We start from the raw sequence: 72,089 nt of genomic DNA on the forward strand, positions 1-72,089 counted from the left end.
GCAACCACAATAAGTTAGATCTGAAGTTTGTCAAATGCATCTTTCTTGGAAATGGTGATACACATGAGATGGGCTATCACCTTTGAGATTCATAAGCTTGAAAGGTTATCCACAACCATGATGTTATCTTCCATGAGAAAAAGAAGCATATGGAACCATAGTAGGTGATTGAGATACCCAAGGGTGATCTTTCAAGAGGAGCCTCTTGTTACAGTACATCCAAACCTAGTTAGATAGCCTGATGCAATTGCTGACAATGTAGTAGCATAGGATTTACTTGTTGTGTAGGATCATGATGATGGACAAAGAAAATGTGTTGTGCAAGCCCCATAGCCAGCTTAATATATCCTTCCAATCCTTTTGAGCTCTCTATGCATTATATCATGGTGACAAATATTTGTGAGTCTCTCACTTATGATGAGGTTATGTACAGAGGTGATAGACACTCTTGGGAGAGGGCCATGCAGTTTGAGTATGATTCACTAGAGAAAATCGCACATAGGATTTCTTTGCCCAATGGGAAACATGCATTGCCATGCAAGTGGATATACAAGTTGAATAGTATCCTTGGTCACCCTAAGGCAGCATCTTAAGCCAAATTGGTTGTTCAAAGGGTTTTAAGTAGGAGAAGGGAGTTGACTTTGATGAGATATTCTCTCCTGCAGTCAAGATGACTTATCATATGCTTGGTATTGGACTTGGTTGGACAAATGGATCTAGACTTGTACCACATAGATGTAAATATGGCTTTTCTACATGAGGACTTGCATGAGGACATTTATATGCAACATCCCAAGGGCTTTGAGGAACAGAGCAGGGAATGACTAGTGTGCAAGTTGAGGAAGAGTCTTTCTGGACTTAAACATGCACCTAGGGTATGGTATCATAAGTTTACCTTTATGTATTCACAAGGTTGCTCTCATAGTGATATGGATCCGTGTTTATATACAAAGAAGGCCCACAATGGTAGTATTATTATCTTGGTGATTTTATGTTAATGTCATGCTTATTGCTGGAAGTGCTCATGTTGAGCTAGATGCTTTAGAGACTCAACTCAAAAAGAGCTTTGAGATGAAGGACATGGAGCATGCCTCACACATGGTGTATGTATTACGTGTAATTGCTCTAAGGGACTTCTTTATTTATCTTGGAAGGAATATATTCGCATAGAACTTGAGTGATTTTGTATGTAGTATGATAAGCCTATTGGCTATCCATCACATTATCACGTGAAGGTTAGTTAGGTAGATTGTCCCCAGTCAAATGATAAGAATGACAAGATAGCCAAGATCCCATATGCATCTACAATGGGTAGCTTTTAACATATGCTATGATAGCCACTTGACCTAACATAGCATTTGCAGTGGTAGTTGTGGCATGTTATATGGCTACACCTAGTAGACAACATTGGGATGCCATGAAGGGTACCACGAGATATCTTAAAGATATTGCAAATATGTGCATTTTCTATGATCGCAGAGATACAAGAGTCATAGGTCACACTGACTTAGATTATGCAAGGTATGCAAACAGTAAGAAGTCCACCTTTGGGTATGTCTTTACCTTTGTTGAGGTGTTATCTCTTGGATGTCTAGGGTGTAGAAATGCACGGTCTTGTCTACTATTGAGATTGAGTACATTGTAGTTAATGAGGCTTACAATGAGGCCCTATGGTTAGGTGTGGTTTTGCAGATCTTGGTATGATTATGACTCCTACATTGCATTTGGATTCAATGGAGTGCCATTTAGTTTGCCTATAATATGGTCTTCCATGTGAAGACAAAGCACATTGATGTGTGCTATCACTTCATCAGAGAGGTGATAGAGGACAAGTCCATTGAGGTTTGTAATCACTTGTCAAAGAGGTGGTAGAGGACAAGTCTATTAAGCTTGTCAAGATCCCTACGAATATGAATCTTGCAGATCTCCTCACTAAAAGTCTCCTAGTGGAATGATATGCCTTTCTTATGAAGATAATGGATATAAGATGAGATGATGTCTTTCCTTATCCAATTGTACTTATGAACATGTTGTACTTGTTTTTTCCCTTTTTCTCCTCACTTGAGCCACATTCGCCTTTAAGTGAGAGGTTGTTGGGGGTTAAAAACACATGTGCCTAGTCACCCACATTCTTACTATGACAATAAAATAAGGGAAGGCAAGCCATACATTGTGATTGTTGGAGTTCCCACACACCATTATCTATCTTCTTTTGCTTGAACCTCCATAACTCTTGCTTTCTTCTTACTTCCACTTATGCTTCCACTCTTGCTCCACGTTTTAGCAAAATGCTCTCAATGTAGAAAATGGTGTTGTGCTAAATGGTTATCAACAATGATGGGGTTGCTATCTTGGGATATTTATTATGCTTGAGAGAAATTTTCAATGCTCAAATTGTTGAAAATGGGCTAATTGCAAGATGTTGAAAACAGACTTAGCACATGGGTATTGAGGATGGACTTGCAAGTTGATCAGGGATAACTCATGGGCATGTTGTTTGGCATGTTTGAGGCACTTGACATGGTGTTGGTATACATTCTATGTTCACAAGTATTTTTTGTTGTATGTAGAGTTCCCACAGGTCTTGTTGTAGGTACATATAGAGTTTCAAGTATTTTTTGTTGTATGTAGAGTTTCCACAGGTCTTGTAGTAGGTACATATAGCATGGAGGTCACTAGAAGTCTAAACATGATATTTAGTCAATGCAGATTGGGGGTTGCAACATCTTAGGGTAAAGATATTCATACATTATGCTTGTTATATTAGCTACTTATGGTTGTGTTCATGACTTGAGTTTCTAATATCCATGCAAGATAAACAATATGTGCAAGATATGTTGAACACTAGGAAAAATGAACTTGGTATGCAAGCTTGTTTGAGACAACCCATGGGTATTCTAGAAGAGGTAGTGATGCTAAAAATGGGCTTATTTATGCTAAAAATGGACTTGATATGCAACAAAATGGATGCTAGTATTGGTATGTTGAAAATTGCATTAAAGGACTTCAAGAAGCATGCTGAAAATGAGTTGAGCTGTAAAATTTCATGTCTTAGATCAGATGGAGGTGGATAATATGTCCCTAATTACTTTGACAGGCACCTTGCTAAACATGGGATCAGAAGACAATTAACTTGCAGCTATACACTGCAGCAAAATGGTGTAGCAGAAATGAAAAATAGGGTACTAATGGAATTGGCAAGAGCTATGTTGAATGCAAAGAGTTTGCCAAATGGTTATTGGGCTGAAGCAATGTCTATATGCTGAATAGAACCCCTACAGCAAGGATTCATGATGTAACTTCATATGAGAGGTTGTATGGTCATAAGCCTAACATTTCACACTTGAAGGTATTTGGCAGCATTACATATGTGCATGTTCCTTATGAAAAAAGGAAGAAATTGGATCCTAAAGCTGTCAAGAGTGTGTTTCTTGGTTATGCACAAGACCGGAAAGCATACAAGTGTTATGTACCGTCTACACATGAGATATTGATTAGCAAAGATGTTTTTTATGAGCTGGCATCGTGGTATGGTAACCCTATTGCAGTGGCTACTGATGGATTAGCTAGCACTAGTAATGCTAACAATACACCTACAGTGATTACATCTATGAGTGGTCCTACAGGTGATGGGTCACCTACAGTAAGTCCTTGCTTAGGACGCTTGCGGAGTCGTACTCCTACATCCACTGACACGAATATGTCAATGAGGGGGAGATTGGATAAGGGAAAAGAAAAGATGCTTGAGGATGTGACATGTCCACTTACAACAGGCTATGAGTCATCTAACAGCGACAGTTTGGATAGTGAGTTGGGCATTCCATCTATTATGACACCTAGAGCAAGGCAGAGTCGTTATGTATCGCCTCATGAGAGATAAGCTCAGAGTGAGCCACAGCTAGGGAGATCTGAGAGAGCCAGAAAACCAATTGACAGGTTTACATACATTGGTTATTCAGCCTGTCATTATGCCTATATGGCTAGTGTGACAGGTTACAAAGAACCTACAAAGTTTGATGATGCAGTTACAGATGATACCTTGTGTGCTGCCATGAATGAGGAGTATGCAGCCTTGGCTGAAAATGAGACATGGGAATTGGTTGAGTTTCCTGAAGGCAAAGTCCCCATTGACTGTAAATGGGTGTACAAGGTTAAGTGCAAGTCAGATGGTTCATTAGAATGCTATGAGGCCATGCTGGTTGCAAAAGGATATGCACAACAAGATGGCCTTGACTATGAGGAGACTTTCAGTCTGGTGGCTAAAATGGCAACAGTCAGAACTGTCATTGCTTTGGTAGCATGCAAAGGCTAGAAATTATGGCAAATGGACATCAAGAATGCTTTCTTGAATGGTGATTTGGTTGAGGAAGTATATATGGAGTAGCCTGAAGGCTATGTTCACCTGGACTTTCCTACACATGTATGTAAGCTGAAAAAGGCTTTATATGAACTGAAATAGGCACCTAGAGCATGGAATGCTCAGATCAACAATTATTTATAGCAACATGGATTTAGATTGGGTGATGCAGATCACAGTCTATTCACGAAGAAGACAAATCATGGATATGTGTTTCTAGTGGTTTATTTAGATGATCTTATCATCACTGGAGATGATGAAGAGGGCATTGCTGAAATTAAATCATGTTTACAGGTTGAATTCAAAGTCAAAGACCTTGGTGAACTAAAGTATTTTCTTGGGATTGAGCTAGTCTCTACGCCTCAAGGTATATGGCTGCTACAGAAGCAATATGCTCATGATATGTTACAGAAGTATGGTATGGCTGAATGCAAGCTTATGGAGACACCTCTTGATCAGAATCTCAAGCTACAAATTGATGTTGGGAATGGCATAGAGAATGTTACCATGTATTGACAGATGGTGGGCAACTTGATATACTTGACTATTACCCGTCCTCACTTATGTTATGCAGTGGGGCTGATTAGTCAATTCATGTAGAAGCCTTGCAAACCACATTTAGATGCAGTCAGGAGGATCATGAGATATGTAAAGGGTACTATAGATTACGGGCTGTTTTATGCATATGGAAAATCCCTTGACTTGACAAGGTTTACTGACGCTGATTGGGCTGTTTGTGCCTATGACAAGAGGTCAAGCAGTGGTTATGCATTTGGATTGGGCAACAGTATGATCAGTTGGCAAAGTAAGAAATAGCCTATCGTTGCATTGTCTAGTATAGAAGCTGAGTACAGAGGAGTTGCCTTAGCGGCTTGCGAAGCAATTTGGTTAATGAAACTGCCGAAAGACTTGGGAATATAGCTGGAAAGCAGAGTGAGATTGCATTGTGATAACCTCAGCAGTGTTATGTTGGCTAGTAATCCTGTCTACCATGCTAGGTCCAAACATATTGAGGTTCACTACCATTTCATCAGAGAAATGGTTCTTACAGGGTAGATTGACTTGATTCATGTGAAGATTGAAGACCAGGTAGTAGATATATTTACCAAGTCTCTTGGTAAAGAAAAGTTCATATATTTCAGACAGCTACTTGGAGTTTATCACATGGTTTGAGCTTGAGGGGGAGTGTTAGAATATCAAGCTCATGTTACTCTTTAGTCAATCTATCTTTATGTGTGTGACCGACATTAGGTGGATACAGCTGTACATGTGTGTGACATTCAATAAGTCGGTGTAGTCATTGACTTAACCACAATTAGTCTTGGTTAGTCATACCTATGTGTGTAAGTCTCTTTCAGTTAGTCATCTTCCGCTCCACTGTGTCTCTCTCCCTCTCTTCCAACATAAGTCATGTACTAGAAGATGCACTACATGCACTAGCTGATATAATCCATTGCCAACACATTGTATAGCATGGGCTCAACCTCAAAAGTGGCTACTAATTCTCCAACTACATTGAGCTTGTTGTTCGCATAGACTTGTTTGTTGGATGTTGACATTGATCAACTCCCTTATCCACCTCTACACCACCCTTATGTGGTGAGGCCTCTTCAACAACAATGCTTGCTACCACTCCTACTAGGTCTCCCTTGCCCTAACGAAGTTGACGTGCACCATTGCCTAGCCCTCAAGGCCACATAATAGGGCATTGTGTGACTCAAGAACATGAACTACACTTTCGTTTCCTATCTCAATAGGACCTTGTCCTTGCATGAGATCAAGAACATCACTGTTGTGGGCCTAAAGTTGAATGTGGAAAGTCAAATGTGGAAGGATGGACCATGGTGCTAGGTATCCTATGAGATATGATGACAACATTCAAGCTTAATGACACCATTAAATTTAAATTGCAAGGTTGTGATCTTTGTAAATGATTTACACCTTTTCATTTTTGCATTTATGTGACATGTAAGTCTATGGTTTTTTGTGTAAAGCTAAGGAAAGGCTCAAAGTTGCAAGGTTCAATCTTGAGAGTGAACCATGTAAATTTTTATTTGGATTTTCAAGACGAGGTGTTATGAACTTTGAAAATTTTTATTACAAAGTCTTTTTTTCAAGTTCAAGCCTAAAGGTTAAGTGTAAGGATGACAATTGTACCCATAATGCAAGCCTAAAGGGTAGATGACAATTTTGTTCAAAATGGGAGTCTCAATGGTGAGTCTCCTTTCATTTCTTTTGAGCTTAGTATTCCTTCCTTTTTAGTAGTGCAACACTAAACTCCACCCTTTCTTTTCTTTGAAGCTTACTAAAAGCTCATATACGCATAAGAAAAATGCAATGGTAAAAGAAAAAGTCAACCTTAAGTTTGTTTCAAACAATGTGCTCAAGGCCAACTCTTACAACATCTCATAATAGTATCATATTTTATGCTTTCAACTAGATGTAGTACTATGTATATACAAAACAAAATGTGAGCAACAACAAACCTCTCTATATCTAACTTCTTGCATTTTAGTGACCTTGATGCTTACATATTTTCTGGAAAACCAATGTTCATTCAAAACATTAGATTGCTTATGCTTGCTTATATATTGCCAAGTAACCTCCAATATTCTAATACATAATTAAGAAGTAGATTTGTGCCAAAATTTTGAATAATTGCCAAAATCTCTAAATTGGTCTTTGAATAGTCCTATTCATGTGCTCTACAACACCATTCTAGAGTAGGTTGTAGGGGACGATCAATTAACACTTAATACCCCTCTCATCACAAAGTTACTCAAAAGATCTAGAGATATCTTCACCCCCATTATTAGATCATAGGCATTTAGCCTATACCTAGAATGGTTCTTAATGTAGGTAAAACATGTGATTTCTACTTAATGGGATAGGCCTAAACCTTATGCGAATAATAATCTATGAATGTAACAAAGTACTTCACCACCCAATGAGTGATTGATAGAGCATAGGACCAAAAACATCTAAATTCACAAGAGCCAATGCTCACCCATGTGCATAAAACTAGACCTTTTATGAGAGTTACATGTCTACCTACCATAAAGACAATGATCACATGGATCAAAACATGAGTAATCAAGAGGCAGAAGATACTGTAAACGAGTAAGTACTTTCATTCCTTTTAAAAATATATGCCTAAGATGGCAATGCCAAAGAGATACATGAGGAAGATCCAATATATGATCAGCAGATCCAAATACAAGCAAAGGGTATAGGCTACCAACATTGACACCTCTAGCAAAAACAAGACTACCATGAGCGATCTTCCATGTAGATTCACTGAAAGATACATGATAGCTATCATCATCTAATTGTCCAATTGAGATGAGGCTTTTAGTCAAAGCTGAGACATGATGTACATCATGAAGTACCAAAAGGAACACTAGTACCAAACTGATGTCTAATATCACCTATGCTAATGATATCCAATGTAGTGTTGTCTCTCAATCTAATAGAACTCATAACAGTATGGTAGTTATGAAACCAATAATGATGCAGGGTAATATGGGATGAAGTCCTTGAATCAAGAAGCCAACATTGAGAGTAAGAAGATGGAGCATTGTCAACTGAGTAGAATCAAGTGATGAAGCAATAATTACATAATCATTCAACGAAAGAGTTGATATTATCCTTTGCTTTCCCTTTGCCTTTTTCATTGCACCTATCATTGCACATTTTATAGCACTATGACTTAATGTGACCTTGCTGCCCACAATAATGACATGTCAAAGAGAACTAATGACTATGAAACTTATTGCATGACTGCCCACAAGATTGAAACTTGCCCCTATTTGGTTGTGAGTCCTATCACGGTTATTATTCCCATTTTCACCATTTCAACCTCTCACTAGTTGTCCTCAAATTGAATGCATTGTGAGATAAGCTGGCTCAAAATAGAGTGGAAATCATTCAAATGAGTAGACATTGGGGTACCCTCCTTCATGCAAAGATCCACAAGTTTCTTCAGTCAATACAATCAAGATACAAGACTCTTCCTGTCATAGAGATCCCATACATTCTTCCATAAATCATCTACACCACCATCAGTCGAATATAACATTGAAGTACACCTACTTGGACAAATATAATAAAATAATTGACTTGCATAACTCATCAAGCTCATTCCAATCATCTCTATCCCATTTTTTTGGCCTTATGCCCTTGGCTTTCAATGGCCTAACTTGCTTCTTTTGCACCATTACTTGCCAGATTTGCATCTTCCAATATTAGAAGTTGTTACCATCCAACTTCTCGATATTAAAAATAACTCTCTCATTGGATGCATTTGATGCCATTATGTCTCCAAAGGACTGCAAAGTACAAGAGTATGGAATACTAAATTTACAACAAAATAACCCCAAAACTAAGCCAAAAGCGAGAGCAAGAAGGGGAGAACTAAAGAATTTATAGCTATCTACAAACAATAGGCATTTGAGTGCTCAAATAAGGTGTCTACTCTCAAAGAAACTACTCATAAACAATTTTCAACTTGGTTTTGATAGCAACCAAGAAATATAAAATGCAACCAACATTGCAATAATCAAGTACCAAGAATTGTCTAAACATATAAGGTGTAAAATACATAGATGCATACAATAACGAGTATCAAGTATGTATCCACTACTGACAACCCATTGACAACAATAGGTACTAGGTATCCAAACTCAAAAGCAAATCAATACACAATCATGAAGCTTTATAATAAACAGTATGACATAAATCAAAAGGGTATAAAGAGTCTCCAATTGACTCAAAGAACCAAGCTCTACAATATAGATACAAATGGCTCCCACTAGAAGCAAATCTAGAATGCCTAAGATCACAACAAAGCTCAATATATCAAGCACATAACATTCGCCAACCCAAGCACATCAATGATACGTTCGGGAGCATAAACACACAAGATGTCTTCAAGCTGCAAGTAAAGAATCAATGGAGCAAATGGCTAACAGTCAAATACATCCAATGGAGCTCAAATCCAAGCTTCAAAGGTCACCGTAAACATAACTGAACATAAACATCAATGCTAAGCATCAACATAAGCACATGGAAGATTCAAATAGCATGTAGGTATGTAAAAAATAAAGCTTTGTAACCTATAAGCTCTCTATCCAAATCAAAATTATTATGTTATGTGTAAAATAGAGAACTACAAATTACATATAATCAACTCTATGCTCTGATCTATAGTTCTCATCACACTCTTTGTTTTTAGCTATAGAATATCCCAATCTGATATCATATGCAATAGTTATGGCCAAAATACGAAAGTGCTATCAAGTTATCATAGTTGTCCACAACTTTTGCAACATTCTTTGTATCCACTCAAAAGGGATAAAATGATGATTATTAGCTTAATCAGCACTCAACAAGGCTTAGCTAAGCCCTAGGAAGCTCTTCAATTAGCCTGGAACAAGTATTGAAGGTAGGGAAGCCAAAACATATCTCAAATGGATTGAAATGGAGCTGCCATGAAAATTGTAGGTCAAAGCTCTCTTCCCAAGCTGAATGCAATATCAATGAAGCTTCTCGAATGCCAAATCTGCTACCAGTTGAAAGGTGGAGCAAGAGTGGAAGCATAAGTAAAAGCAAGGGCTATGGAGGTTCAAGCAAAGAAGAGAGAGACAAATATGTGGAAACTCCAACAGTCACAATGTGTGACCTACCTTCCCTTGTTCTATTGTCATAGTAGAAATAAAGAATAAAGTGACAGTGATGGGCTCCTATAGTAAATATGGGCGGTTAGGCATAGGTGCATTTAAACCCCAATAATTGCAAGCACAAAACTAGCACGACATCGTATCGCTCAAACATGCCAAATAGCATGCCTATGAGTTGTGCCTAATAAGCTTGTATATTAAATCCATCCTTAGCACCTTTGTACCAAGTTTATTTTCACCATGTCCTACAATCAACCCATTTTCAATCATTTAAGCACTACAACATTCTCTGAAGCATATCAAGTAGCTTATGAGAGTAGCCTTATGATTATTGACAACCCTTCAATGCTACAGTATTCTCCTTAAGAGCATCTTCTTCACACGAAACCAACAATACATTGTGTCCATCAAATATTCCAAATAGCATGCCTATGAGTTGTCCCAAATAATTGTGCATATCAAGTCCATCCTTAATATCTCTATACCAAGTTTACTTTTAAGGCATCATATAACCAATGTAATCGCATGCACACCAAGTCCATTTTCAACATACCAATGCTATCGTCCATTTTGTTGCGTATCAAGTCCATTTTCATCATTATAGTCTCTTTTAGTATAACCATGAGTTGTCCCAAGCAAGCTTGCATACTAAGTCCATTTTTTCTACTATTCAACATATCCTGTACATATTGTTTAGCTTACATGGATATTAGAAACTCGAGATAAATTCTATATGAACACAACCATAAGTAGCTAATATAACAAGCATAACGTGTGCACATCCTTACCTCCCTAAGATGTTGTAGTCTTGAATCTGCATTGACTAAATATCATGCTTAAACTTTTAGTGTTCTCCATGTTGTATGTACCTATAAGATGTGTAAAAGCTCTACGTACAACAAAAAATGCTTGGAAAACAATAAGCAATTAACATAGAATGTATACCAATACTAGATTAAGTGAGCCACATTAAGGCAAAACATAGATTTTCATTTTAATACTAGCCAAAATAACCCATGTGTATGAGGTGTATGTTATGAGCATGAGCATGTCTATAAGACCACATGAGTATGAGTATGGTTATACAAAAGGGATGAAAATCCATAAAAAACATTGGACTCTTCTAGCAATTGCAATCTACTATACTATTTCCATTAATAGCACACTGGCGCACCAGTCCTATAAACTTCTATTTAGATATTCTAGAACCGAATGGGGAAACCAAGATTTTGAAAGTTGCATAATCAAAAGTCCATTAACCAAATAATCACATCAATTTGTTTGAAAATTCAAGGAGCCTCTCTCTTTCTTTCTTTGTCTACTTTCTTTGAGAGTAGAACTGGTCTCATTCACATCCTCTTTTAGTGCAACCTCTACAAACCATCCTATTCATAAGTCCAAACATAAAATCACCTATTTAATTTCCTTTCTTTGCTCTCTTTTGTCTAGGCATGCTAGCCAATACACATACTTTGATTGCTATCATACATACTTTGTTTTAGGATAGAAAAGAAGTCATTAACAAATAGTGAATGACTTGGATAAAAACAATCTACTATCTTAGAAAATTTGAGAGGTGGGTGAAAAGTCGAGAGAGAGAGAGAGAGAGAGAGAGAGAGAGAGAGAGAGAGAGAGAGAGAGAGAGAGAGAGAGAGAGAGAGAGAGAGAGAGAGAGAGAGAGAGAGAGAGAAGCAATACTCTGTAAAAATTACATGGCGTAATGGATAGAATCTGAGCAAGGAATAGAAAGTACACAACAAATATGAGAAGAATATAAAATTCCTTAATTTGAAACAAACTAATACAAAGATGGCTATGTCCACTCGTGCACTTCCACTGTGAAGCTTAGATAGCAATCTAGACAAATGATAAGTGAAGAGGTTATGGCTAGCTAGAAGAACTTTGACTAGGTGAAAGATAGATTGATGATGACTTTGGAGGGGCCTTCCTTATATAGGCTAGGAGGTGGTCAAGTTAGCCTACTCAATCTTACCATATTATGAACCTTTCTATTTGGCCATAGATTATATCCTTTACCATTGATGGACTGGGGCACTACCCCCCTAGACTCTTGTTAGGGGGTCATTAGCCCCCTTGAGACCCCCAATTAGAAGTTGTGGAAATAGCCTTCGAACCCCAAAATAAAAATCCCTAATAACTCCCACACCCTACAACTCGATGTAGTATGCATCAAGTTGCTACTAGATTAACTATCCTATCTAATCCAAAGGTTAGATACACAACAATTACCTTTTTGCTATCCAACCACATATTGCATCTAAAGTGCAAGTCAGGACTCAATCAATGTCTAGGTTCACACATAGCTTCTTCTCATAATGGGGGCCATACAACTTTGAGCACCATGGATCATTAGTAGCACCTTATTAGGGTGGGGCATTGAGCATATTTAACATACTCTTTCACCCTTTATTGAATATGCATGTACTTTGTTTTGGTTAGTACTTTGTTTCTAGTATTACAAATACATTGTTTTAACAAATACTTTGAGTGAGAACACACACACACACACACACACAAAGTTGTTTGACAATATGAATGGGGAAGGAAAGTAGATGTAGTTATGGAAATAGTCAATGTACAATAGCCTATGATCCCTGTGGCAATGATATGTTTGTTGTCCTGATAGTATAGAGATAGAATTGTTTTGGCAATGGTGCAACCTTTGCGAACCCTTTAGTGATGGTGCAATCTTAATGATGGAGAATTTGTCTCTCAATCATCATGGAAAGCATATATGGTGATGGTTATAGTCAATGTACAACAGTGGCAATCCTTGTAATCCTTATGGCAATGGTGAGTTTACTCTTTTGATTGTAGTGAGAGAGAAATCCTCATGGCAATGATGCAACCTCTACAATCCCTATAGCAATGGTGCAACCTCTATGGACTAGTTGATAGAAAAATATGTGCTAACCTATTTTGAAAGTAGTTTAAACAAAAGAAACTGCATAATCTAGTTAATGTAGCAAAGGTGAGTTTGACCTCTTGATCATTGTGTGAGACGGATTCTTGTGGCAATGGTTCAAACATTGTGATCTATGTGGTGATATGAGAGAGAGAGAGAGAGAGAGAGAAGTTTTGAATGTGCTTGACAAGTAGAGAGAGAGAAATTCACTTGACGACATGCAGCGTACCCCTTTCGTAGCCTAACATTACTTTTTGGGTGACCTAGTTTACTAATGTAATAGTATTAATTAATTTGGCTTAGCTTACGTATTTGACAACGTGATTGACTTGATGCGGGTCACAATTCTTCGCATCTTCTTGTTTGTTGATCCTCCCCACTACGAATCCTGGTAGACCCATGTGAGAGATCCTCTAGCGCACACAAGAGCCCAAATTTGTGTGGTCACATGTAACGTCCAATTTTCCGATTTAGGGCTTAAGATTTTTTGAAAACAAATTATTTCATAGATGTTATATTTGTAAGGTGCCAAGGTCCCGACTCCCCACTGAGCGCGATGCAATCCAAGGCTGGGATCGAAGCTAGCGCTACACACGCAAAGCGCTGGTTTTACCAGCTCGCCCTTCAGGCCGTTGGCTTAAGGTGACTGTTTTGCTTCATCACAGCATGATCAAGGAGACTGCCAACCCGGCCGGCGCTGGATACTGAACATGTGAGAGTTCCTTTTAGGGGTTAAGGTGACTCTTCTGCTTCATCACAGTATGAACAAGGAGATCGCTACTCGGCGGAGGATATTGAACATGTGAGAGGCTCCTTCTTCACCCTGTCGCTCGTTTCCATTCTGAGAGAGAGAGAGAGAGAGAGAGAGAGAGAGAGGCTAACATTTTTCCACCTTACCAAAATTAGTTCAGACTCGAAAGGTTCCTGACCCCCCTCTCGTGCTTTTCTGTCGCTTTTTGATTTAGCAAGGCTAGCCATTGCATTTAGTTTTGCCATACAGAGGACAAAGTGCAATCACACCCTGGCACCCAACTGTAGACTATGAAGACAAGTGGGGTCTACTCCTCGATAAACGAAATGTACATCGATCAAGAGAATAAACAGATAGGTACAAGAACTTCTACACAAACAAGGGTTTGCGATGCAATGAGGCACATGGAGCCCTAAAAGAAGCCCTAACCAGAGTGAAGGCTGAAATCGAAGCGGTAGCAGGGTGCACAAGGATCGAGGACACTTGAAGTGGTAGTCCGTGCAATGCAGTGCTGAAGGTAGAGTCAGGGTGGAGTGTAGTCAGATGCCAAATAACTGCAAGGCGAAAGTTCCTGTATCAATGAGCAGCACAATGACAGTTGAAGAGGAGCGAGATGATGATGGTGATGATAATGGAGAGAATGTTGATGATGGCAATGATGGCAAAGGCAGAAGTGAGTGGTAGGAGGGCTAGCATTGATCTGGGGATAATGAGGTATGAGAGTGGAAAGGATAGGAATTCCCTTTTACATAACTTTCTAAGCTCTTTATCCTACCAACGTTTTAGAATATCGAATTTATGATCTATTGCTTCCTAGGACTGTTTTAGAGTTAAAATAAAAGGCAGAAAAATGCGAGAAAAAATTGCTGGTGAAAAATGATCGAGAAGCAGGTGATAATGGGAGAATGAGGGGGTTGATGATTTGGGTGGAGCAGACTGAAACGGTTAGCTGTAAATTGAGGACTGCTGAACTGGCTAACCTGCCCTGAAATGGGCAAAAATGCCGATCTACTCTACCTGCAGTAAATGGTGCAATAAATGCTGTTGGACTGACTGAAATGCTGTTATGCAGGCTGAAAGGCTGCTACCCAAGACTGCTATGTGACACTGCAGTAAATGCACCTAAATCTGGGGTTAAAACTGACCACGAATAGTTGGAAACAGATGTCCAGATCTGGCTGGGACTAAAACAATATGTATACGCTTGAAGCCATTGGTGCAAATGCACAATAACCACCACCTGATGTGTCTGTATGAACAGAACTGGCACACAAGGACGAATGATGGATAGAGACAGTGATAGAGCTCCCAAAGTGAAACATATCTGCTAACATCACATCTCAAATCCTAGGTGTGGCTGAAGGTGGGAGAAGCAAAAATGCGATGGAAGATCTGACCATGTGGATGTTGATGATGTCCATTAAGAAGTCCAGCTAAGAAGCATGATCTCCTCTCAAGATGAAACCCCTTTGCTAAGGGTGGCTAAATCAAGCAAATGGGAGCAGAGAGGGATGAGTCACACAAGGCATACACAAATGGATGAGCCAGGTCCTTGATCTGACCAGAAGATGATGAGGACCTATTGATAGTGCCATAGAGCACTCGTGCCAAATAAAGACAGAGATAACAGCATAGGATGGGCATGCTAGTGACAAGGAAAGATGGCTCAGAGAAGAGGGAAAGAAGCCTCTGTAGAAGTTAAAAGCTTTGGGATAATGTGTGTCCTTGAAAGAAATCCTCATGATCTCGGAAATCCCTTTCTGAAATTGGGAGAAGAGACTGGGAATCCACAACCTTATTACTGATATCAGTATCCCCCCCTGAAAGGGATAGGGAGTTCAAGGGAACCATTAGCAGAGATGGTGGGGGATGGATAGGAACTTGTGGGAGAGCTGAAGGCTTGATGATTGTGACGATGGGAAGATGCCAAGGAGGCCCTTGCAAAGCAGAAGTGGAATGAAGCCGACAAAGTCCATGCTCGTGAAGGCGTGTCCAAATTATGGTTCTTGAAGTAGCATCATGAACAAATATGGCTTGCTCTTGTGTGAAGGCAACCCTTGTCCTAAGACAAATTTTTTCAACAGGGGTAAAATAAGAAAATGTGATTTTTTTTATAAAGCGCTTTTTCGTAGTTTTAAACTAGGGAAAGAGGCTTTAAACCTATATGGAAGTCTCTCTTAAACAAAGAGAGTCCAATTGAGCATAAATAATAAAACATGACAGACTAGAATCGATTGAGAATAAGGTGTTACATATCCATGATACATTACTGATTTGTGTCAGAGTTCAGTCTTTGGACAAGCTATACTATGATTCAGGCCTCAACATCATGATTCATTTATACGACACAAAGAAAATGTGCACCACAAAAAGAAAGTTTTCTTTATTGTGGGGTATTCTGGGGCAAATAATTGTAAGATAGTTTTAGAGAAAAACCCACATTTTTAATGCAAAGAAGCATTTCATAAGATTTGAAAGCAAAGAAATGTGCTTATTTGTCGCTATGACGTCCATAAGAGGATATCGTCATTGTTATGACATCTCTTCAACGCCTATTAGTAGTGTTACCACCTTGCCTCCATTGTTTGAACGTCCATCGAGCTTCGTTTTAGAGATCCTACATGTTTTGGACTTGTGCTTGTTGGCCTAGGTATGAAGTAATTGTGCAATTAATTGATAGAGAATGAAAGATAATGAATGAATTAATCGATACACAATAACTCAATCACAAAATGAGAGGTGATGTATTAATGAGTGAGAGAGAATACAATGCTCAAGATTGACCAAAATGAAAATGCCACACTTAGTGCTAATGACACATAAAGTGTCTTTTATTATAAAAAAGAAACCCTAACGACTCAATTGTCATAGGAAACCCTAAATAAAAAACTAACCCTAGTGTCACTTAGTGCCTAGGGCATTAGGGGTAACAATTGCATTTAATGATAGGTTTAATGCCTAGGAAGCCTGCATCATGGATCAAAGGGCATCAATGTGTAGCCCATGAGATGGCCTTAAAGTTTCCTCCATGAAATGGGCGAATTGATCTAGGAACAATGACAAAATCCTAGAAAATAAAATAAAAGATAACCGGAAAAGGCTTTCTGGGCGCCCTCCGAGAGAGTTGGGCACCACCCGAGAGACTTTTGTGGGTGAGAGTTGAGACTGTATGTGTCAATATATATGGCACCACCCATTCATTCACTCCACACCCACATACTTTTGTTCATTCTTCAAATACTTTTCTTTTCTGTGTCTTTCCACCATCTTCACTCCTTGTTGCTAGGCGCTAGTCTCCATCTTCTACTGGGCTTCGTTTATGGTGGCAATCTCTTCCTTCCTTGTTGGTGTCATCCTCTAGAATTGGTGATTGCTTCCTCAAGATGTAGATACTTGTGTCTGGCAATCTATGCTTCATCTACCACTGTGCGTCAGACATCATCAGCTGGCGTCGCCATCTCCAAGCCCTGTATCCTTGCGTTTGATATCCTGGTGCTTCTTGCATAGTTAGCGACCTCCTCCTTCAGTAGGCGTAAGTCTCAGAGGCCATTGTTGCTTGCATTTGGGCTGTTTGGCACCTACTCTATCATTTGGTGTCACTCTGTAGCAGGTAGCATTACTTACTATGCTTGTGTTTGTAGATTCAGAGGCTTCTCTCCATTGCCATCTCCTTGCTCCAAGCGTCATTTTGCTAGTTGTGTTTGGTAGTCTCATACTCTTCTTGGCTTCGACATCAGTCTTTGATAGTTGGTGATCTTCTTTTGATGGCTTTTGAGGATTGCGTTCAGTTTCCTTGACAGTTGTCCACCTCTTCCAGTCATTGAGAGCCTATTGCCCAGAGGACTGTGTTTTTCTCCCTTCAAAGTGTACATTCTCTTTAGATACTGTCGCCTAGTTTAGACAGGACGTTGTAGTCCTCTTTTGAGCTTCAGCTTTGTTGTATCAACTTTGTTTACTTAGCTATGATTTAGTGCTTCATCATCATCATCTTCTTCTGTATTTTGAGTTTTTATTTTCTTGCAATTGTTGGCGTGTACATTTTGTGTTCCCCTCTCCAAACCCTACTGTCTCTTTGGTTTGCTTTCACAACAATCATTTCTTGACATCATAGAAGCATGAAACGGGGAACGGGAACGAGAATGGGAACGGGGAACGGGGATGGGGACGGAGATGGGAATGCCAAACCTAGGGAACGGGGACGTGGGAACGGAAACGGCATTTAAAAAATTAAAATTCATGAAAAAAATTTAGTATTTCACTCAAAATCCATGTGGACTTTGGAGTGTTTAAACTTAAAACCAAGGTATATAATCCACAAGGACAAATCATTTTAAGTTTTAACTTTAATATATCGTGCATCATTCTAAAACTACTCATTAGAAATTGAATTGCAACTTACAAGGCTCAAGAGGTAAGCTATTCAATTATAAATAATAAAATGCATAACACATATGCCATGAATGATAAAACAATGAACAATGAACAAAACTTTAAAGTCTAAGCTAAAAGAACATGCCTATGGTGACTGGTCCCATTGCCAAAAAACTTAAAAGATTACAAATATGAAATTGAAGTCTAATCTTTGAAAGAACATGCTCATTGTCCCAAAAAAGACTACAAATATAAAGTCTAATCTCTAGACTGAAGCAAAATGCGGCATGCCATAATAGCCCAAAGGGCAACTGCAAGACTGCAAGACTGCAAGACTCAAGTACAAATATAATATCAGCATGGCACAATTGTCAACAGCCCAAGTGTCACACTGTCATCAATGATCATAATATCATTTACAATGTACATGTGTCATGTATTATGAGACTCATATAAGTAAACTAAATCAAAGATCATGACCATGATCTGAGGCTGCTCTAGCTACTCCTAAAGTGCGAGCCTCATCATCATGTGTACCATGAATTGCTGCATCTCCCTCAGCATCAGCATGTGTCTCCTCTTCTTGTTGCATCTATGATCTCCCACTCTGTGAATGGATTGGGTTTTGTTGTCATATTGTTACATAACATCCTCAACTTAGCACTAACGAATACTAGATCGTTTGCCCTCTCCACACCAAGACGGTTCCTCTTCTTTGAAGCAATGCGTATGTACTCCACAATTGCTCCAAACAAGAGGAGCTAATTGACTGACTCAAAATACGGATGGCTAGTTGCTGCAACTTAGGACCATCCGAACCATAGTCCTCCCACCACAAATCTGCCCCAATCTTACAGTGATCCTCTTGTGCATCCCCACAACCAAAAGAATCCTGAAATGTCTTATAACATGAAAGCTGATCTCTGATCTTTCATCTAGTGCCAATAATCAGACACTAGACAAGACAATATAAGTCTCCATGCATCCATAACCTCAGTGTCATTCTCCCGACCCTTGCTCTGGAACTCAGGATCCACAACAAATGTAGCTGCATGCATAGGTGAGCTATAGAAGTTCCACCTCGTGACAACTAAATGGCATATCTCCTCATACGCCTCATCATTTGGTGCCAACTCCTGCAACTTTTCATTCAGTCTATCCATATCCTCATATACCTTGCCAATGCAGGGTTGCATAGCATCCATAACCCTCAATAAATGTACAATAGGTGATACCATAGCATCTATCTGCTTTACATCATCCCAAAAAGTGGAGTTATTTGCTTTCTCCAAGCATAAGGTACTTGTAGGAGTAATAATCTACCAATGTTGATGAGGTAAACTCATCACTAAGAAATAACTGCTTCAAGGCACCACTTCATTCTCTTAACCTGCCTAGCATCAAGAAGTTAAAGGCAAATCTGGTATCAGAGTATTTTAAAAGTGTCTTCTTCGATTGCAAAGAGAAGTGATGGCGAAGAAACTAGTGATTCAAAACAAAGCTAACCATTTGAGCTCCTTGCTCTATGACAGGTGCAATCCATGACAGGTTACCAATATCCTTTAGTAGGTTGTTTAAGCAATGAGCCATACAATATGAAATTGTGATATGCAGATAATATCCCTGGATAATAGCACTTGCTGCCCTATATGCGGGCTCTCCATCTGCAACAAATCCCACAACATGCTTTGGGCCAATAAGCTCAACACTTGTAACCAACTCTGCTGCAAGTACATCTGTTGACTTTTCTGTCCTTGATGCATCAGTTGAAGATATGAAATATATTTCCCCACGAGGATAAGCAACCATACCATGAATGGATCGCTTGCGTGTATCACTTCAACCATCAGCAATTAAGGAAACTCCATTTTTAGCCCACATGCTCTTTCTAGTCATTGCTGCTTGCTCAACAAGGCACTTTTCCTTGTCTAGCAAAGTGGTCCCGTAAGGACTTTGATGATGGAGGCATATACGAAGGGCCATACTCACCAATCTTCTTGCACATCAATTTAAAATGCTATGACCTGGCTGAACGAAATTGAATGTGTTCATGATAAAAAAAACGTGCCGTTGATGTATCCATCTCTTCCTTCTTCTTGGGATCCCAACTGGCATAAAGTGTGCTCTGTCTATGTGCAACATATGGCACTGTTGATGCCGTGGGGTTGATGCAATGCCTGCAGTAGGTATGGAGGTAGCACTTCCTGATACTGACGCTGCTCTAGATACATCTGATGGGGATGGTGTCACAAAAGTTGCAGGGTCAACTGCAATGCGTCGTGGTCTAGATGCAAGATAAGTTTGTTGACTTGCTATACGGTCACAAAGCTCCCTTTGCTTCTTCAAGGTCACATTCGGACAAAATTGTACCTCTGAATTTGGCTCATGTAGGAGATGAGCTCGGACTTGATTATGCATAAATATTAAAATGGAACAAGTGGCAATTGGTATTCCATATTCTAATATTTAAGTAACTTTGGAAAATTAAAATCAATAAAAATTTGAAATACAAATGCTCAGCTCAATGGATTACCTTGTTTGCTCCACTAGTTTGCTTGTATGGGCAAAGCTTGGAAGTCCATGGTCGAGATCCTCCACCACTCAATGGGCGGTCAGCATTTACTTCTTCCCACCATGACCAATCATTGGACCTTCTTCCTCGACCACCAATCCGACGAGCAAGGCGGGAAGATGAAGCCATTTCAGGCTGAAAATTGAAGGCTCAAGAGTCGAGAGAAGGAAAAATTGAAGGCTCAAGATGAAGCCATTTCAGGCTGAAAATGGAAGGCTCAAGAGAAGGGAGAAGGCTCAAGAGTCAAGACTCACTCAAGAGTCGAGAGAGAAGGGAAAATGAGAGAAGGGAGAAGAAGAAGAGAAGAGGAGAACTTGGAACTTGGAGAAAAACGAAGACTCAAGAGAAGAGGAGAAGAAGGAAGAGAAGGGAGAAGGTCCAAGGAAGAAGAAAGAAGAGAAGGGAGAAGTGAAGAAGAGAAAGAAGAGAAAGAAGAAGAAAGAAGAGAGCCTAGAGGTTGGAGGTGGGAGGAGACGGGGGATGGCCACTGGCGGCTAGGATTGGTGCAGGCTGTAGCGCAATAGGGAATGAGGGGCATAGGCGATCTTGAGCGGGAGCAGCAGTAGACGATCTCGAGCGGGAGCAGCACGCAGTTGCAGATGATCTAGGCGGAAGCAGCGGGCTGCTTGCCAAAGATAAGTGGTGCCACGTGGCGTTCGCTGTCCCGTTTCAGACAGGGAACATCTCGTTTTAGACAGGGAACACAACAAGGAACACGTTCCCTGTCTGAAACGCGACAGGGAACATTCCACCCATTCGGAACGTGTCCCACGACGGCTTCGTGCCAGGGACAGCGATTCCACGTGCCGAGGGGCCGTTCCGGCCGTTTCCTGTCACTATGCTTAACATGGTATTAGAGTTAGAGGTTCTTAGAGAGGTGCAAAGATCCTCTGCATTGGAGAAGGCAAAGATAGGTTAAAATATTGGGATGTATCCTTGTTGAGCCAAAATACTCTTTACAATTGATTAGCATCTTTAAACAACCCCAAAATACACTTAATTAATGAAAAATACAAAAGTGGCACGTGGTTTGAGAGAGTTTTAGTGGTCCCTGAAAACCCTAATTTTTTGGGGCACCCTTCACTATCTATAAATAGATAGGCTGCCCACCATTCAGTCTCATCCCTTCGATTTGAGTTCTCACTCCTTTGGTGCGTTTGGTCCATCAGCTAGGCGACAAGTGATAGCCCTCCCTTGTCTTCAAGCATTAGCCCTGTAGTTTGCGTTCGGTCTTTTCTCCCCCAGGCGGTAGCTGGGAACCATCATCTACTTGTTGGTGACCATCTCCTTCCTACTAGTGGCCATCCTAGAGCTGTGTTTGGAAGCTTCCTGCTGCCGCCTACTGCTCTAGACGTCATCCTTGCTGCCACCTCTATCTTTTGACTATCTGGTGATCAGTGTTTGGTGTTTTCCTCATCTTCTGCACTCCAATTGGTGGTCACAACACTTGGGATCCGTTTCCAATGGACGTCACTCTCCAACACTCCATTGCTCTATCCTTGAGCATTTTGTACACTCTTACATTCATTTACAACAATCATTCACTTCAGAATTTCTTTGCTTTGCGTTTGAGTTTTGAGTTTTGCATTTGCATTTTGCATTTAGGGTTTGAGTTTTTCTTGTCACTACCTGAGTCTTTGAGTTTCAGTATTGGTCATACATGCAGTGTTTCGTCAATGCAAACCCTAGTATATCTTCACATGGTATAGAGTCGGTGCTCTTCTAAAGAATATCTTGCGGTAATTGTGGAGGCTAGTTTTTGTATGAGACTCACACGACTTGATTCTAACTCATAATGTCTTAGGCATCTTCTTCTGGGGATCCTATGATGCCCTATCAAGCTTCTCCATCATTGGAGGCTTTGAGAAGGTGTTATGATCTTGAGAAGGTAGACACATCTTCACCTTTATCATCATTGTCTTCACGTTTTGGTCATCTTACAGAGGAAGAGTTTGAGAAGTACTTGTGCATCACGTACAGTTCGGTTTACACCTCTCCCATGAGTGCTACTACTCCATCTAGACCAATTGGTGAGACTGACCATCTCTCTAATCTTGGAAGGACCACAACATTCGGGGTGTTTGGCGATCCATTTCTTTCATCTCAGCTAGGCCTTATATTAGGTTTGTATAACCCTTTTGAGTCGTATAAGCCAAAACCCTCTCTTGTTTCTTCTTTTGTTGTATAGAATTCGGATGATTTTTACTATGTTAACTTTAATAGAGTAGGTTCTCGAAGCAAATATCCTTCATCAAGTATATCTTTATCATTTGTTTCATTTGAGCATGTAAGCCACACTTCTCAACTTTCTCCCATTCCAGCATTATCATCTCCACATTTTGATCTACTCACATCTTCATTTCAAGACTTGGGATTACACTCCACTTCTGCTCAAAGCACACTAGGGGTTGGATCTTCCATCTCTACTCCTAGCGCTTTCTCATTTCCCATCCCACCATCTATGTATCTTCCATTCACTACACCTCCTGGTGCATCGTTAGGGGGGATGCCACCCTCTAATATTGTACCTTCCACATATCCTCCCTTTACCACATCCTTCCACTCTAGGACGGCTATGTTGGGTATTCCCTTCACTACCCTTGGACACTTACAACCCCTCACATGACCTTTCAGATGCATGGATATCCATCCTTTGCTTATGGGTTGTCGCCTCACATCTGTTGGGTCACTTCTACGTAGGGATTTTCATTCTTTGCTCTACATGTCCCTACCCCTCCACCTTGGGATCCTTATGCGGTTACCATGTCCATACCTAGTTTGCCCATGCCCATCTTTGGAACCACTATGCACACTTCTCGTATGCAGGGTGGGCATCTTGGGATTCCTTCTCAAGTGTACTCCACTTTGTCAGAGCTGGACATTCCCTTGATAGGCAGCAGGTACACCGGGTATAGCAGGCGGCGATTGGTGCAGTGGGCATGCCACGTGTCAGACGAGGGCAGGCTGCAGGTCACACAGCTGGTCGGCCAGTTTTGCTGACCAATCGGCTGCATTTAATGCATCCAACCTGTTATTTTTAGCTATTTTTGTTGGCCCATTTATTGGCCTCATTTTTTGCAATCTCAGTCAGTTGTGCTCCCATTTTTCAGGCGCTGTAAACTATGGAGATTGTGCTTGGGGTTCACGGAGATCGAGATCTTCGAGGTGGAGACATATGCAGACATTCTCTCTATATCCATGTATATTTTTGCATCCTTATACAACATTCTTCATTGAAGATTTTCTGTGTATCATTCTCATTCTCTCTCTTTCTTCTCTCTCTGTTCACTCTTTGTCTTGGTCATTTGCTTCTGCACCACTTTACTTTGACATGGTATCAGAGCATTAAAGGATTGACACTCTTTGTCTTGGTCATTTACTTCTGCACCACTTTACTCTGACATGGTATCAGAGTATTGAACGACTGACACCTACCTGAAGAGGAGATTTCAGCGCAACACAAGGTTGTGCTTTCAGCGTTTTAGGGTTAGTAGGAGGGCTGCGCATTAGAACAAGGCTGAGGCGAGTGTAGGCGTATGAGATAGGAGAAGATTTGTTGAAGCTGATGCTGGTTTTTGCTGTTAGAGAAGGAAGAAGACTGCGTTTTGGGCCGTCAAGTGCAAATTTTACCTTTTCATCGCCTCCGACGGGTGAAGGAGTGGGACAAGCGGTAAAGAGCCCTAGCAGGTTGCATTCTCACACTTACTGGGGGGGCTACTTTGTGTGTTTTGTGTAGGCATTGTAGGTGAAGATGTCTTCTGAGGCCGTGACAGAATTTCATGCAATCATGGACCGGAAGGTGCTCGTGTTACCAGCTCTTCCATCCGATCAAAAGCTCGATGGCAAGAATTACCATATCTAGCGGGTCACGATGCTTGCCATTTTGGAGTCCTATGATTTGGCAGAGCTTGTTACAGAGGCTATTTATTGTCCTTCTTCGCGGGACAAGTCCAGACTCTCTTCTAGTGATAAGGTGGAGTTGGCAAAGGCTCACGTACATTGGGATAAACTCAATGCTCGCATTCGCTCTTTTTTATTTCTCTCACGTACTACAATTGTTATCTCTCATTTTGAGGATTTGATGGTGGCTTGGGAGGTATGGTTGGAGCTTGATTAGATGTACAATCATATAACTGTCATGAAGTGAGTTTCTTTGGAAGTGCAAATGAGGATCATGAGTGTCAACAAGTCATCTTCCATGTAGGAGCATATTAACAAGCTGAAGCAGCTTTAGACGCAGGTATAGAACCCAAGGAAGGTGGTCACTTTTGAAGACATGGCGATAACTCTTCTTTCATAGTTACCGCTCTGTTTTGGTTGTTTTTATTTTGCCTTGATTGCTTCAGGGCAATTTGAGACTCTTTGCTGGGAAGAGTTGGTTCCTATGGTCTTGGACCAAGAGGAGCAATTGAAAGAGACCAATTCTTCTAAATCTGAGACTTTGGTTGGTTAGTCCTCTCAAAATAAGGGGAAGGGCCAAAAGAAGGTTGAGGACAAATCCAAGAAGGACAAAGAAAAAGAGTCCACTTGTCACATGTGTGGCAAGACAAGTTACTAGAAGAAAGATTGCTCTGACAAGGAGAAGAAGGAGAAATCTTCGAAGGATTTTGGAGCGGTAGCTACTCCCTCATCAGTTGCTTTCCTCCACTTGGAGGTGGTTGAGGATTCAACCGTGACGGCTTCTGATGCTGCGTTGATGGCCCCATATGCTTGGGAGTGGATTGTTGACAGTGGTGCCTCACGGCACATGCCTCCTTCTTTAGCAGGGGTTGGTCATTTGCAGCCTTCGCATGGCCAGTTTCTCATTGATGATAGTATGTCTATTCCTATAGAAGGACGGGGAGACAAGCATCTTATTCCAGATGGGCAAGGTAGTACCCATACATTCGAGGTGCTTTATGTGCCAGCCTTGGGATACCATCTACTTTCAATGCACAAGATTTGTGCCCTCAGTCTCTTGGTTGAATTTGATGTGGATTCTTTTTGGATTCTTGATCATGGATCGAGACAGGGCCTTTCTACAGGCTATGAGGAGAATGGAGTCTATAAGTTGCGGTCTTCTTCTGCCTTGACTTTTCTTTTTCTCACCTCACAAACTCAGTCCAAGCTTTGGCATGCTCGGTTTGGCCACCTCAACTATGATTATCTTTGGAAGGTGTCAAAGGGCCAAATTGTTCGAGGTTTGCTGGATATTGTGGTGAGCTAGCAGCCTTGTGTATCGTGTATCCGTGGGAAGCAGACTCGTGATGCTGTTCCCAACAAGCTTGTGAGGCGGTCTTCAGCATCCTTGGAGCTTGTTTCTACTGATCTTTATGGACCAATGAGGATGGAGTCCCTTAGAGGGAGCTTGTATTTCATGTTAATTGTGGATGATTACAGCAAGATGACACGGGCTTATTTCTTGTAGTAAAAGTTGGAGGCTTTCTCCAACTTTAAGGATTGGTTGCTCTTTGAGGAGAACTGATTGGGCGAGAAATTGAAGACCTTACGATTGGATAAGGGCGGAGAATTTGTTTCTAATGAGCTTGCTTGTTTTTGTGCAAATCATGGTATTCACCAGGAGTTTGCCAATACAAATACCCCTCAGGAGAATGGTATATTGGAGCGGAAGAATTGCTATGTGATCGAGATGGCCTGCACCATGGTATATTGGAGCGGAAGAATTGCTATGTGATCGAAGGGCCAAGGCTGTTGCTACTGCAACTCACATCCTTAATGGATTCCCTTCCCTATTTCCATTGTTGTTTTATGACCCCTTATGAGGTGTACTTTCGGTCTAAGCTAGATGTTTCTTATTTCAGGGTTTTTGGGTGTGATGCCTATGTTCACATCTCGAAGACACAACGTGACAAATTTGAAGCAGCTTTCAAGAGATAGGTTTTGTGGAATATAGCTCACAATCTCAAGGCTACCGATTGTATGATTCCATTAAGCGAGATGTCTACATGAGCCATGATGTTAGGTTCGTGGAAGTTCCAGCCTCAGCGGGGGGTGAAGAACACCCTGTTCTTGGAGATCCCGGTGATAGTTGGGCACCAGCAATTGTTCCTTCGGAGCTTGTGCCTCTTGAGGACTCTTCTTCTAATGAGGAGCTTAATTCTCAGCCACCAGGTTTACCGATTGCCGACCTTACAAAAACTTCAATAGATGGCGAGCAACCCGGCCTCCTCCTCGTTGGGCTTATGATACTCTTTGTGATGTAGGGATTGAGGGGGCCCTTGAGGAGTGGCTGCCATAGGATGGCGTGCGGCGTTCTCAGAGGAACCAAGCACACCACACAGAGCTTGTTTACATCGTTTGATGACTCGTGTCATGCAGGATCGGGAGCCCACCTCCCTAAAGGAGGCTTTACAGCACGATCATGGGCGAAAAGTGATGAAGTAGGAGCTGGAGTCGATTGAGAGAAATGACACTTAGTATCTTATGTCGAAGCCTCCCCATAAGAAGATCATTGGAGTCAAATGGGTCTTCAAGACCAAGTATTGCAGTGATGGCACGTTGGACAAGCACAAGGCGTGCCTTGTTGCTAAAGGTTTTGCATTGTGCCCAGGCATTGATTTCCATGATACTTTTGCCCCTACAGCTTGGATGGCTACTATTCACATAGTCCTTACCTTGGCTAGCCATAGGAGATGGTCGGTCTATCAGTTGGATGTGAAGTCTGCCTTCTTAGATGGGGAGTTGAAGGAGGAGATCTATGTTGAGCAGCCTCTAGGCTTTGGTTCTTTTGATGGTAAGGTGTATAGGTTGTGAAAGGCTCTCTATGGCCTTAAGCAGGCTCCCCGTGCTTGGAATGAGAAGATTCACTCATTCCCCTAGGAGAAATTGGGGAATTGGCATTCCAAAACTAACCCCCAGCTTTATGTTCTCACCTTCGGTGGAGGTCATGTGTTGTTTGTTCTTTATGTGGATGACTTGATTGTGACAAGTGACCTTAGTTAGATGGTTGAGTAGATGAAGGCAGCACTTCATGAGAAGTTTGAGATGACAGATATTGGACTTCTTCACTTCTTTCTAGGGCATGAGATGGGACTTCTTCACTTCTTTCTAGGTCATGAAATTTATTAGACTCCGAGGGGGATCTTTATTTCCCAGTAGAGGTATGTATAGGAGCTCTTGACTATGTGTGAGATGGAGGGATGCGAGTCTCTTTCGACTCCTATGGATCCGAATTGGAAGGCTACAACTCATTCGGATTCTCCTTCGGTAGATGCTACCGGTTATAGGTAGTTGGTTGGCTCCTTGATCTAGCTTGTTAATACTTGTGTTGACTTATGTTATGGTGTAGGTGTGCTGGCCGGGTTCATGAGTGAACCCAAGATGGTGCATTGGCAGGCTGCTTAGAGGATTTCGCGGTTCCTACTGGGGACTCCTAATCTTGGGATCTATTATCTAGCGGGTACCGGTGCTACAAACTTGGTCCTTTTTACAGGATGGAGCGATTCATATTGGGCTGGCAATGTGGATCATTGGAGGTCCACGACAGCTCATTGCTTACCTTGGGTGCCGGTGTTTCATGGAGCAGCAAGAAGCAACCCACAGTTGCCCCCATCTTCGATTGAGGTAGAGTATCGGGCGGCATCTTCTACGTCTTCTACGTCATGTGAGACAACAGGCGGCAATTGGTGTATCATGCATGCCATGTGGCAGTTGCCACGTGTCAAACGAGGGTAGGCTGCAGGTCTCAGCCAATTTTGCTGACTAGTCGGCTGCATTTCATGGAGCCGACCTGTTATTTTTGGCTATTTTTTCCAGCCTATTTATTGGCCTCGTTTTTCGTAGTCTTAGTCAGTTGTGCTCCCAGTTTTCAAGCTGCAGACTGTGGAGACTACCCTTGGGATTTGCAAAGATCGAGATCTTGGAGGTGGAGACATATGCAGACATTCTCTTTACACGTGTATATTTCTGCATCCTTATACAACATTCTTCATTACAGATTTTCTGCGTTTCATTGTCTCTTTTTCTCTTTGTTCACTCTTTGTCTTGGTCATTCACTTCTGCATTGCTTCACTTTGACACACTCCCCCACCTTATCCCCCCTATCCCCCCTGCCCCCATTACACCTTCTCTATCTCGTAGCACTACCACTCCTGTTGCAATGGCCAAGAATGCCTTTACTGATAAGACTTGTTTTGATAGGTTGAATTTCACAACTTGGTCGAACTTCATGCAACAAGTGCTTGAATCTTAGGGTCCTTGGAACCTTGTCATTTGGTTTGAGCCTATGTTCGACCCTTATTAGCTTACCTTGATCACATTCGTCAATGGAGATCTCGCAATGCCATAGTCAATGTTGAGTTAATGCAGGGGCTGCTTCCTGATTTCCATTCTCAATTACAACATTTTTCCCTCGCATTTGAGTGTTGGAGTTATCTCATTGGCTGCTACATGGCATGAGATCGCATTCGATGTATCAATCTCATTCTTGAGCGTCAGGAGTTTTTCAATAAGAAAGGGATGATTTGAAAGTCAAGTTGGCTGAATATTGGTGGTTACTCGTCAAGTTTGCCACTACTAGCTCCTTGAAGTTAGACAACGATTAGGTCACATTCTTCTTGAACAAGTTGCCTAACAAATACTTCAATTTTATCTAGTACATTATCTCTCTACCTAGATTGCCAACCTTCTATGAGTTTGAGTGCTAGTTCTTGCGTTCCCGAGGTTGCACGATCAAGTGCACAAGAAGTCCACACACATCTATTCAGAGGAGCGAGTGTTGGTTGCCTCTTCTTTGGGAGGGAAAATCAACAGTGGCAAGAACTCACAAGATGCGAAGGCAAGCTAAAACAAGGGTGACACCCCTTTCTCTGATGCAACCAAAGAAACACAACCCCTTTGGCATCAACTTCCTAAGAAAAATAGGTTTTGCATAGCTTGCCAAAGGTCGGGGCCATGTGGACAAGTGTCATACCAAGGCCCAAGGTCTTCCATCTAGAAAACCACCACAGACTGCTCCAGCTATGCCACCACTCCAGCTACGCCTCGTGCTGTTGCACCATTTGCTCCATCTGCCCCTGTTGGACATGTGGCATGCGGATAGCCTTAGCAGCCTATATTCTTCACTACTCCACTCCTAAAGGCTTAGCTAATTGGTTTGGTGGCTCATCTATTGTACTTTACGTATCCATTCCTAGGGTATCCACTGCATCTTCTAGAACCACTTCTCCATCTCGAAGCAACTTGATGGAGGCTACACACTTAGCCTTTCCCTTTTTAGACTTCCGTTGCATACTTATATACTTATTGCATTGCACTTAGCTTTGCTTTTCTTTACTTTTGGTTTTGTTTTTGGAGCATCTTACTACTCACCTCTGTGCTTGGAGATTTTGATTTCTTTTGCAAGGTTTTGTATTTCAGTGTACGGCTAACATGTAGGTCTGCGCTAGTCCTTCTTGAGTTGGAGACGAGCTACGTGACATTCCTTTCATGGTTCCATCTACTTGGAGTTTTGCTCTTCTACCACAATGGAGGCTTCTCCTCTTGTGGCAGATCGTGTAGCATATCTTTTAATGCTATTGTGGCGGTGACTTCTATCCTTGCTCTTCTAGTAGGGATGCTTCGTCATCTTCAACCACATGGTTCTCGGCACCACATGAAGACCTATATCATCAGGCTTCTCTTTTTTCTTCGGGATCGATATCTAGGTTGAGAGGGGGTTTCTACCCTTCTTGGTCCTCTACACATTTCGGTACTTGTCTTTGACATCGGCCTTCCTTCTTAGTTGTACCTTCCTCTATGCATTGTATGATTTCATCATCCTTGTACTAGGGCGCTTGGGCAAGTGAACAATTTTTCCATGAGGAACATTGTCCAAGTAGCACGTGTTGAGCATTCTTAAATATGTAGCATATTATGCATCCCATTGTGCAAAGCACCATTGGATAATCCTAAGCTATTTCCACCGGCGGATTACACCACCATCCTTATTCACATGATCCTTCATCTCCTTTTCCTTGCCATCGATATCCTTGAGTGGATAGGTTAGCTTGTCTTGTTTTGTGATGTGTTGGATGTACCATCTGTCTTTTGGGCCATTTGCCTTTGTAGGGCTTGGTAGGCCATTGGGCAGCCGATGTGCACCCTTTGTCCGATGCCCTGTCCTCTCTAGGGTGACTACTTGGACTCCCTTGATAAGATAACCATGGCCTCTATAGTCTTGGTGGGCCACTGAGCAATCGACATGCACCCTTTGTTTGATGCTCAGCTGCTTTGGGATGGGGCGCCTTGGCGTAAACATTGTAGGCTTTCCTTTTTAGGCTCAGTTTTGGGCCTAAGAGGGGGTGTTGAGATAAAACGTGCTTTATAGTTGATTAGCATCTTTAAACAACCCCAAAATATGCTTAATTAATGAAAAACACAAAAGTGGTGCGCAGTTCGAGAGAGTTTCAATGGTCCCCCAAAACCCTAATTTTTTGGGTACCCTTTAGTTGACAAACCACTTCTTCAGTTCACACACTTATTTAGGGTTTCACACTGATAGCCCCAAAAAGGGTTGGTGTCCACATTTTGGCCACTTTTTCAGTGGGCACTCACACAGTGGTGTGCCACCCTAGACAGCTTATGCTTATAAATAGGCATCATTTCATTCATTCTTCACCACCCCGTCACTCTCTTTAGTCCTTCTTGGCCACCTTTTTAAGTCACCACCACCACTTCCCTTCTCTCACCAGCCCCTTCCATTGCCCTAATACCCCTTCGGGAAGACATTGCGGTTTGTGGCTCGTGGCTGCCTTCACCCTTTCCCTTCTGCTTTAGGCGCCCTGTTCTTGCACCAAGCCTTGCGCTTAGAGCATCTTCCACCTGGCGTCACCATCATCTGCTTGGCGTCGGTACTCTTCTCCATCAGGATTCACCTTCACCTACGTTTTTCAATGTGGAGATCTTCTCCTTGCCTGACGTCATCATCTCCAGCTTGGCGTTTGTATCTTAGCCTTTGGCGATAGTCTACATCACTGAGTGTTAGTGATTTTATTACTTGTTTATCACAAGGGCTATTGGGACGTGCATTTTTGCAGCTTGGTTGCTTCTCCATCACTTGGCGTCACTCATCTGTCATAGAGGCTGTTGGGACTTGCATTTTTGTAGCTCGGCTCATTTGACACTTTGGGATTTGCGCTTTGCTTCCTAGGTTACTTCTCGGCATCAGAGGACTGCGGTTTGCTCTCTCAACAGTTGGTGATCATCTTTGGTTTGCTCTCAAGCTCCTATTCCAGTGTAGCTCTAGATATCTCCTTTGACACCGCCGTTGCTTGCATTTGGACAGTCTAGCACCTACTCCATCATTTGTCTAGGTTTATGACGAGTGTTTTATAGAGAGCGAGATTGCCTCCTAGTCCAAACTCACATAAGGGGACACTTTGGCGGTTTGGCCAAAGGTAGGGAGTTGATGGTCATTTATGCATTGCAACATTGTGTTAGAGTTCATAGCCTGTTTTTTAGGCAGCAGCACAGTCGGTCCAGCAGTCGGACCAGCTGCACAGTCGGACTGTGCAGTCGGACTGCCACGTGGCAGTCCGACTGCCTGCAGCCATTTTTATCAGGCTGCGCCCCATTTTTGAGCCCCGTTCTAGGTGATTTTTCGCCTATTTATTGCTGACGTTTTCAGCAGTCTGGCCATTCTTCTCTGTCGCAGATTACAGACCGGTGCCGTGCAGATTTCTGTCTCTGCTCACAGATTTCAGACAGCAGACAGTGCAGACTGCAGCAGACTTCGAGGTGGACAGCAGGTCGCATCGTCGAGGTGGAGACACGCAGTCCAGCGCACTGCGCCCGTGTATATCTTTGTATTCAGCATTCTTTATACAGCAGATCTTCATTGTACACTGTCTCTTTCTCTCCCTTTTCTCTCTGCGTTCTCTCTCTCTCAGTCCTACGCTTGCTGACTGAGCGCAGAATCAACCTGAAAAGGAGTTTCCATCGCGACACAAATTTGCGTTTTTTGCGTTTAAGGGCAGACAGGAGGGCTGCGCCTTGGAACAAGGCTGAAACGAGTGTGGGCGCACAGGAAAGGAGTACAGGTGGTGGATTTGCTGCTGTTTACTGCTGTTTTACGCGGAGAAAGTTTGAGTTTTCAACCTAAAAGTGCAGGTTTTGCTTTTTCATCGCCTCCGGCGGGTGAAGAAGCTTCGGGACGCAGAAGAGCCTTAGCAGGCTGAGTTTACCCAGTCAGAGGGGGCTGCTTTTGCGTTTGAGAAGGCATTGCAGGTGAAGATGTCTACAGAGATGGACTTGGAGTTCCAGGCGATTATGGAACGGAAGGTGCCTGTCCTACCGGCTCTTCCTACAGATTAGAAGCTCGACGGCGACAACTACCGCATTTGGCGCGTTATGATGTTGGCCATTCTTGAGTCCTATGATTTGGCGGAGTTGGTACAGGAAGATATTGACCGGCCTTCGGTAAGAGATGAGTCCAAACTCTCTTCCGATGCTCGTGCGGAGTTGGCCAGGGCCCAGTCTCATTGGGACAAACTGAATGCCAGGATTCGATCCTTTCTCTTTCTATCATGCACTACAGCCGTGATCGCTCACATCGAGCACTTGACGGTGGCTCGTGAGATATGGCTGGAGCTTGATCAAATGTACAATCGGATGACCCTGATGAAGAGGGTTTCTTTGGAGGTACAGATGCGGACCTTGTCCGTCAATAAGTCTTCTTCGCTAAGGAAACACATTAACAAGCTAAGGCAGCTACAGATGCAGGTTCAGAATGCGGGGAAGCCAATTTTCTTCGAAGACATGGCGATTACACTCTTGTCCCAATTGCCGCCACGATTCGGTACATTTTACTCTGCCCTTATTGCTTCAGGGCGAGAGTCTACTCTTCGGTGGGAAGAGTTAGTTCCTATGGTCTTGTTCCAAGAGGAACAGTTAAAGGGACAGAATGCTTCCAAGACGGAGGCGTTGACAGGTCAAGCCTCTCAGAAGAAGGGGAAGGACCAAAAGAAGAAGAAGGGGGATAACATGTCCAAGAAGGACAAGGAGAAGGACAAGGATAAAGACTCCACATGCCATATTTGTGGAAAGACTGGCCATTGGAAGAAGGATTGCCCTGACAAAGACTCGAAGGACACCAAGAAGAAGGAAATCAAGGATTCTGGAGCGGTGGCTGCACCCTCATCAGCTGCATTTCTACATTTAGTTGTCATTGAGGACGCTTCACCGAATGCTTCTGATGCTGCGATGGCGGCTCCCCAATCTCGAGAGTGGATTATTGATAGTGGTGCCTCACGGCACATGATTCCTTCATCAGATGGTGTTGCCCAGCTGCGACCTTCGCGTGGGCAGGTTCTCATTGGAGACAGCTCTTCAGTTTCTATTGCAGGTCGGGGTAAGATGCAGCTTATTCCGGATAGACGAGGTGGCACCCATACCTTAGAGGTTTTGCATGTACCAGGATTGGGGTACCATCTCCTTTCAGTTCATAAGATTTGCTCCCTTGGTCTTTTGGTGGAATTTGACAGTTCTACTGTGCGAGTCCTTGATCGTGAATTGAGGAAGGTTCTATCATCTGGATATGAGGAGAACGGCATTTACAAACTGAAGTCTTCCACTGCCCTCTCTTCTCTTCTTCTTACCTCACAGTCACAGTCTGAGTTATGGCATGCTCGGTTTGGTCACCTGAACTATGACTATCTTCGGAAGGCGTCACGTGGACAGCTTGTTCGAGGGTTGCCGGATATAGTGGTGAGCCAGCAGCCATGTGTCTCCTGCATACGGGGGAAGCAGCATCGGGATGCCATTCCCCACATAGCTTCGCGGCGGTCTACTTCACCAATGGAGCTAGTATCTACGGATCTATGTGGCCCTATGAGGAATGAGTCCCTGCGTGGGAGCTCGTACTTCATGCTGATCGTGGATGACTACAGCAGGATGACATGGGCCTATTTTTTGGCACTAAAGTCAGAAGCTTTCTCGCACTTCAAGGATTGGCTTCTCTTTGAGGAGAACCGATTAGGCCGGAAGTTGAAGACCTTGCGATCCGACAAGGGAGGTGAATTTGTGTCTAATGAATTTGCTCGGTTTTGTGCAGATAGAGGAATTCACCAGGAGTTTGCCAATACCAATACTCCTCAAGAAAATGGTATTTTAGAACGGAAGAACCGCAGTGTGATCGAGATGGCGCGCACCATGATGGAGCACCGACAGACCCCTCCGGTTCTGTGGGCCGAGGCTGTGGCTACTGCAGTCCACATCCTTAATCGATCCCCTACTTCGGCCGTGGAAGGGATGACTCCATTTGAGGCTTATTTTGGGACGAAGCCAGATGTTTCTTACTTTCGGGTCTTTGGGTGTGATGCCTATGTTCACATTCCCAAGGCTCACCGTGACAAATTTGAAGCGGCTTCCCGAAAACAGGTATTTGTTGGCTACAGCTCCCAGTCCCAAGGCTACTGACTGTATGATCCCGTCAAGCGGGATGTATATACTAGCCGTGATGTGCGGTTTGTGGAGGTTCCGGCTTCTTCAACGGGTGAGGAGCATCCCCTTCTTGGAGATCCAAGGGAGAGTTTGGCTCCTTCTACAGTTCCACTGGAGCCTGTGCCATTTGATTATGATTCTGTTTCTGACACAAAGTCTACTGTTCCACCGGATCCTTCTGCGGAGTTACCACCGGTGGACATTCCAGAGTCTTCTACTGATGGAGAACGACGAGGGGAGGTTCGGCCTCCTCCTCGCTGGGCCCGTGACACACTCTGTGATTCAGGGATCGAGGGGGTTCCTGAGGAGTGGGGACCGCAAGATGGTTCGCGGCGGTCACGGAGGCACCAGGCGCATTCTTCGGAGCTTGTTTGCTCCAATTATTGTTTGATGTCCCGAGTTATGCAGGATCGAGAGCCCACCTCCGTGAAGGAGGCTTTACAGTCCGCCCCATGGAAGAAAGCTATGGAAGCTGAGTTGGAGGCTATTGAGAGGAATGACACTTGGTCACTTGTGCCACGCCCCCGAAGAAGAAGGTGATTGGAGTCAAGTGGGTCTTCAAGACCAAATATCTCAGTGATGGTACTTTGGATAAGCACAAGGCTCGCCTTGTTGCTAAGGGTTTTGCCCAGCGCCCAGGGATTGACTGTCATGACACCTTTGCCCCTACAGCTCGTATGGCAACCATTAGAGCTGTTCTTGCTTTGGCTGGCCATAGGAGATGGCCTGTTTATCAGCTGGATGTGAAGTCGGCCTTCCTGAATGGTGATTTGAAGGAGGAGATCTACGTTGAGCAGCCTCCTGGCTTTGGTTCTTCAGATGGGAAAGTCTACAGGTTGAAGAAGGCCCTGTATGGTCTCAAGCAGGCCCCGCGAGCTTGGAACGAGAAGATTGATTCGTTCCTCCAGACTCAGTTGGGATATCGGCGGTCCAAGGCCGATCCGCAGTTGTATGTTCACACCTCCGAGGATGGTTGTGGTGCTGTTTGTATTATATGTTGATGATTTGATTGTCACAGGTGATGATGCACAGCAGGTCCAGGAGACAAAGTCAGCTTTACATCGGACGTTCGAGATGACGGATTTGGGGCTACTCCATTTCTTTTTAGGACATGAGATTTATCAGTCTCAGAGGGGGATTTTTCTCTCCTAACAGAGATATGTACAGGAGCTCTTGGTGTCTTTTGAGATGGAAGATTGTCGGGCCCTCTCTACTCCTATGGATCCGAACTGGAAGGCCACTTCCCACTCAGCTTCTCCTTTGGCGGATGCTTCCCGCTATCGACAGTTGATAGGGTCCTTGATTTGGCTTCTCAACACGAGGGTTGATCTATGTTTTGCTGTTGGGCTCTTGGCAGGGTTCATGAGTGAACCTAAGACGGTGCATTGGCAGGCTGCTCAGAGGATACTTCGGTATCTGAGGGGGACGTCTGATTTGGGGATTCATTACCCCGCAGGGACAGATGGGTCAAATCTTGTACTTGCAGGTTGGAGCGACTTGGATTGGGCCGGTGATGTGGACCACAGGCGGTCTACAACAGGTTACTGCTTTACTTTGGGTGCAGGTGTTATTTCATGGAGTAGCAAGAAGCAGCCCACGGTAGCCTTTTCGTCTACTGAGGCGGAGTATCGGGCCGCATCTTCCACCACATGCGAGGTTGTGTGGCTTCGGAGATTGTTGGAGGAGCTTGGGTGCCCCCAGACTCGTCCTACATTGCTGCGATGTGACAATGAGAGTTGCATTGCCTTGGCAAGAAATCCTGTTTTTCATGCCCGGACGAAGCACATTGAGATTCAGTACCACTTCATTCGAGAAAAGCTTCTGGATGAGACCATCACTGTGGAGTATTGCAAGACGGAGGATAATCTTGCGGATTTGTTTACGAAGGCGCTTCCTCAGGCTCTACTTCGGCAACATTCCAGATCCCTCAGGCTTCTGCCCTGTCCAGGCTCTGAGAGGGGGTGTTAGAGTTCATAGCCTGTTTTTTAGGCAGCAGCACAGTCGGTCCAGCAGTCGGACCAGCTACACAGTCGGACTGTGCAGTCGGACTGCCACGTGGCAGTCCGACTGCCTGCAGCCATTTTTATCAGGCTGCGCCCCATTTTTGAGCCCCGTTCTAGGTGATTTTTCGCCTATTTATTGCTGACGTTTTCAGCAGTCTGGCCATTCTTCTCTGTCGCAGATTACAGACCGGTGCCGTGCAGATTTCTGTCTCTGTTCACAGATTTCAGACAGCAGACAGTGCAGACTGCAGCAGACTTCGAGGTGGACAGCAGGTCGCATCGTCGAGGTGGAGACACGCAGTCCAGCGCACTGCGCCCGTGTATATCTTTGTATCCAGCATTCTTTATACAGCAGATCTTCATTGTACACTGTCTCTTTCTCTCCCTTTTCTCTCTGCGTTCTCTCTCTCTCAGTCCTACACTTCCGCACCGCTGCACTCTGACACATTGGTGGCAGGATGGTCATGTGTGCTACTTCAAAGGCATTGTTGACAAACATAGAGAGCTGTTGTGATTCTTCTCTATTTTTAGGATCTGGTATGATCAACATCGACATTAGGTTCTCTTTGAGGGCATCTTGGTGGTGGGATTGGTCACTCATTGCTTGGGTATCCATAGTCCTATTTGACTATCATTGTTTTATATTCTATGATGAGTCATTATCATTTTATATTATATTGTACTGGATCACCCATGATTTGAGATAGGGTTTTAGTAGATTAGTCAGTTCACGTGTGAATTTGTGTTGATTCGGTGGGCTGGGCATATTATTGTTTGCACACGCTCACATGGTATTAGAGCCAAAAGAAAGGACTCCTAGCTTCTATGAAGAGAAGACCACACTCTACTTGCTGTTTGGTGCAGCTTTGTCGTTAAGAACATAGATTTTTTGCATTGTTCGAGCTTTCTACAAAGTGGGAGGGACCTCTGCAACTCCTTTTGTAGGGTGTAGCTGTTTTCTCCTCCATTTGGGCAGCCGGACACCAAAACGCCTCAATTTCTTGTGTGTTTGTAGGTTTCTTTGAAGATTTATGGACTACCGGTTTGATATGTTTGATGACTTGGATGAGGAGTGGGTCCATTCTTTTTCAGATGTGTGGTCTTGCCAGTTAGAACATCACGAAGAGTGATGTGAAGATTGAAGATTAGAGTCATGATCTTTAGGAGATCAACACTTTGATAGGTCCAAAAGATCGGAGCAGCTTTGTTTCCCTTGCTTCTCTATATGTCTCTAATAGGGGCTCTACTGTAGGTCCTTGCATGGCCGTTTTGGCACCATCGGTGCAAGTGCTTGTTTTTCTTTTTTTGCCCGAAGTGGAGCACCTTGATGGCTCAAATTACTCCCTTTGGTCTTGCAAAGTGGAGTGTATCCTTGACACCTTTGGTTTATGGGCATTTGTTACTACCCCAATCCCCCATCCAGTGGAGGATCCTTGCATTAGTTCTACAATGAACCAATATTCTCTTTGGGATCAACTCAACTTTAGAGCTTAATCCTTTCTCTTTATGAGTTTGCAGGATTTTGTCCTTGTGCATGTGTGCAAACTTCAGACCATAGATGATAGCCAAGGTATGGACAAAGTTATCATCTCTCTACTGATTGAAGACCTTTGCCTGTTGCATTACCACAAAGAAGAAACTACAGATGCTTTCTATTGATGATTCTTCTTCCATGAAGAATCATATCAACAAGATGGAGGAGTTGCAAAATGAGCTTGCATTCTTTGGTAGGTAGATTTCAGTTTTTGCTTACCTCAAGATTTTGGCACACCATCTTGACCTCACTTTTAGGGTTTTCTACTATTTGCAGCCCTAGAATCTGCTCTAGATCAGGTTGCCTTGCTATTGTGAAGCTTCATTAGTTGTCTCCCTACTCAAGATTGAGTTTTCCACCCTCAGATCTGCCCCAAACAGCCCAAAATGGAAGAAACATAGCTCAACATGGAAGATAAACTTGCATGCAACCCAAATTGACTCAAACTTGACATTCGGCAAATTTGCATTTTCATTGGGACTTCCACATGCAAAAATGACCTGCCTTACCCTTTGGCCCTACTCTCATTTTTAATAACAGTAAATGGTGGCCAGCCTCACTTTTAAATCCTAACCTCTTTGAACTTGAAAGTGTTAAACCTTTCCATAAACGTAAGTCTAAGATATTAAATCATTTAAATCTCTAAACCCCAGGACACTAGAAGTCATTTCCAATGGAGAATTCAATGTCCTTGACCAAGATTTGCAAATAAATGTTCTACCATAGAAAACACAACACAATCGTATGACAAATGCATAGATTGATAAAGAAAATAGTTAGGGTTAGTGTAATGTAGAGACAATGAACATAGTGAAGTTAATGAATAAATACTGAATAGAATATAATGCTCAATGCAACAAACACACTATGGAGTGAAAAGTACTGACCCCCGAACTCCCATGTCTTGAGGTCTGGGGCAAAGAGTATGAGCTTGAGAGTGTATCGCACTTTGATGGATCCCAATAATGCAGCAAGGCAGCCTTTGTATGTGCCTCACAACATCAAATGCAGTAGTAGGATGCCGGATCAATGAATTGATGGGCAGAAAACTGCAAATGCAGCAGAGAATGATGGTGTGGTAGTTGGCAAAGGCTCAAAACAGCTGGGCGGCAGCAGGGAGGGCAAAACACAGCCTTGGATGAGGTTGCCTACTAGACAGCCCAAAACACAAGGTATCTAGCGAAGATCAGCAGTGAACGCAAGCTCTAGGGGAAGACTGTAACTAGCTTGATGATTGGAAACAGTCCAAATTTGCGATGGATTGCTGAGAAGTAGGTGCCTAATGGTAAAAGACAAATGGCGGACAACTTTAGCTAAGATATTCTATGTGTATGGGGTGTGGACAATAAAGCTCTATCACCTACAAGTTGCAAAAACGAGATGGTGGTTGAGTGGAGGGCAGCATTTCTATTTATAGAAAGTTTGGGTCCTCCCAATTAAGGTTTGTGCTTATGGGATATAGGCACTCTCCGGGAACACATTTTTTTTAAAGTTATAGGTTTAATTCATTAATTAATCATGTTTTGGGGCTGTTTTAATGAAGTTAATGCATTTTTTCCTCAACAGATTTGTCCTAGGTACCCCATTGCAACCCGTCCACAACAATTTCTACCTATATCCCCCACTGCAATGGCTAGGATAATCTATTACTGTGACAAACATCTAACTTAATCTCACATGTGCATAGCTTAAGTGTCACAACTTAAGTTTCCAAAGAGCATCAAGTTAAAAATTCTTGTCCTTGTGACACAAGGTGCAATTATGGTAATGATATTAAGATTGCATGCAAGAAGGTGTCACGTGGGACTTGGGATGTCAGGCTGCATGTTTTTAGTTGGGCTCTTAATGTTGGTGATGGGGCAGAATTTTCAAAAGTAGTCCTTGGCAATTTTTGATTAAAATAAAAAAAGGCTGCTTTTTGCAAAGAGTGTTGGTTGCATGCAGAAAAAGCAGCTTAAAGGTGGCTATTAGATGTGCTGCAAGGCATCGTGGAGATTGTGTTCAATGTTCTCTGTCTTCTTCTTGTTGGGTTCATGCCTAGTTGCAGTGCAGCACCGAGACATCTTTTGGTGAACTTGAGTGTTTGTGGCTTGGTTGTTTGAAGGCCTTTGGAGGTGGATTGAGTTGGAGGTGAAGAGCTATCCTAGATAGGACAGCTAGATGACTTTACGGAAATGGAGTGTTGGTTCATGCTTGGGCTGTTGGAGCCATAGCTTGTGCGATTGCTCATTCACTACTGCATATAAAAGATTTGAGGATCTCTTCCACCTTTTTGGTTGTCTCATCTTTTTGTTGGGTTGTGCAATTGGGGCGTAGGGTCTTTCAGAGCTAGAGCTTGTCTATTGTCCATTCAAGACAATGTGATGGATCTCTGCTCTAAGGCTCTTCTAGTGCCTTAGATCGATATGTATCATCATGAGTCAAATGACCAAGCTAGGGGAGGACATTAGGAGCTTACTGTGTCAGCCTTTCAGCATATTCATAATAACAAATTGCCAATTACTTGAAACTTAAACCTGGTTTTTCTGAAGATTGACGATGCGTGCCTGTTAAGTTCTAAAGATAGTCCCGATTGCTACAATAATGTACTGTAACAGGTTTTAAATATATAGATATATATATATATATATATATATATATATATATATATATATATATATATATATATATATATATATATATTCTACTATTTCTTCATCACTTCACATAGACTTCACACTTCAATTTGTTGGATCATGCTAGAAACTCTGCTTTTATGAATAGAACTCAAGTTTGGCCTTTCTACAATAGCCTTTACTTGTTGGATAATGATGATTCCGTGTCAAATTTCTGTTTTTAACTCTTTTCCATACGTGTCTATCATTTTCTTGAAAGTGGATGGATAATTGGAAGTCCGAATGAGATTACCCATTGACATGGATAAGTTTAAAAAAGTATTCTCAAATCTGATGGTATCCACTCTTTTCAATTCATCTCATAAATAATCACACCTATTCGTCCATGGCTCTTTAATATCAATCCTTGGAGTGGGGATAGACATAAGGTCGCAATCTACTGGCACTCTTTGAAGATTACGAAGGCCAATCCTAACAGTTCATTACCTTGCAGACTTTCTTTTTGGTTTGTTTTTTATATTCTTTTGCTTTACAAAAGCATGCTTATGAGTGTTTATGTGTACTCTTTGAAGACTATGAAGGCCAATCCTAACAGTCCATCACCTTGCAGACTTTTCTTTTTGGTTAGTTTTTGATATTCTTTTGCTTCACAATAGCATGCTTTATGTTTTAAGTGTTTGTGTGTACTTTGTCTCTTACTGCAAGCATCATCTATCTTGTGATATGTGAATGGCTTTAAGTGTTTGTGTGTACTTTTATCTCTTACTGCAAGCATCAACTATCTTGTGATATGTGAATGGCTGATATTGGGTGTTGGTGCTCTACATGGTTAAGGTATACTTCTCATTTTTTCCCTTAAAGTTGTGCAGATACAATAAGCGAGAAGAAGATTTCCCATCACTGCGCGCTTACAATGATTACTTGGAAAAAGTTGAGGATATAAGTAAGTTTCCTTGTCAACATTGTATGTTTGGGATTTCTTATTTTCCTATTACACACCCCTACTCCTCTTTCATATTACTTGTCTCCTTTAGATTGCAATTGAGAAGTTTTCAGTTCAAATGTAGCTCAAATCTTGTTCATGTATATTACTCTCTTCTCATTTGGATCCTTAAGTGCTTCCTGTTAAAGGACACATGCGTGTGCACGTGTGCGTGCACGCACACAGATGCCCACACACAGCATTCCATATGCTTTTGATTTGCTATCTTGCTTGTGGTTGCCATATTGTTCTTTTGGTCAGCCATAAAGTGCTTTGATATGAAGTGGGCAGAATCTCTAAATAGAACAAGGTGTGATGATAGGTGCTTGTTCTAAACTGAAAGTAGGGATCAAAACAAAGTGGGTTTACAAACCAAAGTACTTAGTTATTTACAAAGTGAAGTACTGAGTTACTTGGTAGCTAAAGATGGAGACAAGAAAAGTATTATGTTATTTGTGCAGCTACAATATATCACTAATTGCAAAGAAGTGATTGACTTGATAAATATACTCTTTTAAGAGTGCACGCTTTTGCTGGCTAAGGTAACTTTGTCTTTTCATACACATTCCATACATCATATACTGATACATCAGTGCAACTACCAAGCACCTACGTAGAAGTACAAACTTATGTTAATACTAATTGAGTGTTTCAACATGTCACAAATCCAAAGTGCATTTGCACATATAGTGACAAAGAAGCTCCACCTTCTAAGAAATAGGTCCAGTTTGAAGATTGGGATCACCCCAAGGCTTGGTGTGTCAAAATCTTGAACACACTACCTCAAAAAACACGAGTTCCAAGCTCAATCACACCCAATCTTTGGAAAAAACCCTCGACATATTACTTGCGCTGCAATAAAGATTTCACTTTGTGAATTACTTCTTTTGACTTCCTGTAGATTGACACTACTTGTGCAAATTGCAAATCTTCCATCTTTAAGTGTGTTTTGGTTAGATATGTGCTCACAGTTAGAAGTTAGAAAATGTTTTTTCAGGCTTTTATGTAAAGATTTAAATTCAGGGTTTATACAAAAATTTGACCATGTTGGCACTGCTGTAGTCTTCAATTTGATAGAAGGAGTAGATGTTCAGGCTACTGAACAGAAGGTGAAAGCATATCAAGAAGAAAATGCTGATCAAATCATTGCATCCAATGCACGGAAGGTTTTACTCTTACCTTTCAGTACTTGTTTTACAGAGATTATTATCTAATATCTCTTGCTCGATGAAAGATGTGGATTTCCAATTTCCTGAAATCTATTGCTTGCATGTGTACATATATGGATACGTATTTATATGTGCATGTATGCATATCTGTTATGTATATATGTTGGATGGATGGATCTGTTTGTGTTGTACACGTCTTTGTATATGTGTGCATGCACACATGCAACTGTATGTTTGCATGCACACGTTTTTTTTAAAATTACTGTTTGAGTGGACTAAAAAAATGGCATAGATCTGATACGGCTAAATATTTTCTGCTTAAATGGTTAAACATTACTGTTTGTTTCTTTAACTGTTTGTAGGCAGAAGAGCGATCAACGGCTCTAAGAAGACAAAATGCACAAGGAACTACACAAGCAGCTCCTACTGTGGAAGAACCTTCCGACCAGGCAAGCATCTCTTATTTTTGAGCTAAAACTCTCAATTCTAGCATGAAAATGCACTATTGATCCTTACAATGTCAAAGTGAAGACCGTGATTTCATTTGATTTTTGAATTCATCATTTGGTGGATTGACTTTGTTTCATCGTATGATATGACACATCACTCTCTTCAGACAGCTTTGATGTACTCACACACTGAAAAGTTATGTGGATTAATATAGGCTATTATAATCAATATTAAGTATACACAGCATATCTACGCATGCTGCTCCAGTTGAGTAATAAAGCGGTCCTTTACTTATCAAGACATCAGATCTGTTTTTCTGAGGGGATGTGGCAATAGCTGCTATTGCCGTGTGTAATGATCAAAGGCTTTGCATTTTGTGTCTTCATATTATGCAAGCATCATAAGAGAATTACATGACATTAGGTTTCCTTGAAGATTTCTGTTAACAAGATCAAGTGCCCTGACTGTTAGTATGTTTTCTTTTTCCTTGGATGAAGACAATTTGGATCTGTATGAAATAGCTTGAGCAAAGAAAATGGATGCTTAAGGATATGGTTATTACCTTGGAGTTTATGGTGTGAAATGAAAGCAAAAAGCTGGCAATGGACTGTATGCAACAAATCTATGCTTAAGGATATGGTTATTACCTTGGAGTTTATGGTGTGAAATGAAAGCATAAAGCTGACAATGGACTGTATACAACAAATCTATTCTGTTACTAGAAACGACACAGGTGGCACAGACCAGTTAAATTAGGCAGGAACAAATACTGTGATGCACATGACTTTGTGAAGGCATGGCAAAAGGAATGAACTCAAACTGAACAAAAGAGAGCAGTCTTTTGGAAAATCAAGTGGTTATTGACATCTGATTGCAACCTGATCTGACCAGCTGGTCGAAAAGTCAGTTTATCACAGCCATCTCATCACTCTAGCATCAGCATCATTGTTTCTTTCTTTCTATCGCCATCAGTACTACCATCTTTTTGTAGCATGCATAGTAGTACACAGCACACTCAGCTGCATAGTACTCTGGTAGACTGCCAAACAGATTTGGATGTAGCCTCTCGATACGGGATGGTTTCAGGAATGCTGTAAACTGAGCCTGGGGATTGTTGGCCAGCAAACAGAAGGTGGTTCACCAACTGCATTTTCTTTTCCCAAGAAGAGGAAATTCTATTAAAAACGTCCACGATAATCGTTACTAAGGTGAAAACAATAAAAGGCATGGTTGCTGGCCAATCTTACATTTCAAGGTTTCTGTTCCCATTTCTGATCCTGTTTCTATTTCTCCCTTTCTCATCACTGGAAACTCCCTGAAGGCTGAAACCCTGAATTTTTGCCATTCCTGTTTCCATTCTTGTTTCCTTCTCTCTCTCCATTTCCCTATTTCCCATAAGTATGATACAAGGTCCCAAATACATGAAATAGGTGTAAGCATAGGGCATCTCCAGGCTGGCTGCTCTCAACGGAGAATGCCTGATACAAGGGCCTCATAGTAAACCAATTTGGTGGTTTGATCCTACCAAATGCATTTGTGACTCCTTGGAATTTCATACAGTAGCATTCTGCCCAGCGAGTTGAGCCTTTGATGGCTTCTAGATGCTGTCAATGAACTTTGACCTTGGCATATTTTCACAAAATTAATCTGTTATATCATTCAAAGTCCAGTGAACTACTGTAATGTCAGAGCCCTAGAGTTGAGGAGATGGCAAATGGTCAAATGCCTCATTGAAAGGTACAAGTTGCAGTCCACTGTGGAGAACTCCATCAAGTTAATGCACTGGTCTCATTTACTAGTACTCCCCTTTATATACTAACAACCAACTGAATGGGTTGGTAGAGTTTATGATGCATAGGGCTCTCATTTCTTGTGGCAGGAAGAAGGGTGTTTCTGTATCTTGAGGGAGTAATGCTCTGCATTTGGAGGTCAGGGAGCCCTTTATATATTTTTCTCTTGCTCTGACCGGACTTGGGGTTCAACAATGTAATGAAACTTGCTTTCCTTCTTGGTTTGTGAAGTCCATCTTTCAAAAAAATCAGTGCATAGTTTCCTGTCTTCCTGACTTTGCTTTTTACTGGTATATTCTGGGATGAATTCCATATGGTACCTGGTATTTTAGGTCATGTTTACTGATTGCATTGTCTGTTGGAAGATTGTGTGCGGAGTGAATATGTGTAATTAACTTGAATATTACTGTGCAGACATCTGGACAACCAAGTGGAACATATGCACCAGCTGTGGCACCTGGTGCTGTCTTCATGCAGCCAAAACCCACTGGTCCTGCATCACATTCTGGTCAAGATCGTGATGGCCTGTTTGAAGATGAGGAATCAAGGAAGCAAAGAGAAGAAAAAGCAGCCAGGGCAGGAGGCTGGACTCCTGAATTGGGTCGTAGAAGAGCTTTTGAAGAGGCATTTGCTAGTTTGTGGGTGAACTGAAGCAATCAACCCTTGATGTTAGCTATGATTGACCGATTCACTTGCAGGTCAGTTTCAGATCGAGTCATTTCATTTAAAACCTCCAGATCAAGATCATTCTGTACATGCAATAGCTTAATATTTTCTCTTGATCAATATAGTTTGAATAATTTCTCACGAGTGAAACAGTGGCCCGGGAAAACTTCTGGACAAGAAACATTGTTTCTACTTATGATTTTGCTTTTAAAATTTGGAAGCGGAATGCCTCCTGTAAACAGTCTTAGCTACTGAGAAGCAACATTACATTAAAACAGGATGAAATGGAGTCTTTGGTCAGGGTAGGTATCATTAGTGACAGACTTTGGGCTGAGTGATGTAATATATGGTTGGAACTCTGTACCTCGGTGCCATTAAAAAGTGTGCAATACTACCCCGAGGTTACAGACCTTACTACTCTACCATACAAGCATGTTGACTCTAATCCAAGCCACTAAATTGATTGCTGCACTTGTGAGTGGATGCCGATGGCATTGTGCTTCAAGTCAATTGGTGTTGTCATTCACTTCCAGCCTCCATAGAACAATACTTTGCATATGAGGAGTTGTAAGCAATCAATTATGCTCTGGTAAAGTTGGTGTTTTTTAATGACTGTGCAAAGCTTGAAAGCTTTTTTGAATGCTCCTCCTGCCCATCATAACATGAACAAATAAGGCCCTTTAGGTGTGTTTATGTAAAGAGAGTACAATTGTGATTACATTAGTTTTGTGTCCTAACATCAACTTAGCTTCATGCAAAATGCAGACAAATGATGTATGATCAAGCAAGCTGCATATGCTGAGATCTGGAATCTAAATATAAGGCTCCATTGCCTGAGGTGTCATATTTAGTTTATTGGCGCTAGCCCTAGGACCCATACAAGGGCAGGACAATAGGGTGCTTGTAAAGCAATGGTATTTAACCCCCCTCCCTTCCCTCTCTATCCCCCACCCTTCTCTCTTGAAACTCCTTCCCCATTAACTGTACCCCAAACCCTAAATGTGCTTTACAATATATAAAGAACACAACACCCTCTCTTGCATATGTTACCTTAGTGTTGCAAAAGTTTGTTATCACTTACAAATTTTAAGTTAGTGTATCTCAATGTAATGCATCTTCAATGAATATGGTGGACTCATATTGTTGAGCATGTAAGTGTAGGCCTAAACTTAGTTTGATTTCATATTAATGTTCCTAACACAACTTTATTTCATCCCATGGATTGATTATAAATCTCTACTATTATATTTGAACTCAAATCCTAGCTCCCCTCTTGGGAAGTTATTTGGTATCACCACACAATTACACTCATTGATAGTTTCTAGAGGCTATAACACAAGCTTAATACATGCAATTTGACATGCAAAGGGGCAATAGGTTGTAGCAATTTGTAAGTGAGATTTCATTCGTAGGAAACTTACACATTTGAATGATCTAAAGTGGATTGAGTACTGGTGGCCCCAATCAATAGCATCTTGATTACTCATCATTTGGACAATTCCTTGACTTATGGCTTGGTTGACTTGTTATCTTGCACAATGATTGTTTGAGATTCACAGTCTGTGTGTGTGCACGCGTAGACATGTAACTCTTGCAAGATTCAATGTATTTTATGTGGGTATTTCAAAACTTTAAAGTGTGACATTGTGTTTTTGTGCTAATGATGTCATTTGTGTGTGTATGAGAGTGGTGAAATTAGCATTTTGTGGGTGGTTAATATTTGTTTACATTAGTGGTTTTGGCCTAGTTTGAGGGTCTTAACACAGTCGATAAGGTGGAAATGATTAGTGGCAACTCTAATTATATATTTATGGGAAAAAGCTCAATGCCAAATTTTGGATACTAAGTATCTCTAATTGTTTAGATATTTCTCATGGAGCATATATGCAAGCTAAAGTGGATAAAGTAGGTTGTATTGTCTTCATCAATGTCTAGGGGGAATGTGGACTCAAAAAAGACCTCTTAAGAAATTGATTAGGAATTCTTAATCTTGGATTAGTCTATCTTTAATGATCACCTAGTCTCTCTGTATTCTTAGGCTCCACCCACTTTTTGTGGTGTAAGTGTCTCTAATTGTTTAGATATTCTTGTGGAGGGTATATGCATGCTAGAGTGATAAAGTAGGTTGTATTGTTTTCATCAATGTTCAAAATTAGGGGAATATATGGATTGAAAAAGGGACTTGTAAAAAATTGATTAGGAATCCTTAATTTGGATTGGCTATCATTGCATGCTTTTTTTTCTAGCCATCCTACATTCTTAGGCTTCATACACTTTGTGGTGGACCTTACATAGAAAGCAAGGGAGTCTCTCTTTCTTTTCACCTTGGTAACTAGTCTTTTTCATCCTCCAAGTTGAGACCATCACTCTTACAAAAGTGTCATATTAGCAACTTAGATTTATTTGTCTTAAAAATGATTTATTTATTTTTTCATAAAAAATGGGTTTTTTTCTAAAAAAGTATCCAATCATACTGCAATCATTATGTATATATATATTTGCATTAAATGCTCTTCAAACTAGTTCATATTTTAAGATGAGACTATCATTCTTTGAAAAATGCCACATAAGTAACTTGGATTTTTTTTCTAAAAGGAAAAATTTTAAAATTTTATTGAAAATATTTTTATTTTTCTCAAAAGGTACCTAATTATATTGCAAGTTGAAATACTCATTTTCTATACGCTTCTTTGCATTAAAGGCCCTCCAAATTAGTTTATATCTCTTAACATTCATACATGTGGTACCTAGGATAATACAGAGGTAGTTACATGTCCACTTTATGCTCCACTACTCTTAAGTGTTACATTATTAGGGTGGATTAATTATGACTCTAAAAAGTAAATTTTTTTCTATCTTAAAACATGGTTTTTAAAATCTCTAGTGATATCTAATCATATTATATATGCATTTAAATATTTCTTATGCTCTTTTTTTTCATCTAATCCTTCTAAATCAGTATTATATTGAAGATTTGATTTATTTCATTTTTTCTCATGCCTTGTATTTTTTAATGGAGACATAATTGATTATAAGAGACAAGTGGATTTGCATATTTATGTAGATGAAGAGTATGCTATTGTAGAGTCTTTTTATGGTAAGCATGGTCTAAGTGTAACAACTGCTTTCTAATATTGTTTAAAGATAAAAATATTGATATTTGGGTAGATGGTTACTTGTATCCTAATGATCCTAGCACTTTTTTTAATCCATCTTTCAATTCCACTTCTTCGTTGCTTATTTTTGTTGGGGATGGTGAAAATGGTTTACTAGGTTATTGCAAAAGTTTATGTGGAAATATTCATATACATCAATATTCATATTGCAAAAGTTTAGATGGAAATATTCATATACATCAATATTATGAATCAAATCTAAATTTACTACGTTCCTTGAAAAATCTCTTTTTTTAAAGGAATTTTTTCAATGATGTTGGAGGCTAAGGTGAGGGTCAATAGATGAGCTTTTAAAGGCATTTTAAAAAATGAAGTATCTAGTTGGATTTTTGAGAGACCCTCGACATCAAGCCCTTTGCCTTGCTAATTTAAATGAGGTTGTTACGGGTGTTCTTAACAGTTTATTAGTGGAAGAAGTTCAAATAGTATGTGATACAATTAGGGCTAGTTGGCAAGGCTATGAGGTTATATACAACATGATAGCAAATGCATTGACTTATAGTAAAATAAAACACATTATTTTGCCTCATACATTTTGGCTTAGATCTATAAGACAAGCACAAAATATATTAATTATTGATTCAATAGAAAAATATTTTTCTATCATTAACCAAATTGAAGTAGAGAAAACTAAAACATGAAAGATTTCTTATGAGTATTATAACTTCAACAATGTTTTTATTGACCTAGTTAAGTTATAATTGTGGTGGCTCGTTTCTACAAGGTGTAATTCTATGAAGGTATTGACTTGTCGTGATATGAAATTACAGATTCAATATAGTACGCTTGTTTCTACTAAGTTTGTGCCAACTATAATTGCCAGGTTTTGTTTCGACATTGGAGTTTATTATCAAGCTTGACGAATGTGAAATCAAAAAAGAAACACAAGTTGGAGAGGGTGGGTCTTACATCAATAGATAGCACACTTGTCAACCATCTAGTGTGCAGTCGGAAAAGGAAAATTGGTGGCTAGTAGTAGGCAAAGTGCCTAAGGAGAACCATAATGTTCTCTCTTGGATCTTCCAACGTACTTCATATTTGGATATAATTTCCAAGAAAACAAGTGGTGAAAGGCTTTTCATGGAAGGAGTTAGAGAATTCAATGTTAATTAGTACTTAGGTGGCAATCTCAAGACTCTAACGTATACATTTAATTGTGACACTACAGTATTAGTATCATTGCCTTGTCCATTTTGTAGTCTCCTTATTGGGTTTGTGGTGCATATTTTAAAAGCACTTTCCAGAAAGGTGATCGCGTCAAGAAAAGCTATCTTGTAGAAATATTTGATTGGTTTTATAGATGTACCTTCAATCGCTCCATCACATTGGAGAATGTTAAGGATACTACATTGGCTAAATCTCTCATGCAAGAAACTCAAGTGTGTAACAAGGAAAAGTGGCGAAACACATTTGTAGTGAATACACATGCAACATGGCACACGATAAGGCATTGACGTCTTCTCTTCTCCTCTTCTAATCCACCTCATGGTTTGCACCAAGCAAATTGCATGATGGCATCCACTATCAGGCTAAGACCAAACGAAAAAATCCACTTGTCCATCATGGCAAGGCAAAGCAATCCCTAATTTTACTTTTAATAAGAATGATTGAAACACACAACACTTTGGACAAGGCCTTCAAGATAGAGAGATGAGCTCACTCGTTTGGGGTGAATGTGGTATGGACAATGTATATGTTGCCAATGGGGATATGGCCAATGTACTACCCTATTGAGCCATACTTCCCGAATACTCCTTGGCCCTTCTAGTGAGTTGCAAAATCATCGATGTTGAGCATAGTCTACATTGACATGAAGTTAGCTCAAAGTAGTATGCATAGTAAAATAAAATGCCAAGATGGACTATTGATATACTTACTTCCTACTCAGCCTTGGCCGTAATCTTTAAGGGTTTAGTCAAGTTTACACTAGACTTAGACTCATTGATTGGGGGGCCTTGCTGCTCTTGCTTCCAAGGGCACATGTCCTACCACGAAGCTGGTTTGCACTGCATCAAAATCTTGGGTGCCATCTATGGCATGCTTTGCCAACTTGAGGGCATCTCCAAGAACTATATGTATGCCCTCCATGTCTTCAATCTTTGAGTTGTTGTACTCTATACGGAGATAAAAAAACCGGGGGTGGGGGGGGAGGGGAGGGAAAAATCCATTGGCGATTACTAGCATCTACAACACCTCATCCGCCCTCCCTCCAAATTTTTTTCCAAGTCATGAAGAAAAATAAATTCTTTGTTGTCAATAAAGACTTAACCCATGCTATCTATGTGACAATCTACATCGATGGTAGATGGTGCATCCTTCCTCACCTGAGCCACTCCCCATGGTATTGTCTACAACAACTATAGCTCTATCAACTACAAGGTCTAGAGATTTTACCTCTTTTAAAGCCTCCACTTTTTCTGTAGTATTGTCTATTGATAAAGACTTTGGATCAAGGATATCTTTCAACAATCCTCCTACATTCTGTTCAACACTCATTGTGATTAGAGGGGGGTCTTCAGCTTCATTGAGTGACAAAAAAAAGGTGATTGCCAATGAGAGGTAGTTAGTGCCATGCTGATTAATGCCATATTTCCTAGTTTACTAAGGAGCGAGATGCTTGAAGTACGAGGGTTGAGATTTACATAGAAATGACCTAGTCATTTGCAAATGCCCATGTGCCATTGATATACTTCAAGAGATTGCAAAACACCCATTCCCCTTGATGAAATCCTTGAAGTCAACAGTATACTCTTGAAGGTATATATTCATATACTTGATAGGGTCTTGCAGGCTTGGACCATGCTACAATATCGTATCACAATACTTGATATTGGGATAACAGATCTAGTAAAGATCTAATCTCCCAATGAATTTTGTGCCTTGAAGGAATTGCGTAAAGTTAACAAAAGTATAATCCATTGTGGAAGGAGGGGTGTAGGAGGCAAGTGTAAGGATGCTTGGAAGAGGAGAAATGGTTAGAGAGTTAAAAAATGAAAATGCCAAGTGAATGGCCTTTATAGGCAATGGACTTAAAATTTTAGTTATGAAACATTTATTAAATTTTTTAAATGTATTTTTGAAAAGAAAAAAAATACAAAAAATTCAAAATATATAATATTATATAATCTAAAATATGTATAAATTTTTTAAAATATTGACTGTAAATATTTTTATACATCGTTTGTCTCTACATCATTGGGGGTAAAGGTGCATATGCTTAGTCGCCCGTATATTGTTACATTGACAGTACATACACCATGTATTAGTTATCCACACCATGTACACTACAAGTGGCAGGCGCCCATCACTGTTACTTTATTCTTTATTCTTTCATCATTAGTGACATTTGAATAAAGGAAAGGTCGGTCACACATTGTGACTATTGGAGTTTTCACATATTGTGTGCGTGTCTCTCTCTCTTGCTCTTGCTCCTTCCACCATAGCTCTTTCTTCCGCTATATGTGCTTCTACTTTAGGGCTCACTCCCTTCAATTGGTATCAAAGCCATCTTCCTTGAGAGCCTGATCTTGCGACCAGGCATTGCTTCAATTTGCATTCAAATACATATAGCAGTTTTTCTTTAATGGCAGCCATGGCTTAGCTTGGAGAGTATGAGTTGGTGCTCTTCTAATTCTCAATGATCAAAGACTTGTTGAGGCTTGCTCCAAGCCTTCCCTTGGCCACAATAACTATTGTCTTGGGCTCTCTTGTGGGCATCATAAGCTACAGTAAAGAGGGGATGCAAGCAACATGTTTGTACTTGCCTCTCTTCCTACCCCATTCAGCACCCTCTTGGTTTGGCTTTTACCACTTGGTTGACTCCTAAGCAATCACCCTTGGCAACCCAACATTGGTTATTAGCACTTGGGGTTTGGATTTGAGCTTTTCCATTCTAGTCATTGGCTTTGTATTCATAGTAATCTATTGTATATTGCATGTGGACAACAAGTATTGAGCTTGTCTTTACCTATGTGATGCTCTTGGGGCTTAACATTGACGTGTGAATGTTAGCTTGATACTTGGGATGCTTCTTGGGGGCTTCTATTGAGCTCATTGGGTTAGTTTATAGAGGTTGTTTCATTGCTAGAATAATAGGGCAACATACTATTTTATCATAGATCTTGTATGCCTATTTCCATTTGATGCTTCTCAAGCACTTCGAATGCTACATTGGGGTATATAATTGATCTTACATGCTTGATTATGCTCTTTGCATGATCTTGAGTTGAGATTGGAGCGTTGACTTTTGACATTGGATGTCATTCATTGTTATGTATGGTCATTGGATGCTATAGTAAGAGATTTGTAAGTTACTTGGGTTAGATGCTTCTTGGGTATATGCTACTTGGATCTTGGATGAATGGATGCCTTCCACATGCTGCTTTGAGTTTTGTTTGATCGTATGGCATTTAACCTTTGTTCTAGTGGGAGCCATTGTTTGACACTTGGGATATTACATTGAGCATTTGGTTATGCAATTGAGCTTGAGGGTCTTACAGTGAGATCGTGGGACTTGGTGACATGTATATGCTCTCGTCGTGCTTTATGTACGCAATGATGCTTAGTGGGTCGATGTGACATTACTTTTGGACCAGCACCTATCTCTGTCACGATCTTGTTAGTGATATATGCATTTTGGTTGGCTATGTATTAAGCTTTCGTTACATTGCTCAGTCTGTGTTGTGCCTTTGGTTGGTCTCTTCTATTACCCATCAAACCTACTCTATGCTTGATGGCTATGCCTATATGGGATGTATCTTAGTTTGACACATTGATCCTTTGATAGTTCTTGGTGCTAGTCGCATATTTCCTCACTGCTAGTTCTAGCTATTCCCTAGCAGTTGGAGTTTATCTTGTATTGGTGATTTCCCCTCTTTGGTATCATTGATTTCTTATTGGTGTACTTTATTTTCAGCATATTGTAATTGTAGTTTACAGCACTGTTTATGTGAGCAGTCACCTCCATTCGATAGTCTTTTGCATTGAGTTTGTGGATAGCTCATTATTTGGTTAGTACCCCTTGTTTTAAGCTTGATTTGGCAGAGGTTTTGGGGCTGATTTGCAGGTTATTATAATAGCCTATTTTTCCCTTTTGTGCATTTTCTTGGTCTCAGTATGATTGGTGGTTCCAATGATAATGCTATATTTAATATTGACAAATTATATGGCACCAACTATAGCTTATGAAAGGCCCAAATCTGGCAAGTTTTAGTGTGAAAAATGCAGGCTATGCCTTTGAAACATGAGGGTGTCAAGTCCGATGTATTGATGTAGAGGATTGGACTAAATTGGATGAGCTATGTAAGTCCACCATCATTTTGTCCCTCTCTAAGCAAGTTTTCTATAATGTTGTCTCTGATATGGGCAGTCCACATAGGAGTTATGGGATAAGATTCACAATGTCTATGATAAGTAAAACCCTGCTTCTCAGGTGTATTAGTTGAAGAAACTCATGGACCTTCGCATGAAGAAGGGCACTTCCATGTCAACCCACTTAAATGAGTTTCATTCTGTTCTCGGCCATTTGTCTTTGTAGGGGATTGAATTCAAGTGTAATCTTCCCCTATTGTTTCTCTTGGTTACATTGTATGAATCATGGGATACATTTTGTATTACTATGTGTGTAAATATACCTACTGATGGGCTGAAGTTATAGGATGTAGAGGGTGTACCCTTGAATGAAGAGGTTAATAAAAAGAATGTCGATGCTTCCCATACCTCTCATGCTTTGACAATTAGAGGAAATAATGGCAAGAGTGGTAATGAATGCCATGGGAGAGACTCTCAGTAGTCTCATTCTCAGTCACGTGAACAATCTCGTAGTAAGTCTCATGGTTGTAAGTCCTCATTGACCTATCACTATTGTGGGAAAGCAAGACATATTCAGCCATAGTGTCATAAAATGTGCGAGAACAAGCATAAGTAAAAGGACAAGGGTAAAGTATAATAAAAAAAATGATGATCACAGCATTGTCCCTAACAAGTCCAACGTTAAGATTGAAGTGTAAGTAAAAGGGCAAGGGTAAAGTACAATATAAAAATGATGATCGCAGCATTGTCCCTAACAAGTCCAATGTTAAGATTGAAGAGATTAATGTTGTGTAGACCGATTTTGATGATGATTTCATACTTGCAACTTCTTCTCTTGATACTTTCTAATTAATTGATGTGTTTTCAAGGTATACTTAGTATTGTTTGATAGATTCAAGGGCTTCCTTTCAAGTAACCCCTCATAAAGAGTGATTCCACTCCTATCACAGTTTAACTACATTTTTCAGTTTGGGTAATGATCTGGTACTAGAGATAGGTGGTATTGGTGATGTCTAGCTGCAGTTTGATTCAAGTTGCACATCTACTCTTCACGATGTATGGAATGTATCGACTCTCATGAAGAGCCTTATATTTGTTGGCACTTTGGACGATGCAGGTTATGTAGTTTCTTTTGGGGATTCCTCATGGAAGATTACTTGTGGGAATCTTGTCATTGCACGTGGTGCTAAGTCCAATACTCTCTACATCTTGCTTATATTTGGGTCAATTGACTATGTTTTAGCAATGGATGCAGTTCCACATGTATCTCTTTGTCATCATCGCCTTGGGCACATGTCCTTGAAAGGAATGAAAACACTTACTTATTTGAAGTATCTTAAACTCCTTGACTATAAGTGCTTTGAGTCTTGTGATCATTATTTATATGGCATTGTGATCATTGTTTATATGGCATGCAGACAAATAATACACATAAAAAGTCTACTTTCAAGTGACCCCTCATAGAGAGTGGTTCCCCTCCTATCACAGTTTGATTGCATTTGTCTGTTTGGGTAATGACCTGGCACTAGAGATAGTTGGTATTGGTGATGTCCAGATGCAGTTTGGTTCAGGTTGCACGTTTACTCTTCATGATATGCGGAATGTATTGGCTTTCATGAAGAGCCTTATCTTTGCTGGCACTTTGGATGATGCAGATTATGCAGTTTCTTTTGGTGATTCCTCATGGAATATTACATGTGGAAATCTTGTCATTACACGTGGTGCGGCTTGCTTTAGTTGAGCACTAGTCTGGGTATAGGCTGAAATGCCTAAGGTCAAATAATGGGGGTGAGTATGTCTCTAATGCCTTTGAGAAGTTTTGTGATGAGAGGGGTATTAATCATTAGTTGACCACCCAGTACATTGCACCCTAGAATGGTATGGCTAACCATATGAATAGGACAATTCAAGAACAAGTTTGCAGTATGCTTAGCCAAGCAAGCTTACCATGACATTTTTAGGGTGCATGGATTTCCTCTCTTTTGACTTCCTTTCACAAGGGGCTTGAAAATAGCTTCAATGCTTTGGATAGGTAGCTAATATGAGCAGAAGGCCAAGATGGCTAATATTCCTTATGCATTCACAGTGAGCAGTTTGATGTATGCCATGATAGCTACTCGCCTTGACATAGCATTTGTAGTGGTCATTGTGGCATGCTGTATGGCTATACTTAGCTAACGGCATTGGGATGTCGTCAAAGGTATCATGTGGTACCTATGAAGGGTATATCAACTATGTGCATCTACTATGGTGGCCAAGATACATGAGTCATGGGATACACTGACTCTGACTATGCAAGACATGCAGACAGTAGGAAGTCCACATCTAGCTATGTCTTCACCTTTGATGGAGGTGCTGTTTCTTGGATGTCCAGGGTGTAGAAATGCATGGCCCTATTTACTATAGAGGCAAAGCATGTTGCATCCCCATTGAGGCTTGCAAGGAGGCTCTCTGGTTAGGAGACCTTGGCATTATTGATGAGGCCCCTACAATGCATTCGGACTCTATGAGTACCATTTAATTGTGGCCAAGAATTCGGTCTTCCATGTGAAGATGAAGCACGTTGAGGTGTATTACTACTTTATTTGAGAGGTCATTGAGGACAAGTCCATTGATCTTGTCAAGATCTCAACTAACCAAACTCTTGCAAATTTGACCACCAAAAGTCTCTCAATAGAGCATTTTGCATTCCTTAGGAAGTTAATGGGTGTTGGATGAGATGGCGTCTTTCCTCATCATGTTGTACTTATATACATTTGTACATTGTCACTTTTTTCTCGTTCTGTCCTCACTAAGAGCACGTTTTCCTTTAAGTGGGAGGTTGTTGGGGGTAATGGCGCATGTGTCTAGCTGCCCTATATTAGTTACATTGATAGTACTTGCATTGTGTATTAGATACTCGCACATTGCAAGTGGCGGGTGCCCATCATTGTCACTTTATTCTTTATTTTTTCAGTGATATTTGAATAAAAGGAAGGCCAATCACATGTTGTGATTGTTGGAGTTAAGGGGAGGTAAAGGGGACATGGGGAGACAAGTCTACAAGTGGTTGAGACAAGGGAAAAAATGGAGTGAAAAAAAGGTAAAGGGGACATGGGGAGATAAGTCTACAAGTGGTTGGGACAAGGGAAAAAATGGAGTGGATAAAAGGCCACATACCACCCCCTCTACCTCAAATCTCTTGTCATTATGAGAGTTATTTATTCTTAACCTAAAGGGCCCTTTTTGATTCCATATTCCCCCTAATTCTTGAGTACTTGTCATTTATTTCTTTCACTCAAAATTGATGAAACCATTAAAAATTATATTTGTATCTATGTGGGTTTTTCTTAAGCTTGTCTACAACATCCATAAAATATCCAAAAGATTGTGTTCTTAGATTAATTCAAGGAGTGGCTTGAAGGGGAGTCCATATTCATCCACGCTAAAAGGAGTTAACATTACTAGGTAACCACACTATATACAACACTTGTATTAAATGGATGTAGGTTGGCCCAAGAAATGCAATCAAAATGATCAGTGATAGCTCTAATTATGTATCCATGGGAAAAATCTCAATGCCAAAATTTGGATAATGAGTACCTCTCATTGTTTTGATATTCTTTTGGTGGATATATGCAAGTTAGAGTGGATAAAGAGCAAACGATAAGTGGCAACTCTAATTATGAATCTACGGGGAAAAGCTCAATGCCAAAATTTGGACAAGGAGTCCCTCTAATTGTTAAGATCTTCTCCTCAAGGATATATGCAAGCTAGAGTGGAAAAATTAGGTTGTGTTGTATTCATCAATGTTCAAGTTTGAGTACTTGTAAGTTGTCATTTATTTCTTTCACTCAAAATTGATGAAGCAATCAAAAAAATAGTTTGTATCTATGTGGGTTTTTCCTTGAGTGCCTCACAACATCCATAAAAATATCCAAAAGATCATGTTCTTGGATGAATTCAAGGAGTGGCTTAAAGAGGAGTCCATTGGTAGCAAAAAAAGAAGCTAAATTCAATCAAAATGTTTGGTTGGGGAGGACTTGTGGTTCAATTAGCAGTTGTCATTGTTATCACTCCATAATACATAATATTTCACATTGGGGATATTAAGAGGTATATGACCTCCTCCATCACTTCTAGGTAGAGGCAATTGTCAAGATTCAAGGCTCTACTATTTTAGGTAAATTTGTGCCAACATCATGGTAATACTCAAATGCCAATTTTGATTTAAGACTTTGTGCACGCACGCGCGCGCGCGCACACGCACACACACACACACACACACACACACACACACACACACACACACACACACACACACACACACACACACACACACACACACACACACACACACACACACACACACACACACACACACACACACACACACACACACACACACACACACACACACACACACACACACACACACACACACACACACACACACACACACACACACACACACACACACACACACACACGTGTGTGTGTGTGTGTGTGTGTGTGTGTGTGTGTGTGTGTGTGTGTGTGTGTGTTTGTTTATTTTTTCTTGTAGTAATATCCTAGGTTTCACTCCAAAGTATCCTTTATATCGTCAAAAGGAGATAGAAAATGATGAAATGGCTCATGCCTACTCTCATATCTGATTGACAAGGCTCCCCTCCTCTTCACGGGATGTGGCTATCTTCTCCGATTGAGATGTCTTCCTTGTTTGCAAAGGCATTGGATGAGAGCTTTCATAGTGCTCTCCTTGAAAAGCTAAGGAATTATAATGATTAAAGAGGTAGGTTTGTGAAAGAAAATGATTTTCCTATTTCATTATACATATACGAAGATATGTAACAAGATTAGCGCATGACAATTGAAGTGATGTAGTTACACTTGCTACAACTTATGTATCTTGTGTAGCACGTGTGAGATATCTATGGCAAGATTGGAATATATATCACATATAGCTTGAACATGTTTGGTTATGCTTTAATGTCTTATTTGATATTATCTTATATTTGACATATGTAGTATCTAATTTATAATCTAAACTTATAGCTTTAATCTAGTGACATATGCTTTAATGTCATGTGGTAGCTAAGGGTTTCATCATATCTACCCCTAGCCAATAATGTGCTAGGATCATTGTTGTTTATATTTTTATTTTGGATTAACAAGTGGATTCTTGAGCATTATTTTGTTATTTACTTAGATTTCATAAAAAATTCAAGAGTTCTCTCTCTCTCTCTCTCTCTCTCTTTGTGGTCTCAATTTGCATTTAGGAAGAGTATTACTGAGAACCTTACCATATTCTTAGCCTCCATCTTCTTGAGGAATAATTGATGAAGTGGTCCAACTTTGTCAATGACTTAGATCTCAAGTAAGGCATTGGTGACACATGCATAGGAGGCCCCTAGATTCTCCTCCACATGGGACAAGATTGAGGCTATGTGATACTTATTAATGAGGGATTTCTTAGGATGATATGTATCCTCATGGTATCCCTAGGTCCAATTGGCTTAGTATCTAGGAAGCTACCTTTTATCATGTATGAACTGATCATTTAGGATTTGATTTTTAGCTCTTTACTTTTACTTACTATTTCTTCTCACAATTCTACAATCTTCTGATTGGTTTTAATACTCATGATGCCATAAGTCATTTTGGCCTTTTGAAGATGTTAAAAAATCATTTTTCTCTTTGCCTTATTGCTTATGTTTGACCTATCATTTGACAAGGGTGCTATACTTGATTATGAATCAAGTGTTCAATTTATGTTTACAAAAAGGCTAAAGAAGTTGTCACAGATAATGCCAAGATTTGTACATTATTATGCACCTTTTTGACTTGGGAATATGTTGTTCAATTTGCCAATATGCCTAGTTAGTGTTGACCTAGCAAATAATGTATATCATATAAAGTATATGTGAAAAAAGAAACTTGAAAAGAGGAATTGATAGACATCAAGAAAGAATTATAATTGCATCAACACAATGATGTATATTGAGGGAAAGGTAAAAAAGCTCATTCTCTTAGATTTTACAAAGAGTAGCAACAAAGTTGAACCATAAACTATATAAAGTTTGCTTTAGATCAGTCAGCAAAAAACCTTTCAAGTCTTTCTAGATGTTGCTCATAACTAGTGGATCCCTTGCTTATGGGCTCATGCTTTCAAACTTTTGTCCTATATAATTAAATCTCATCAATTGAAGATACGACTGACATGAGATAATAAAACAAATTCTTTTAAGCTTATGAGTTATTAATAGAATCTAGATAACAACCTAAATCCTATAGAAATTTTCTTCCATTTATTGGCATAACCAAATTTATATTATGCTTCATGGATTCAATTTTTAAAAGCAAACAATCTAGTGTATCGGCCATCAATCTTGAATAACAAGGAATGTAATTTAAGATGAAGCTAAGAAATGGTGTTGATCTTGTTGATATGTAGCAATTTGTTTGATTTGTTGTGCCAATGTAAGTTGAAATAAGATGTAAATAGCACGAGTACATTAAATTTCCCATTATGTTGATTCAAAGTCATGTCTTTGCTCACTATCTTCAAGGAATTATGATTTGCTACTAGCATTTTATGTTTCTTGTATTTCATCTTCCATGGTTAGTGAGACATAAGAACATAAAAAGGAAGGTTAAAGGCACCCTCATACCTCCAACCATGAAGCCAATCTTGTCATCCTCCTAAAATAACATCCTCAAAGTAAAACTAGTAAGTTTTATTGGTTCATTTCCACCATGATGACAAAGTGAATAAGCATAAGTTGGATTGAAAGTTTGGATAGAACATGAAGGTTGGTTCTAAAGACTCATGTTCTAATGAAACAAATGTTATATAATCACTTGTCTATCGCAAAGTAAGATCAGTAAAAGCAATGGCCAAATATTCAGCAAGCATCTCTAGGTATGAATCCAATTATCAATAAACAAATGGAATATTCAAAATGGTAATATTATAGGGGAATGCATTGTATAAACATGCCACTATAAGAAAAACTAACATGTTTAGATGGTAGTATGATTGGTAAACTAGTCACCAACAATGAATGATACGATGCTAGAAAGAGATGGGCGTTAACCCTTTTCCAAGTTTGACTACAACAAAGAGCAAAAAGCGGGGGGACATGCAAGGGCCCAATTTAAAAAAAAAAAAGGCTAGCATCGAACAGGACATCAAAAGCTATGTGGCTATGTCTTTGGATCTTCAATTGTACCTTAGAAAAAAAGTCAATACAAATAGCAAGTCACACAAAAAATAGCATGAAAAAAGAGAAGTACCTAGGGACACTTTAAAAGTTAAAAGCACTAAAAAGGTTGCAACTACAAGAGTTAAAAAGTAGCCATCACCAAAATTAGCAACAAAGAAAAAAAAGCAAAGTTGAAATGCAACATGGGGGTGCCTTGAAGTACACTCATGGCATCCAAGCAATAAAAACTAAAGCCAAAAGTGGAAAAGCACTTAAGTGAGATCCATGGTAATTTGGTAAATTAAAATTAATGTCTAGGACCCCCAAACATTGTAAAATCATTTTAGCGCACTTGGTCTACTCCCACGCAAGTTGTTATTAAAATGGTGTGCACGTAAATGCATCACATGCACGTGAGTAAGTTAAATTGAAATTGGATGTGCCTAACATGTCAATTACCCTAAGGTTGTATGTAATAGAGTGTTTGGCAAGGTGCCTAAGAATAAGTGGCCTTGCCTATATGTCATAAAAGGCCTAATCCATATGTAAGGTGAAAACTTAATCAAAGGAGCTATTCTAGTGGTTGCAAGATCAATTGTGGATTATCTATATTTGTTCTACTTTTTATAGCTTCCATGTTACATCTCTTGGGCATCCATAGCTTGCAAAAGAGGGCACTTCATTGCTTGTGGTTGTTGGGAGAGAAGAGCGGCTTTTCCTCCACTTGGTTATGAGCTTCTTTAACTTTGCTTTCTTCTTTTTCATTTTTTCTATATATTTTTAGATGTAGAAGATTCATGAGTTTCTACTTCAATCACAAAAATCATGCATGCCTTTTGTTGTTTTTTGAGTGCTCATTGAGCCTTTGTATGGGTAATTAAAGGAAGTATCTTGAGCTCTAAATTACTTTGCAAAGTCATAGTTTGTCCTTGAAATGTAAAAAGTAATTTTATGGGTGTGATAATCAATATCAGGATTGTATTGATGATGAAACAATGTGTATGTGTGTGTGTGTAGATATATATAATGCATGGAGCTTACGGGGGTCAAGGAGGGTGGAGCCACAAAGAGAGATGACTATCATGATCAATGGGAGCTTCAAAGCTCATTAATAAATCTCTAGAGTATAACTCAGTGAGTCTTGTGTTCCCCATCTATCTTATTTTCATGGTCTTAAGAGCCATGGTTGAGTATACAATAGGTTCTTGGTTAGGCTAGGCTCAAGGGATAACCATGGTGAGGAAACTTGATGGTGTGAAGGTGGTAAGGCATTGGTTGATTGAGAGTGCATAATTGATATATGCATATCCATCTAAATTGGGAAAGCATAGGTGTGCAACTTACATTTTGGTTCCACTAGTAGGACCCAATAGATTCTTGATCATCTAAGTATCCTTATCGCTCATAAAAGAAATACATTGTGCATTAATAGGTTGGGAATTGACACCAGGATATGCATGTTGACAGAATGTTATGAGTCATAGAGTGGGAAGGATAGGTTGGAAGCCAACCAATCCATGAGGGGTCATAGAATGAATTAGAGTAGAATTGATTTTTTATTTGTATGTGAGATCAGGATCCCTTCTTTCATTCAAACAAAAAGAGAGAGAAAAAAACTCTAAAAATAGACCCGCCGTCTTGTTTGGTGTTGTTGAAATGTATGAAAATGAATGGCTATGCAACAGGCATAAATCCTTTGTGTTCCATAATGAGATTGCCACATTTTCAGTGAATGTACTAGTTTTTTAAGAAATATGATAATTTGAATGCTATGTGCATACCTTTGTCATATGACTAGCTCGGTAGTCACTTGAGTAGGTAGTCATCAACTACTTATGTTTATTGGTATCGATTTGGAGTTGACATTCATGAAAGTGCCTTTGGGGAACAACTAAAAATTTCTAAATAATGTTGGTTATTCTTTGAAATTTTCAATTTGGAATTATATGTTACATGCGTGTGTTTAGGACAAGCAATGCATTCCACTAACTAGTCATTTTGGACTACACATGCATGTAACGAGTGGATTCTGAGATTGAACTATTGGTTGCGACCAAAGAAGACCCAAAACTGGATATGTATAGGGTTTTAAGAGGTACATATACAAGAACTACATGGTTATCCACTAGTAGTAGTGGTATAGTGGTAGAGCTTGAGTACCTCTCATTCAAGCAACATTGCTGACAAAATTTGGACTCCAAAGGGCCATGTTCATTGAGTGTTTGGGTGACCATGCTAGATCGGTCATTGGACTAATTTTTTACTAGTTTTTGGGCCCGAACCGCTTACGCTTTGACATGTTGTATCTAGTAGGGAGCTAGTTAGAGCCCTTTAGTGCACAATTCAGCTGTTTGTTGGACTTTTACAATGCAAAAAATGCTCTTAACCATAAGCTACATTTTTAGGCCAAAAACTCAATACTTGGACCAGGTTTAACCTCCCTCCACACAAAGCCTTGATCTACTAACACAACCAATGGACTAGCACAGTGACTAATAGGATATTCTTTACGTCATAGGTCATGATTCTTGTTATATCAAAGTGTATGGATGCTCGTAATTTATAATGCCACGGGGAAAAAGAGACCAGCTACAGATGCTGAGTCGAGACAGGACCAGAAGAGTCCGAGAGTGGAAGCTTCGACCACCCCAACCCACATAACAATGATGCCACCAGTTAGTTACGATGAGTACGTTGCCGAGTTGCTCTCCCAATTGGAGAGGGCGAAGGAGGAAAAGAGGATGGCAATGGCTGAGTTGGTGGCGGAAAAGGAGTTAGTAGCCACCTTCCAGCTTGAGAAAACCTGCACAATAGCCATGCAACAACGACAGATCTTTGACCTCAAGCAGGAATTAAAGGCCAAGGAAGAAGGCTTTGTCTCTTCCATACAAAGGAGAACCCTTTGTTACAACCATACAATTATTCTCCAATGATGAGATTATCAAGCTGTTATAGAAGCAAACCAAAGAGATTCTGGATGTCTAATAAAAATTCTATCATTACACGATATTAATAGTGATGTTTCATTCTATGCAAAGAAGGAAATAATGCAAGAACACAGACTAGCAACACCAATGGATGTTGGAGCTACCACTAAAAAAGTGACTCATGGTTTCTTTTTCCCACAATAAAAAGTCAATAAGGATGATCTACCTTTTTGCAAGGGGATAGAATTCAAGAATATGAACCTACAGTGGTGGAGGATGTGCTAGTCACACACAGAGGTGAACAAATGTGCCTCAAGCCCACAATAAATCTTAGATACTCCAAAGCCTTAATTGTGCAAGCAAAAGCACTCCTCCAGCCATTGACCATTTCCATGATACCAATTTTCAACTTCAACAACAAAGAGAAAAACTATAAGGAACCAACATCTATCACCAATTTCCGTTGCTCTTCTCATTCTTCAACAACTATTCCTTTTAGAAGCTAGAGTTTACCAAAACAATGACAACTAATGGCTACTCTATCATTAACGATTGTCGACAATAACCAACAAACTAGAAGTGAAAGAGATGAAAATGCCAATAGAAAAGAAGAGTTAATTAAGAGTATGCCACTAACATTTCCACAAGTATCAAATATTTGTAGCCACCACGTATAACCTTTGGAACATCATCAATGGCAAAAAAGAATGGCTTGAATAAGGAGCAGATAAAGAAGATTGGATGCAAATAAATGCAATTGCAAGGATAGAGATTATGATCCATTATGGAGATTGACAAGTGTAACCAGTAGGAATAATACCCATTGCAAAAGGTATTTGGGATTTCTTCAACAATACTTGTGAACACACAAATATTGTATATCAAATGACCATGTTCAAAAAGTTAGTCACTGAAACTATGCATGAAGATCAATGTGCGACTAAGTTATTAGAGCAGTGGTAGTCTCTATAGATGAACCCATTATCTCTGGATTAATCATCTTTGAAGATGTAATACCCCCCCCCCCCCCTAGCCACCATTGAACAAGTGGCGAGGGAAAGGGGGTTGACGACAAAGACGAGGCGGGAGGAAAGGACGACGTCGACGAGGGAGGGGTAATCCGACGTGGAAGATGACGAAGATGATGTGGCAAGGGAGAGGAAGAGAATGGCATCAAGGGGAGCCATCAATAATGGCAAGGATAGAGTGGAGAGGGAGGTGATGACGATGGGAGTTAACAACAACGATGCCAAGGGCATGGCCCATCACCCCCCCCCCCCCACAACAAATCGCAATAAGGGAAAAAAAAAGGGCCTTAGGGAGAAGGATTAATGGCCTGAACACTGGGAGAGAGAGAAGAGAAGAAGAATAAGAAGTGGAAGAGGGAGAGAGAGAGGAGAGAAGAAGAGAAGAAGAAGAGGGAGCGAGAGAGAGGGAGAGAGAGACTCTTTGAGGGATCCCATTTCTCTTCCCCTCCTAAGAAGGTGGGCATCCTTTTAGCCCCTTTGCTGCAAATCACTATACCTTTTCCGCAAGAATATTGTCCACCCGCAAGCCTAATTCTCCCCCCAATTGGCCCCGCTAATTGAGTACAAGGCGTAGAAGTCCTGTACGAAAGCCTCAAGCAAGGACATCACTTCCCATCCAACATCGGTACCGGTCGTAACTAACATATTTCCAAATTGATAAATGCTTGCTTTGGTTCCCGCATGAGAAGAACTAGACATGTACAAGAATAGGACATTAAAAAGGATAAAATGCATCGCAAGTATTCGAAAGACTGAATTCCCCAAATGCGCGAATCAAGAGAAGACCATTGTATTTAAATGTTATATGATGAAATCATAAATATATAAGATTCAAGCATTGTCAACTTTGCATCCTCGCAATAGTAGGTGCATTTTTCATCACTTCTAAGGTATATGTCGCAAATTGCATGTCTAATAGATTGCATGGAATTCTAGAAGAGAATCATTTTCAAAGCTCTAGACCTTTGCCACTCTCACTAATAGCTCATGCCATTAGATTGGGAATCTTGATGTTGTGCTTAACTAGTACAAACAATGATCATAAGGATTAAAGACTAAGATGCATTGGGATCCACCTGATAACCACTACGTTTATCAATTCAAATTTGGGGATTGGAGTGGATACATGCAACTCCAGGTCTCAAAGGCAAGTAGAGAGCTTAAGGGGCTAAGGAAAGTTGAGGCAAAGGAAAGCGATGCTTTCGTACTTGGTGAGAAGAGAGTTAGGTTATCAATCAATATAAGTGATCAATAGAATTTACATTCTTGCATAGTTGTATAAGACCTTGGTATATGTCTTAGCCGAAGTGTTAAGTAAATTTTGCATGGAATTGCTTAGATCCCAAGGGGGAGATCAAATACGCGATGGAAAGGTTATCACGACTATTCCTACAAAAAGGATACCATTATTTTGTTGATTGATCAAATAATGTCCTAAATGATTTTGCATTAAACTAACTATTGGGATGTGATTTGAATGATTATTCCAAGTGCTTTTGTTGATGGTAAATGCATGGCATGGGACTGAGATGACAAGTTGCCATGGGGAATAAAAGGAATTTTTTTCTTGGAAGATGATATTAGGTTGATTGCCTTGATTGTGCTTGATTCTTAATTGGATTAATTAAGGAAGGATATTTGTGCGGGTGGATCATCTCCAAGGTCACACTGTGTTTCAACCCGAGAGGGCACTGCTCGATTCATGGGCCGAAGGTTGAGTGGTGAAAAGGCCAACCACGGAAGTTGTCTCACTCCGAGGTCGCTGGGGGCCGTTGGAGCTTTGGACACCCCTTTCCTAGTTCGGAACAGAGTTGTAGACTACCGTAAGCCCAACGTCTAGAACACCATATTGGGGAATATGGGAATTTCCCATAAGTTTGGGACACGTGGTCAAATCTTTGGATTTGTCATAACTTGAACACTATAACTCCAAATATAGCATTCTATAGCTCAATAGATTCCATCTTTCAAGCACTTTCCAATGATAGGTCACATCATATGGATTTGAGAAACTTAAAAGCATATTATCCAACTTTCACCTTTTTAGTATTCAAAAAATGGGAATTGGGAGATTCCCAAACTCACTAATATTGTGTTCTAGGGCGTTAGAAGATCCTATTCTAGATAATGGATCGAAATTATGGTGCCATGTGATTTGGACTGGGTACTTATGTTGGACAGAAGGGTTACATAATTTCTCATGTATGGGCAGGAGACAAAAATTAACTAGAAAATAAGCTAAGGAACTTGTTTGTCAAAAGGGGTGCTTGCACTGTTTTCGTGTTTGTGCTATAAGTTATAAGAATGAACCTTGTTCCCTAAAAGGATTAATTAATGAATCTGATTCTGAATGTCACACATAAATGTGATAGGACCTAATTAGAAAACTAAAGCTGTTGAGGGAAGTGGGTGGGCGAAACCCTGACGGGTCCGTCCTATGGCAAGGTGGTCACAGAGAATTGGGAGGCTTCTCACACGGTTTTACCATCATTTGACCTTTAGGTATGGTTAGGTTAAAACCCGATTCATGCCGTTTTAGGGGACTCAAATGGGACTATGTCCTACAGGCATAGAGGTTGAGCGGCGTATCCCTCTCATTTCCCATTCTCTTTAAACCAAGTGCGGGATGGGTCTGCTTCGGCTTAGGTATCTTTGCGTAAAGTAGGATGTCCACCAGGACTCGACACTAGAATGTTTTCAAGAGACCTTGACCACTAGGGAGTCAAGTTTCAGGTTGATCCTAGTGGGTTCGGCCGCAAACATTCTGTAGACTCAGGAAACCCTAGGTGACAAACCCCATGACATTCCATGGGAGTGCTGGGCAGCGTTGCTTAGACTCATCTCTTGATGGACTGCTCAAAACTTGCCTGGATAGTTGATAGGTGGGCACATTACAGAAAAACTATAAGCTATGTTTGTTTTCTCCTCTTCTTTGCCTCTATCTTGGAAAGCCTTCATCACTACTCAAACCTCCACTGATAAACTTAAGCTTTGGCCTCTCATCAATAGAATTAAGAAAGAACAAGTTACTCTTTTCACTTCTTCTACTCAAGAGACCAAATCCCTAGCCGTAACCCTCTACAAAAAAAGAGCTCACACCCTTCACCCACTAAAGCCTAAGTTCTCTCCTTGGTCCAAACTTCAAAGGAATCCTTGGCAATCCTCATCACAAACCCAATTATCATTAGTCGTTTCAATCCTTATCCATTTCTAGAAATCCTCACTACAATATCATATGAAATGTTTATAAAATAAAAGGTCAAATAGAAAAGGATTGTCAGCAAAGAAATAGATTTAATAAAAATCACTCAAGAGGGCAAGATCAATTTGTTAGCATTGGAAAGTATGACACATAAGATCAGTCAACACCATCATCAACTTAGCTGTAGGTGTCTAGGTACGTCAACAAGATTCCAAAGAAGAAAACACCTTGTTCCTAGACTCTAGAGCTACTCATCATATGACTTTCCACAAATAATGGTTGATAAATTTCAAAGAAATGTCTACTCCCCTCAGTGTAGCCATGGGGAACAACAACATCTAGTGAACTAAAGGTTACAATACATTCAAGTGGAGATTCCATCAAATCACATCATTAGGGTACACAAAGTCTATTATGTTCCTAATCTCAAGCAAAATCTTCTCATCATTTGTGAGCTCACTTCTCAAGCCACTCTCACTATTCACTTCTTTAAGGACCACTGTATCTTGTAGCTACTTTCACCTTCTCTCAATCTCACTTGTCCAAAATTAGGCAAGCTTTACATTCTTGGTTATTGAATTCTTAAACCTCTTACTAATGCTTCTGTTAATTACACCTCACTCTTAAGCTCACCTCAAACATATCCTCCACCAACTTATCCACAAGAAACTTGTCATGGGTACCCCATCCACTCTCTTTCAACTCCCATTTTTTCAAGCTTGTGCTTTAAGCAAAGCCACACACCTTCCCTAGTACTCTGAATCTCATTTGCTTACATCTTAACCGCTTCAACTAGTACATTCCAACATGTGTGGTCCTGTCAATCCTGCATCACTCATCGAAGAAAAATAATTCATGGTACTAATCAATGATTATTCTAGATATGCTATTGTATATTTTCTTACAAGGGAATCACAAGTATTTTCAAAGTTCCAAGAGTATAAAGAAGTGGTGGAAAATTAGTACGAGTTATGAATCAAGGCCTTATGGACGAATAATGGAGGAGAGTACACCTCCAATGAGTTTGAAGACTATTGTAAAGCCTTTGGAATTCATCACAATCTTACCATACCATATCATCCACCACAAAAAGAAGTTGTTGAATGTAAGAACCGCACTCTACTAAATGCCATAAGAGCTATGCTATCAATGGCATGTCTTGACAAAGAATATTGGAAAGAAGCAATTGCTACCGCAACTAATCTCCTAAAACACATTGTATTCTACCTCTCTTAACAATCACACTTCCTATGAATTATAGATTTGGCCACCCTCTTGACTAATCACATCTCAAGATATTTGGATGCACTACCTTTCTAGTCAACACTAACCACATATCAAAATTCTCACCAAGAGCCACACGACTTGTCTTCACTAGATATGGTGAGCCTTATGGCCACAAGCCTACACATTTTATTTATAATCTAGAGAACAAAGTCTTCATATATGGTAGGAGTGATATCTTTCATGAACTCAATATCTTCTTGATTTTCTCAATAACCACAAATTCTCAATCTCTTACTATGTATCTAGTTGCACCCTCTGAATGAACATCTTCTAACTCATCCCTTGCCAATCACCAATCAAACATATTATCTTCCCACTTTCCTCCTCATAAGACCTCCAACAAATGGGAGAAACTCCTTCCACATGTTTAAGCACACTTAATGCCTTCTATTCCAAGTTTTAGCAAACTCCATCAAATCCTCCTTCCAAATCCTCATGCCTTGATTTTACATGTGCTTCTAGTGGCCCAAATTTAGCATCTTCTTCCCCTCTCCACTTCCTAACTAATCCTCATCACCACTCTTGTAATGAAGTAATGAAGCTTTATCATCATTTGCAACTTGAAGCAGGGAAAGTCCATCATGAATTGCAATTTGCAGGGAACTTAAATAAGCTCCAACCATCTGCACACATGGCACCTCAAGAGCCACAACGGTCGGCCACATTTCTAGCACTAAACACATATGCTGCCCTGTGCCATAATAAGCTCCTCTCTTACCTCGATCCCGATCCCCTACTCATTGCCACAATAGCTCACAAGTTGAATACTCCAACTCCCTCCCTTCTAGCTCAACATTTATCACTAGAAAGAAGTTCTAACACCAGGCTCAACATAGCAAGAAGTACTCAGAACCTCATCTACTCACCCATCCTCATTGTCTGCAACTCCTAAGAAATCTCATTTGTCCTCTTAATCTCTTGAATACCTTAATCTAGAAAGAGCAGGTAATCAGAGAAGCAAAGGCACCTCTTTCTCTATCAAAGGTCTTCCAAGGTCAACAAGGCTAGTTGCAATGACTTCTATAAATAGCATTACACCCCCTGCCACCCTCATGGTTACTAGCATTCATCCTCCATCACCCATCTCCTCCTCCAAACCCATTACTCTCTTCAACTCATCTAACTATAATGAAGATGAAGTCATGTCATGATCCACTCCATGCTATAGGAGCTTGGAAGACCTCTCTGTCCAAGCTAATATTGCATTTGGCCAAGCAAGAAATCCACTTCATGATAACATTCTAGGAGCATGTAGAAATGTAGTTTTGACATGGTCATTTCTACATTTCTACATGGTCATTTCTACATTTCTACATGGTCATTTGGCCAAGCAAGAAATCCCAAATTTCCTAACCATATTTGTCTTTTACATATATCCATTCTTTTCCCAAACCACACAAAAGCAAGAATGAACAAATTAGCAAGGGTGTATTGTTCTCACTGCCTTAGCTTCTCCTCAACATTATGAAATGAATGCTAGATGGTGGCTCCATGATTTGTGCACTGGTACTACATCCACTCTACTCTAGTGCTCCCAATTTACAACAATGATCCATTCACTTTTTGGTTTTTATACATGGGGTTTTGAGTTTGGGATTCCACTAAAGTGAGCACCTATCTCACCTATTTAGCTCTTGATCAGTCTTTCCCAATTCATGTATATATATTTAGATTATACTAAGTATCGTGAAGG

General features: G+C 40.5%; 1 protein-coding gene across 3 annotated transcripts; it reads left to right on the forward strand.

The window, feature by feature from the left end:
• Positions 1-13,356: 13,356 nt before the first annotated feature.
• Positions 13,357-47,416, forward strand: LOC148029351 (uncharacterized). 3 transcript variants are annotated; one of them, XM_087688130.1, is made up of 7 exons: positions 13,357-13,763; positions 13,927-14,426; positions 42,095-42,168; positions 43,270-43,373; positions 43,739-43,825; positions 46,031-46,314; positions 47,048-47,416. In XM_087688130.1, the coding sequence occupies exons 2-6, from the start codon at positions 14,326-14,328 to the stop codon at positions 46,265-46,267; spliced, it is 603 nt and encodes a 200-aa protein (XP_087544256.1). In that variant the 5' UTR covers positions 13,357-13,763; positions 13,927-14,325; the 3' UTR covers positions 46,268-46,314; positions 47,048-47,416. The 3 variants fall into 3 exon arrangements, with proteins under 3 accessions (XP_087544256.1, XP_087544255.1, XP_087544257.1); XM_087688129.1 differs by lacking the exon at positions 47,048-47,416 and having other exon boundaries at positions 46,031-46,999; XM_087688131.1 differs by lacking the exons at positions 13,927-14,426; positions 47,048-47,416 and having other exon boundaries at positions 13,364-13,603; positions 13,691-13,763; positions 46,031-46,993.
• Positions 47,417-72,089: the final 24,673 nt, after the last annotated feature.

Source organism: Lygodium microphyllum, chromosome 11 (genome assembly GCF_053477565.2).
Source record: "Lygodium microphyllum isolate KBCC chromosome 11, Lygodium_microphyllum_v1.1.10, whole genome shotgun sequence".
NCBI classification, from domain to species: Eukaryota; Viridiplantae; Streptophyta; class Polypodiopsida; order Schizaeales; family Lygodiaceae; genus Lygodium; species Lygodium microphyllum.

Coding starts and splice junctions, on each gene's coding strand:
- LOC148029351 (XM_087688130.1), top strand. CDS start 14,326: ATGATGATGGTGATGATAATGGAGAGAATGTTGATGATGGCAATGATG. Junction 43,374..43,738: donor TTGCATCCAATGCACGGAAG/GTTTTACTCTTA, acceptor AACTGTTTGTAG/GCAGAAGAGCGATCAACGGC. Junction 43,826..46,030: donor TGGAAGAACCTTCCGACCAG/GCAAGCATCTCT, acceptor ATTACTGTGCAG/ACATCTGGACAACCAAGTGG.